At 56.4% G+C, this 70,987-nt stretch overlaps 1 protein-coding gene across 1 annotated transcript; it reads right to left on the bottom strand.

Annotated features, from left to right (window-relative positions):
• Positions 1–58,182: 58,182 nt before the first annotated feature.
• On the bottom strand, positions 58,183–62,557 carry Ttll2 (tubulin tyrosine ligase like 2). Its single transcript, XM_078018650.1, is given in 9 exon segments — positions 58,183–59,055; positions 59,057–59,111; positions 59,114–59,392; positions 59,784–59,851; positions 59,853–59,901; positions 59,904–60,017; positions 60,020–60,247; positions 60,250–60,451; positions 62,438–62,557. Coding segments are annotated over 9 exon segments (1,713 nt in total). The 3' UTR covers positions 58,183–58,457.
• Between the last annotated feature and the right edge of the window lie 8,430 nt (positions 62,558–70,987).

Raw genomic sequence — 70,987 nt, 5'->3', positions numbered from 1 at the left:
TGCCCCTGACCTACAGCTCCCTGCAGACCTACCTGGACGCTCCTCCTGCCCCTGACCTACAGCTCCCTGCAGACCTACCTGGGCGCTCCTCCTGCCCCTGACCTACAGCTCCCTGCAGACCTACCTGGACGCTCCTCCTGCCCCTGACCTACAGCTCCCTGCAGACCTACCTGGACGCTCCTCCTGCCCCTGACCTACAGCTCCCTGCAGACCTACCTGGACGCTCCTCCTGCCCCTGACCTACAGCTCCCTGCAGACCTACCTGGACGCTCCTCCCTCCCCCAACATACAGCTCCCTGCAGACCTGCCTGGGCGCTCCGCTCCTCCTGCCCCTGACCTACAGCTCCCTGCAGACCTACCTGGGTGCTCCTCCTGCCCCCGACATACAGCTCCCTGCAGACCTACCTGGGTACTCCTCCTGCCCCTGACCTACAGCTCCCTGCAGACCTACCTGGGTGCTCCTCCTGCCCCTGACCTACAGCTCCCTGCAGACCTACCTGGGTACTCCTCCTGCCCCTGACCTACAGCTCCCTGCAGACCTACCTGGGCGCTCCTCCTGCCGCTGACCTACAGCTCCCTGCAGACCTACCTGGGTACTCCTCCTGCCCCCGACCTACAGCTCCCTGCAGACCTACCTGGGCGCTCCTCCTGCCCCTGACCTACAGCTCCCTGCAGACCTACCTGGGTACTCCTCCTGCCCCCGACCTACAGCTCCCTGCAGACCTACCTGGGCGCTCCTCCTGCCGCTGACCTACAGCTCCCTGCAGACCTACCTGGGTGCTCCTCCTACCCCTGACCTACAGCTCCCTGCAGACCTACCTGGACGCTCCTCCTGCCCCTGACCTACAGCTCCCTGCAGAACTACCTGGGCGCTCCTCCTGCCCCTGACATACAGCTCCCTGCAGACCTACCTGGGTGCTCCTCCTGCCCCCGACATACAGCTCCCTGCAGACCTACCTGGACGCTCCTCCTGCCCCTGACCTACAGCTCCCTGCAGACCTACCTGGGCGCTCCTCCTGCCCCTGACATACAGCTCCCTGCAGACCTACCTGGGTGCTCCTCCTGCCCCCGACATACAGCTCCCTGCAGACCTACCTGGGTGCTCCTCCTGCCCCCGACATACAGCTCCCTGCAGACCTACCTGGGTGCTCCTCCTGCCCCTGACCTACAGCTCCCTGCAGACCTACCTGGGTGCTCCTCCTGCCCCTGACATACAGCTCCCTGCAGACCTACCTGGGTGCTCCTCCTGCCCCTGACCTACAGCTCCCTGCAGACCTACCTGGGCGCTCCTCCTGCCCCTGACCTACAGCTCCCTGCAGACCTACCTGGGTACTCCTCCTGCCCCCGACATACAGCTCCCTGCAGACCTACCTGGGTGCTCCTCCTGCCCCCGACATACAGCTCCCTGCAGACCTACCTGGGTGCTCCTCCTGCCCCTGACCTACAGCTCCCTGCAGACCTACCTGGGCGCTCCTCCTGCCCCTGCCCTACAGCTCCCTGCAGACCTGCCTGGGTGCTCCTCCTGCCCCCGACATACAGCTCCCTGCAGACCTACCTGGACGCTCCTCCTGCCCCTGACCTACAGCTCCCTGCAGACCTACCTGGACGCTCCTCCTGCCCCTGACCTACAGCTCCCTGCAGACCTACCTGGACGCTCCTCCTGCCCCTGACCTACAGCTCCCTGCAGACCTACCTGGACGCTCCTCCCTCCCCCAACATACAGCTCCCTGCAGACCTGCCTGGGCGCTCCGCTCCTCCTGCCCCTGACCTACAGCTCCCTGCAGACCTACCTGGGTGCTCCTCCTGCCCCCGACATACAGCTCCCTGCAGACCTACCTGGGTACTCCTCCTGCCCCTGACCTACAGCTCCCTGCAGACCTACCTGGGTGCTCCTCCTGCCCCTGACCTACAGCTCCCTGCAGACCTACCTGGGTACTCCTCCTGCCCCTGACCTACAGCTCCCTGCAGACCTACCTGGGCGCTCCTCCTGCCGCTGACCTACAGCTCCCTGCAGACCTACCTGGGTGCTCCTCCTGCCCCTGACCTACAGCTCCCTGCAGACCTACCTGGGCGCTCCTCCTGCCCCTGACCTACAGCTCCCTGCAGACCTACCTGGGTACTCCTCCTGCCCCCGACCTACAGCTCCCTGCAGACCTACCTGGGCGCTCCTCCTGCCGCTGACCTACAGCTCCCTGCAGACCTACCTGGGTGCTCCTCCTACCCCTGACCTACAGCTCCCTGCAGACCTACCTGGACGCTCCTCCTGCCCCTGACCTACAGCTCCCTGCAGACCTACCTGGGCGCTCCTCCTGCCCCTGACATACAGCTCCCTGCAGACCTACCTGGGTGCTCCTCCTGCCCCCGACATACAGCTCCCTGCAGACCTACCTGGACGCTCCTCCTGCCCCTGACCTACAGCTCCCTGCAGACCTACCTGGGCGCTCCTCCTGCCCCTGACATACAGCTCCCTGCAGACCTACCTGGGTGCTCCTCCTGCCCCCGACATACAGCTCCCTGCAGACCTACCTGGGTGCTCCTCCTGCCCCCAACATACAGCTCCCTGCAGACCTACCTGGGTGCTCCTCCTGCCCCTGACCTACAGCTCCCTGCAGACCTACCTGGGTGCTCCTCCTGCCCCTGACATACAGCTCCCTGCAGACCTACCTGGGTGCTCCTCCTGCCCCTGACCTACAGCTCCCTGCAGACCTACCTGGGCGCTCCTCCTGCCCCTGACCTACAGCTCCCTGCAGACCTACCTGGGTACTCCTCCTGCCCCCGACATACAGCTCCCTGCAGACCTACCTGGGTGCTCCTCCTGCCCCCGACATACAGCTCCCTGCAGACCTACCTGGGTGCTCCTCCTGCCCCTGACCTACAGCTCCCTGCAGACCTACCTGGGCGCTCCTCCTGCCCCTGCCCTACAGCTCCCTGCAGACCTGCCTGGGTGCTCCTCCTGCCCCCGACATACAGCTCCCTGCAGACCTACCTGGACGCTCCTCCTGCCCCTGACCTACAGCTCCCTGCAGACCTACCTGGGTGCTCCTCCCTCCCCCAACATACAGCTCCCTGCAGACCTACCTGGGTGCTCCTCCTGCCCCTGACCTACAGCTCCCTGCAGACCTGCCTGGGTGCTCCTCCTGCCCCTGACCTACAGCTCCCTGCAGACCTACCTGGGCGCTCCTCCTGCCCCCGACATACAGCTCCCTGCAGACCTACCTGGGTGCTCCTCCTGCCCCTGACCTACAGCTCCCTGCAGACCTACCTGGGTACTCCTCCTGCCCCTGACCTACAGCTCCCTGCAGACCTACCTGGGTACTCCTCCTGCCCCCGACATACAGCTCCCTGCAGACCTACCTGGGTGCTCCTCCTGCCCCCGACATACAGCTCCCTGCAGACCTACCTGGGTGCTCCTCCTGCCCCTGACCTACAGCTCCCTGCAGACCTACCTGGGCGCTCCTCCTGCCCCTGCCCTACAGCTCCCTGCAGACCTGCCTGGGTGCTCCTCCTGCCCCCGACATACAGCTCCCTGCAGACCTACCTGGACGCTCCTCCTGCCCCTGACCTACAGCTCCCTGCAGACCTACCTGGGTGCTCCTCCCTCCCCCAACATACAGCTCCCTGCAGACCTACCTGGACGCTCCTCCTGCCCCTGACCTACAGCTCCCTGCAGACCTACCTGGACGCTCCTCCTGCCCCTGACCTACAGCTCCCTGCAGACCTACCTGGACGCTCCTCCCTCCCCCAACATACAGCTCCCTGCAGACCTGCCTGGGCGCTCCGCTCCTCCTGCCCCTGACCTACAGCTCCCTGCAGACCTACCTGGGTGCTCCTCCTGCCCCCGACATACAGCTCCCTGCAGACCTACCTGGGTACTCCTCCTGCCCCTGACCTACAGCTCCCTGCAGACCTACCTGGGTGCTCCTCCTGCCCCTGACCTACAGCTCCCTGCAGACCTACCTGGGTACTCCTCCTGCCCCTGACCTACAGCTCCCTGCAGACCTACCTGGGCGCTCCTCCTGCCGCTGACCTACAGCTCCCTGCAGACCTACCTGGGTACTCCTCCTGCCCCTGACCTACAGCTCCCTGCAGACCTACCTGGGCGCTCCTCCTGCCCCTGACCTACAGCTCCCTGCAGACCTACCTGGGTACTCCTCCTGCCCCCGACCTACAGCTCCCTGCAGACCTACCTGGGCGCTCCTCCTGCCGCTGACCTACAGCTCCCTGCAGACCTACCTGGGTGCTCCTCCTACCCCTGACCTACAGCTCCCTGCAGACCTACCTGGACGCTCCTCCTGCCCCTGACCTACAGCTCCCTGCAGACCTACCTGGGCGCTCCTCCTGCCCCTGACATACAGCTCCCTGCAGACCTACCTGGGTGCTCCTCCTGCCCCCGACATACAGCTCCCTGCAGACCTACCTGGACGCTCCTCCTGCCCCTGACCTACAGCTCCCTGCAGACCTACCTGGGCGCTCCTCCTGCCCCTGACATACAGCTCCCTGCAGACCTACCTGGGTGCTCCTCCTGCCCCCGACATACAGCTCCCTGCAGACCTACCTGGGTGCTCCTCCTGCCCCCGACATACAGCTCCCTGCAGACCTACCTGGGTGCTCCTCCTGCCCCTGACCTACAGCTCCCTGCAGACCTACCTGGGTGCTCCTCCTGCCCCTGACCTACAGCTCCCTGCAGACCTACCTGGGTGCTCCTCCTGCCCCTGACCTACAGCTCCCTGCAGACCTACCTGGGCGCTCCTCCTGCCCCTGACCTACAGCTCCCTGCAGACCTACCTGGGTACTCCTCCTGCCCCCGACATACAGCTCCCTGCAGACCTACCTGGGTGCTCCTCCTGCCCCCGACATACAGCTCCCTGCAGACCTACCTGGGTGCTCCTCCTGCCCCTGACCTACAGCTCCCTGCAGACCTACCTGGGCGCTCCTCCTGCCCCTGCCCTACAGCTCCCTGCAGACCTGCCTGGGTGCTCCTCCTGCCCCCGACATACAGCTCCCTGCAGACCTACCTGGACGCTCCTCCTGCCCCTGACCTACAGCTCCCTGCAGACCTACCTGGACGCTCCTCCTGCCCCTGACCTACAGCTCCCTGCAGACCTACCTGGGCGCTCCTCCTGCCCCTGACCTACAGCTCCCTGCAGACCTACCTGGACGCTCCTCCTGCCCCTGACCTACAGCTCCCTGCAGACCTACCTGGACGCTCCTCCTGCCCCTGACCTACAGCTCCCTGCAGACCTACCTGGACGCTCCTCCTGCCCCTGACCTACAGCTCCCTGCAGACCTACCTGGACGCTCCTCCCTCCCCCAACATACAGCTCCCTGCAGACCTGCCTGGGCGCTCCGCTCCTCCTGCCCCTGACCTACAGCTCCCTGCAGACCTACCTGGGTGCTCCTCCTGCCCCCGACATACAGCTCCCTGCAGACCTACCTGGGTACTCCTCCTGCCCCTGACCTACAGCTCCCTGCAGACCTACCTGGGTGCTCCTCCTGCCCCTGACATACAGCTCCCTGCAGACCTACCTGGGTACTCCTCCTGCCCCTGACCTACAGCTCCCTGCAGACCTACCTGGGCGCTCCTCCTGCCGCTGACCTACAGCTCCCTGCAGACCTACCTGGGTACTCCTCCTGCCCCTGACCTACAGCTCCCTGCAGACCTACCTGGGCGCTCCTCCTGCCCCTGACCTACAGCTCCCTGCAGACCTACCTGGGTACTCCTCCTGCCCCCGACCTACAGCTCCCTGCAGACCTACCTGGGCGCTCCTCCTGCCGCTGACCTACAGCTCCCTGCAGACCTACCTGGGTGCTCCTCCTACCCCTGACCTACAGCTCCCTGCAGACCTACCTGGACGCTCCTCCTGCCCCTGACCTACAGCTCCCTGCAGACCTACCTGGGCGCTCCTCCTGCCCCTGACATACAGCTCCCTGCAGACCTACCTGGGTGCTCCTCCTGCCCCCGACATACAGCTCCCTGCAGACCTACCTGGACGCTCCTCCTGCCCCTGACCTACAGCTCCCTGCAGACCTACCTGGGCGCTCCTCCTGCCCCTGACATACAGCTCCCTGCAGACCTACCTGGGTGCTCCTCCTGCCCCCGACATACAGCTCCCTGCAGACCTACCTGGGTGCTCCTCCTGCCCCCGACATACAGCTCCCTGCAGACCTACCTGGGTGCTCCTCCTGCCCCTGACCTACAGCTCCCTGCAGACCTACCTGGGTGCTCCTCCTGCCCCTGACATACAGCTCCCTGCAGACCTACCTGGGTGCTCCTCCTGCCCCTGACCTACAGCTCCCTGCAGACCTACCTGGGCGCTCCTCCTGCCCCCGACCTACAGCTCCCTGCAGACCTACCTGGGTACTCCTCCTGCCCCCGACATACAGCTCCCTGCAGACCTACCTGGGTGCTCCTCCTGCCCCCGACATACAGCTCCCTGCAGACCTACCTGGGTGCTCCTCCTGCCCCCGACATACAGCTCCCTGCAGACCTACCTGGGTGCTCCTCCTGCCCCTGACCTACAGCTCCCTGCAGACCTACCTGGGCGCTCCTCCTGCCCCTGCCCTACAGCTCCCTGCAGACCTGCCTGGGTGCTCCTCCTGCCCCCGACATACAGCTCCCTGCAGACCTACCTGGACGCTCCTCCTGCCCCTGACCTACAGCTCCCTGCAGACCTACCTGGGTGCTCCTCCCTCCCCCAACATACAGCTCCCTGCAGACCTACCTGGGTGCTCCTCCTGCCCCTGACCTACAGCTCCCTGCAGACCTGCCTGGGTGCTCCTCCTGCCCCTGACCTACAGCTCCCTGCAGACCTACCTGGGCGCTCCTCCTGCCCCCGACATACAGCTCCCTGCAGACCTACCTGGGTGCTCCTCCTGCCCCTGACCTACAGCTCCCTGCAGACCTACCTGGGTACTCCTCCTGCCCCTGACCTACAGCTCCCTGCAGACCTACCTGGGTACTCCTCCTGCCCCCGACATACAGCTCCCTGCAGACCTACCTGGGTGCTCCTCCTGCCCCCGACATACAGCTCCCTGCAGACCTACCTGGGTGCTCCTCCTGCCCCTGACCTACAGCTCCCTGCAGACCTACCTGGGCGCTCCTCCTGCCCCTGCCCTACAGCTCCCTGCAGACCTGCCTGGGTGCTCCTCCTGCCCCCGACATACAGCTCCCTGCAGACCTACCTGGACGCTCCTCCTGCCCCTGACCTACAGCTCCCTGCAGACCTACCTGGGTGCTCCTCCCTCCCCCAACATACAGCTCCCTGCAGACCTACCTGGGTGCTCCTCCTGCCCCTGACCTACAGCTCCCTGCAGACCTGCCTGGGTGCTCCTCCTGCCCCTGACCTACAGCTCCCTGCAGACCTACCTGGACGCTCCTCCTGCCCCTGACCTACAGCTCCCTGCAGACCTACCTGGACGCTCCTCCTGCCCCCGACATACAGCTCCCTGCAGACCTACCTGGGTGCTCCTACTGCCCCTGACCTACAGCTCCCTGCAGACCTACCTGGACGCTCCTCCTGCCCCTGACCTACAGCTCCCTGCAGACCTACCTGGACGCTCCTCCTGCCCCTGACCTACAGCTCCCTGCAGACCTGCCTGGGTGCTCCTCCTACCCCTGACCTACAGCTCCCTGCAGACCTACCTGGGTGCTCCTCCTGCCCTCGACATACAGCTCCCTGCAGACCTACCTGGGTACTCCTCCTGCCCCCGACATACAGCTCCCTGCAGACCTACCTGGGTACTCCTCCTGCCCCCGACCTACAGCTCCCTGCAGACCTACCTGGGTACTCCTCCTGCCCCCGACATACAGCTCCCTGCAGACCTACCTGGGTACTCCTCCTGCCCCGGACATACAGCTCCCTGCAGACCTACCTGGGTGCTCCTCCTGCCCCCGACATACAGCTCCCTGCAGACCTACCTGGGTGCTCCTCCTGCCCCTGACCTACAGCTCCCTGCAGACCTACCTGGACGCTCCTCCTGCCCCTGACCTACAGCTCCCTGCAGACCTACCTGGGTGCTCCTCCTGCCCCCGACATACAGCTCCCTGCAGACCTACCTGGACACTCCTCCTGCCCCTGACCTACAGCTCCCTGCAGACCTACCTGGGTGCTCCTCCTGCCCCTGACCTACAGCTCCCTGCAGACCTACCTGGACGCTCCTCCTGCCCCTGACCTACAGCTCCCTGCAGACCTACCTGGGTGCTCCTCCTGCCCCTGACCTACAGCTCCCTGCAGACCTACCTGGGCGCTCCTCCTGCCCCTGACATACAGCTCCCTGCAGACCTACCTGGGTGCTCCTCCTGCCCCCGACCTACAGCTCCCTGCAGACCTACCTGGACGCTCCTCCTGCCCCTGACCTACAGCTCCCTGCAGACCTACCTGGGTACTCCTCCTGCCCCTGACCTACAGCTCCCTGCAGACCTACCTGGGTGCTCCTCCTGCCCCTGACCTACAGCTCCCTGCAGACCTACCTGGGCGCTCCTCCTGCCCCCGACATACAGCTCCCTGCAGACCTACCTGGGTGCTCCTCCTGCCCCTGACCTACAGTTCCCTGCAGACCTACCTGGGTGCTCCTCCTGCCCCTGACCTACAGCTCCCTGCAGACCTACCTGGACGCTCCTCCTGCCCCTGATCTACAGCTCCCTGCAGACCTGCCTGTGCGCTCCTGCCCCTGACCCAGAGCTCCCTGCAGACCTACCTGGGCGCTCCTCCTGCCCCCGACATACAGCTCCCTGCAGACCTACCTGGACGCTCCTCCTGCCCCTGACCTACAGCTCCCTGCAGACCTACCTGGACGCTCCTCCTGCCCCTGACCTACAGCTCCCTGCAGACCTACCTGGGTGCTCCTCCTACCCCTGACCTACAGCTCCCTGCACACCTACCTGGGTGCTCCTCCTACCCCTGACCTACAGCTCCCTGCAGACCTACCTGGGTGCTCCTCCTACCCCTGACCTACAGCTCCCTGCAGACCTACCTGGGTGCTCCTTCTGCCCCTGACCTACAGCTCCCTGCAGACCTACCTGGACGCTCCTCCTGCCCCTGACCCAGAGCTCCCTGCAGACCTACCTGGGTGCTCCTCCTACCCCTGACCTGCAGCTCCCTGCAGACCTACCTGGGCGCTCCTCCTGCCCCCGACATACAGCTCCCTGCAGACCTACCTGGGTGCTCCTCTTGCCCCTGACCTACAGCTCCCTGCAGACCTACCTGGGTGCTCCTCCTGCCCCCGACATACAGCTCCCTGCAGACCTACCTGGGTGCTCCTCCTGCCCCTGACCTACAGCTCCCTGCAGACCTACCTGGGTGCTCCTCCTGCCCCTGACCTACAGCTCCCTGCAGACCTACCTGGACACTCCTCCTGCCCCTGGCCTACACCTCCCTGCAGACCTACCTGGGTGCTCCTACTGCCCCTGACCTACAGCTCCCTGCAGACCTACCTGGACGCTCCTCCTGCCCCTGACCTACAGCTCCCTGCAGACCTACCTGGGTGCTCCTCCTGCCCCTGACCTACAGCTCCCTGCAGACCTACCTGGGTACTCCTCCTGCCCCCGACATACAGCTCCCTGCAGACCTACCTGGGTGCTCCTCCTGCCCCTGACCCAGAGCTCCCTGCTGACGTACCTGGGCGCTCCTCCTGCCCCCGACCTACAGCTCCCTGCAGACCTACCTGGACGCTCCTCCTGCCCCTGACCTACACCTCCCTGCAGACCTACCTGGACACTCCTCCTGCCCCTGACCTACAGCTCCCTGCAGACCTACCTGGACACTCCTCCTGCCCCTGGCCTACAGCTCCCTGCAGACCTACCTGGGTGCTCCTCTTGCCCCTGACCTACAGCTCCCTGCAGACCTACCTGGGTGCTCCTCCTGCCCCTGACCTACAGCTCCCTGCAGACCTACCTGGGCGCTCCTCCTGCCCCTGACCCAGAGCTCCCTGCTGACGTACCTGGGCGCTCCTCCTGCCCCCGACCTACAGCTCCCTGCAGACCTACCTGGGTGCTCCTCCTGCCCCTGACCTACAGCTCCCTGCAGACCTACCTGGGTGCTCCTCCTGCCCCTGACCTACAGCTCCCTGCAGACCTACCTGGGCGCTCCTCCTGCCCCCGACATACAGCTCCCTGCAGACCTACCTGGGTGCTCCTACTGCCCCTGACCTACAGCTCCCTGCAGACCTACCTGGACGCTCCTCCTGCCCCTGACCTACAGCTCCCTGCAGACCTACCTGGGTGCTCCTCCTGCCCCTGACCCAGAGCTCCCTGCTGACGTACCTGGGCGCTCCTCCTGCCCCCGACCTACAGCTCCCTGCAGACCTACCTGGGTGCTCCTCCTACCCCTGACCTACAGCTCCCTGCAGACCTACCTGGGTGCTCCTCCTGCCCTCGACATACAGCTCCCTGCAGACCTACCTGGGTACTCCTCCTGCCCCCGACATACAGCTCCCTGCAGACCTACCTGGGTACTCCTCCTGCCCCCGACCTACAGCTCCCTGCAGACCTACCTGGGTACTCCTCCTGCCCCCGACATACAGCTCCCTGCAGACCTACCTGGGTACTCCTCCTGCCCCGGACATACAGCTCCCTGCAGACCTACCTGGGTGCTCCTCCTGCCCCCGACATACAGCTCCCTGCAGACCTACCTGGGTGCTCCTCCTGCCCCTGACCTACAGCTCCCTGCAGACCTACCTGGACGCTCCTCCTGCCCCTGACCTACAGCTCCCTGCAGACCTACCTGGGTGCTCCTCCTGCCCCCGACATACAGCTCCCTGCAGACCTACCTGGACACTCCTCCTGCCCCTGACCTACAGCTCCCTGCAGACCTACCTGGGTGCTCCTCCTGCCCCTGACCTACAGCTCCCTGCAGACCTACCTGGACGCTCCTCCTGCCCCTGACCTACAGCTCCCTGCAGACCTACCTGGGTGCTCCTCCTGCCCCTGACCTACAGCTCCCTGCAGACCTACCTGGGCGCTCCTCCTGCCCCTGACATACAGCTCCCTGCAGACCTACCTGGGTGCTCCTCCTGCCCCCGACCTACAGCTCCCTGCAGACCTACCTGGACGCTCCTCCTGCCCCTGACCTACAGCTCCCTGCAGACCTACCTGGGTACTCCTCCTGCCCCTGACCTACAGCTCCCTGCAGACCTACCTGGGTGCTCCTCCTGCCCCTGACCTACAGCTCCCTGCAGACCTACCTGGGCGCTCCTCCTGCCCCCGACATACAGCTCCCTGCAGACCTACCTGGGTGCTCCTCCTGCCCCTGACCTACAGTTCCCTGCAGACCTACCTGGGTGCTCCTCCTGCCCCTGACCTACAGCTCCCTGCAGACCTACCTGGACGCTCCTCCTGCCCCTGATCTACAGCTCCCTGCAGACCTGCCTGTGCGCTCCTGCCCCTGACCCAGAGCTCCCTGCAGACCTACCTGGGCGCTCCTCCTGCCCCCGACATACAGCTCCCTGCAGACCTACCTGGACGCTCCTCCTGCCCCTGACCTACAGCTCCCTGCAGACCTACCTGGACGCTCCTCCTGCCCCTGACCTACAGCTCCCTGCAGACCTACCTGGGTGCTCCTCCTACCCCTGACCTACAGCTCCCTGCACACCTACCTGGGTGCTCCTCCTACCCCTGACCTACAGCTCCCTGCAGACCTACCTGGGTGCTCCTCCTACCCCTGACCTACAGCTCCCTGCAGACCTACCTGGGTGCTCCTTCTGCCCCTGACCTACAGCTCCCTGCAGACCTACCTGGACGCTCCTCCTGCCCCTGACCCAGAGCTCCCTGCAGACCTACCTGGGTGCTCCTCCTACCCCTGACCTGCAGCTCCCTGCAGACCTACCTGGGCGCTCCTCCTGCCCCCGACATACAGCTCCCTGCAGACCTACCTGGGTGCTCCTCTTGCCCCTGACCTACAGCTCCCTGCAGACCTACCTGGGTGCTCCTCCTGCCCCCGACATACAGCTCCCTGCAGACCTACCTGGGTGCTCCTCCTGCCCCTGACCTACAGCTCCCTGCAGACCTACCTGGGTGCTCCTCCTGCCCCTGACCTACAGCTCCCTGCAGACCTACCTGGACACTCCTCCTGCCCCTGGCCTACACCTCCCTGCAGACCTACCTGGGTGCTCCTACTGCCCCTGACCTACAGCTCCCTGCAGACCTACCTGGACGCTCCTCCTGCCCCTGACCTACAGCTCCCTGCAGACCTACCTGGGTGCTCCTCCTGCCCCTGACCTACAGCTCCCTGCAGACCTACCTGGGTACTCCTCCTGCCCCCGACATACAGCTCCCTGCAGACCTACCTGGGTGCTCCTCCTGCCCCTGACCCAGAGCTCCCTGCTGACGTACCTGGGCGCTCCTCCTGCCCCCGACCTACAGCTCCCTGCAGACCTACCTGGACGCTCCTCCTGCCCCTGACCTACACCTCCCTGCAGACCTACCTGGACACTCCTCCTGCCCCTGACCTACAGCTCCCTGCAGACCTACCTGGACACTCCTCCTGCCCCTGGCCTACAGCTCCCTGCAGACCTACCTGGGTGCTCCTCTTGCCCCTGACCTACAGCTCCCTGCAGACCTACCTGGGTGCTCCTCCTGCCCCTGACCTACAGCTCCCTGCAGACCTACCTGGGCGCTCCTCCTGCCCCTGACCCAGAGCTCCCTGCTGACGTACCTGGGCGCTCCTCCTGCCCCCGACCTACAGCTCCCTGCAGACCTACCTGGGTGCTCCTCCTGCCCCTGACCTACAGCTCCCTGCAGACCTACCTGGGTGCTCCTCCTGCCCCTGACCTACAGCTCCCTGCAGACCTACCTGGGCGCTCCTCCTGCCCCCGACATACAGCTCCCTGCAGACCTACCTGGGTGCTCCTACTGCCCCTGACCTACAGCTCCCTGCAGACCTACCTGGACGCTCCTCCTGCCCCTGACCTACAGCTCCCTGCAGACCTACCTGGGTGCTCCTCCTGCCCCTGACCCAGAGCTCCCTGCTGACGTACCTGGGCGCTCCTCCTGCCCCCGACCTACAGCTCCCTGCAGACCTACCTGGACGCTCCTCCTGCCCCTGACCTACAGCTCCCTGCAGACCTACCTGGACACTCCTCCTGCCCCTGGCCTACAGCTCCCTGCAGACCTACCTGGGTGCTCCTCTTGCCCCTGACCTACAGCTTTCTGCAGACCTACCTGGGCACTCCTCCTGCCCCTGACCTACAGCTCCCTGCAGACCTACCTGGACGCTCCTCCTGCCCCTGACATACAGCTCCCTGCAGACCTACCTGGACGCTCCTCCTGCCCCTGACCTACACCTCCCTGCAGACCTACCTGGACGCTCCTCCTGCCCCTGACCTACAGCTCCCTGCAGACCTACCTGGGCGCTCCTCCTGCCCCTGACCTACAGCTCCCTGCAGACCTACCTGGGTGCTCCTCCTGCCCCTGACCTACAGCTCCCTGCAGACCTACCTGGGCGCTCCTCCTGCCCCTGACCTACAGCTCCCTGCAGACCTACCTGGGTGCTCCTCCTGCCCCTGACCTACAGCTCCCTGCAGACCTACCTGGACACTCCTCCTGCCCCTGGCCTACAGCTCCCTGCAGACCTACCTGGGTGCTCCTCTTGCCCCTGACCTACAGCTCCCTGCAGACCTACCTGGGCGCTCCTCCTGCCCCTGACCCAGAGCTCCCTGCTGACGTACCTGGGCGCTCCTCCTGCCCCCGACCTACAGCTCCCTGCAGACCTACCTGGGCGCTCCTCCTGCCCCCGACCTACAGCTCCCTGCAGACCTACCTGGGTGCTTCTCCTGCCCCTGACCTACAGCTCCCTGCAGACCTACCTGGGTGCTCCTCCTGCCCCTGACCTACAGCTCCCTGCAGACCTACCTGGGTGCTCCTCCTGCCCCTGACCTACAGCTCCCTGCAGACCTACCTGGACGCTCCTCCTGCCCCCGACCTACAGCTCCCTGCAGACCTACCTGGGTGCTCCTCCTGCCCCTGACCTACAGCTCCCTGCAGACCTACCTGGGCGCTCCTCCTGCCCCTGACCTACAGCTCCCTGCAGACCTACCTGGGTGCTCCTCCTGCCCCCGACCTACAGCTCCCTGCAGACCTACCTGGGTGCTCCTCCTGCCCCTGACCTACAGCTCCCTGCAGACCTGCCTGGGTGCTCCTCCTGCCCCCGACCTACAGCTCCCTGCAGACCTACCTGGGCACTCCTCCTGCCCCTGACCTACACCTCCCTGCAGACCTACCTGGGTGCTCCTCCTGCCCCTGACCTACAGCTCCCTGCAGACCTACCTGGACGCTCCTCCTGCCCCTGACCTACAGCTCCCTGCAGACCTACCTGGACACTCCTCCTGCCCCTGACCTACAGCTCCCTGCAGACCTACCTGGACGCTCCTCCTGCCCCCAACCTACAGCTCCCTGCAGACCTACCTGGGCGCTCCTCCTGCCCCCGACATACAGCTCCCTGCAGACCTACCTGGGTGCTCCTCCTGCCCCTGACCTACAGCTCCCTGCAGACCTACCTGGGCGCTCTTCCTGCCCCTGACCTACAGCTCCCTGCAGACCTACCTGGGTGCTCCTCCTGCCCCTGACCTACAGCTCCCTGCAGACCTACCTGGACGCTCCTCCTGCCCCTGACCTACAGCTCCCTGCAGACCTACCTGGGTGCTCCTCCCTCCCCCAACATACAGCTCCCTGCAGACCTACCTGGGTACTCCTCCTGCCCCCGACATACAGCTCCCTGCAGACCTACCTGGACGCTCCTCCTGCCCCTGACCTACAGCTCCCTGCAGACCTACCTGGACGCTCCTCCTGCCCCTGACCTACAGCTCCCTGCAGACCTACCTGGGTGCTCCTCCCTCCCCCAACATACAGCTCCCTGCAGACCTACCTGGGCGCTCCTCCTGCCCCTGACCTACAGCTCCCTGCAGACCTACCTGGGTGCTCCTCCTGCCCCCGACATACAGCTCCCTGCAGACCTACCTGGGTGCTCCTCCTGCCCCTGACCTACAGCTCCCTGCAGACCTACCTGGGTGCTCCTCCTGCCCCTGACCTACACCTCCCTGCAGACCTACCTGGGTGCTCCTCCTGCCCCTGATCTAAGGCTCCCTGCAGACCTACCTGGACACTCCTCCTGCCCCTGACCCAGAGCTCCCTGCAGACCTACCTGGACGCTCCTCCTGCCCCTGACCTACAGCTCCCTGCAGACCTACCTGGGCGCTCCTCCTGCCCCTGACCTACAGCTCCCTGCAGACCTACCTGGGTGCTCCTCCTGCCCCTGACCTACAGCTCCCTGCAGACCTACCTGGGTGCTCCTCCTGCCCCCGACCTACAGCTCCCTGCAGACCTACCTGGACGCTCCTCCTGCCCCTGACCTACAGCTCCCTGCAGACCTACCTGGACGCTCCTCCTGCCCCTGACCTACAGCTCCCTGCAGACCTGCCTGGGTGCTCCTCCTGCCCCTGACCCAGAGCTTCCTGCAGACCTACCTGGGTGCTCCTCCTGCCCCTGACCTACAGCTCCCTGCAGACCTGCCTGGGTGCTCCTCCTGCCCCTGACCCAGAGCTCCCTGCAGACCTACCTGGGTGCTCCTCCTGCCCCCGACATACAGCTCCCTGCAGACCTACCTGGACGCTCCTCCTGCCCCCGACCTACAGCTCCCTGCAGACCTACCTGGGTGCTCCTCCTGCCCCCGACATACACCTCCCTGCAGACCTACCTGGGTGCTCCTCCTGCCCCTGACCCAGAGCTCCCTGCAGACGTACCTGGGTGCTCCTCCTGCCCCTGACCTACAGCTCCCTGCAGACCTACCTGGGTGCTCCTCCTGCCCCTGACATACAGCTCCCTGCAGACCTACCTGGGTACTCCTCCTGCCCCTGACCTACAGTTCCCTGCAGACCTACCTGGACGCTCCTCCTGCCCCTGACCTACAGCTCCCTGCAGACCTACCTGGGTGCTCCTCCTGCCCCTGACCTACAGCTCCCTGCAGACCTACCTGGACGCTCCTCCTGCCCCTGACCTACAGCTCCCTGCAGACCTACCTGGGCGCTCCTCCTGCCCCTGGCCTACAGCTCCCTGCAGACCTGCCTGGGTGCTCCTCCTGCCCCTGACCCAGAGCTCCCTGCAGACCTACCTGGACGCTCCTCCTGCCCCTGACCTACAGCTCCCTGCAGACCTACCTGGGCGCTCCTCCTGCCCCTGGCCTACAGCTCCCTGCAGACCTACCTGGGTGCTCCTCCTACCCCTGACCTACAGCTCCCTGCAGACCTACCTGGGTGCTCCTCCTACCCCTGACCTACAGCTCCCTGCAGACCTACCTGGGTGCTCCTCCTACCCCTGACCTACAGCTCCCTGCAGACCTGCCTGGGTGCTCCTCCTGCCCCTGACCCAGAGCTCCCTGCAGACCTACCTGGGTACTCCTCCTGCCCCTGACCTACAGCTCCCTGCAGACCTACCTGGGTGCTCCTCCTGCCCCCGACCTACAGCTCCCTGCAGACCTACCTGGGTGCTCCTCCTGCCCCTGACATACAGCTCCCTGCAGACCTACCTGGGTGCTCCTCCTGCCCCTGACCTACAGCTCCCTGCAGACCTACCTGGGTACTCCTCCTGCCCCTGACCTACAGCTCCCTGCAGACCTACCTGGACGCTCCTCCTGCCCCCGACCTACAGCTCCCTGCAGACCTACCTGGGTGCTCCTCCTGCCCCTGACATACAGCTCCCTGCAGACCTACCTGGGCGCTCCTGCCCCTGACCCAGAGCTCCCTGCAGACCTACCTGGACGCTCCTCCTGCCCCTGACCTACAGCTCCCTGCAGACCTACCTGGGTGCTCCTCCTGCCCCCGACCTACAGCTCCCTGCAGACCTACCTGGGCGCTCCTCCTGCCCCTGACCTACAGCTCCCTGCAGACCTACCTGGGTGCTCCTCCTGCCCCTGACCTACAGCTCCCTGCAGACCTACCTGGGCGCTCCTCCTGCCCCTGACCTACAGCTCCCTGCAGACCTACCTGGGCGCTCCTGCCCCTGACCCAGAGCTCCCTGCAGACCTACCTGGACGCTCCTCCTGCCCCTGACCTACAGCTCCCTGCAGACCTACCTGGGTGCTCCTCCTGCCCCCGACCTACAGCTCCCTGCAGACCTACCTGGGTGCTCCTCCTGCCCCTGACATACAGCTCCCTGCAGACCTACCTGGGTGCTCCTCCTGCCCCTGACCTACAGCTCCCTGCAGACCTACCTGGGCGCTCCTCCTGCCCCTGACATACAGCTCCCTGCAGACCTACCTGGGTGCTCCTCCTGCCCCTGACCTACAGCTCCCTGCAGACCTACCTGGGTGCTCCTCTTGCCCCTGACCTACAGCTCCCTGCAGACCTACCTGGGTACTCCTCCTGCCCCTGGCCTACAGCTCCCTGCAGACCTACCTGGGTACTCCTCCTGCCCCTGGCCTACAGCTCCCTGCAGACCTACCTGGGTGCTCCTCCTGCCCCTGACATACAGCTCCCTGCAGACCTACCTGGGCGCTCCTGCCCCTGACCCAGAGCTCCCTGCAGACCTACCTGGACGCTCCTCCTGCCCCTGACCTACAGCTCCCTGCAGACCTACCTGGGTGCTCCTCCTGCCCTCGACATACAGCTCCCTGCAGACCTACCTGGACGCTCCTCCTGCCCCGGACATACAGCTCCCTGCAGACCTACCTGGGTGCTCCTCCTGCCCCTGACCTACAGCTCCCTGCAGACCTACCTGGACGCTCCTCCTGCCCCCGACCTACAGCTCCCTGCAGACCTACCTGGGTGCTCCTCCTGCCCCTGACATACAGCTCCCTGCAGACCTACCTGGGCGCTCCTCCTGCCCCCGACCTACAGCTCCCTGCAGACCTACCTGGACGCTCCTCCTGCCCCCGACATACAGCTCCCTGCAGACCTACCTGGGTGCTCCTCCTGCCCCTGACCTACAGCTCCCTGCAGACCTACCTGGGTGCTCCTCCTGCCCCCGACATACAGCTCCCTGCAGACCTACCTGGGTGCTCCTCCTGCCCCTGACCTACAGCTCCCTGCAGACCTACCTGGGTGCTCCTCCTGCCCCTGACATACAGCTCCCTGCAGACCTACCTGGGTGCTCCTCCTGCCCCTGACCTACAGCTCCCTGCAGACCTACCTGGGCGCTCCTCCTGCCCCTGACCTACAGCTCCCTGCAGACCTACCTGGGTGCTCCTCCTGCCCCCGACCTACAGCTCCCTGCAGACCTACCTGGACGCTCCTCCTGCCCCCGACATACAGCTCCCTGCAGACCTACCTGGGTGCTCCTCCTGCCCCTGACCTACAGCTCCCTGCAGACCTACCTGGGTGCTCCTCCTGCCCCCGACATACAGCTCCCTGCAGACCTACCTGGGTGCTCCTCCTGCCCCTGACCTACAGCTCCCTGCAGACCTACCTGGGTGCTCCTCCTGCCCCTGACATACAGCTCCCTGCAGACCTACCTGGGTGCTCCTCCTGCCCCTGACCTACAGCTCCCTGCAGACCTACCTGGGCGCTCCTCCTGCCCCTGGCCTACACCTCCCTGCAGACCTACCTGGGTGCTCCTCCTGCCCCCGACATACAGCTCCCTGCAGACCTACCTGGGCGCTCCTCCTGCCCCTGCCCTACAGCTCCCTGCAGAACTACCTGGACGCTCCTCCTGCCCCCGACCTACAGCTCCCTGCAGACCTACCTGGGTACTCCTCCTGCCCCCGACATACAGCTCCCTGCAGACCTACCTGGGTGCTCCTCCTGCCCCCGACCTACAGCTCCCTGCAGACCTACCTGGGTGCTCCTCCTGCCCCTGCCCTACAGCTCCCTGCAGACCTACCTGGGCGCTCCTCCTGCCCCTGACCTACAGCTCCCTGCAGACCTACCTGGGCGCTCCTCCTGCCCCTGACCTACAGCTCCCTGCAGACCTACCTGGGCGCTCCTCCTGCCCCTGGCCTACACCTCCCTGCAGACCTACCTGGGTGCTCCTCCTGCCCCCGACATACAGCTCCCTGCAGACCTACCTGGGCGCTCCTCCTGCCCCTGCCCTACAGCTCCCTGCAGAACTACCTGGACGCTCCTCCTGCCCCCGACCTACAGCTCCCTGCAGACCTACCTGGGCGCTCCTCCTGCCCCTGGCCTACACCTCCCTGCAGCTGTCAGACTTGCCCGTGACTCTTCTGTGTCCACACGACCTCTCCAGTGGCAGCTTCAAGCCCACAGCTCCCAAAGCTCCGCCTGTGGGCATGTGGTTGACAGCTCTGGTTGTTGGCGCGTCTGAGGGAGACTGGCCTCCACTCTCCCCTGCCGGCTCCTTCTCCTTATCTCCCCATCCCCCCAGGCAGGAGCACGAGGACCCATGGCTCCAGCTCCCCCACTGTCTGGTGGGGTCCTACTCAGGACCTATCTCTTCTCTGGACAGCAGGGTGTGTCCTTCCTGGCTCTGGCCTTGAGCCTGTTCTGGCACCAGTCAGAAGGACTTGGGCACTAGGAGCTCCAGCCCCTCAGCCAGAACTAAGGAGCCAGGTCCGTGTGCAAGAGGCCAGTGACGTGCCTCCTCACAGCGTCTGTGCTGTGTTTTCACCGTGGGTTTGGAGGCCCAGAGCACAGACCCACCTCACGCCCGCTTAGGTCAGAGCTCTGATGTGTGTCTCACGGGCTGAACCGGGAGCTGGCAGGACCTGGGACAACCTGGGCGCTGCCTTTCCCAGCTTCTGGAGGCCTTGGCTCACGACGGGGCCTCCTGCCTCCACACAGGCTCAGGGCCTCCACCTCTGCCTATTGACACCTGCTGTCATTGTCACATCCCTGTGAGTCTGTCCCTTTTCACTCCTGCACAACCCTAGTGACTGCACAGGGTCACCCTGACACTCCAGAATGACATCTCATCTCAAAATCCTTGACGCAACCATCAAAGTCCCCAACATGAGGTGACAGGTTCCCAGGTCCCAGGGATGTCTCTGGGGATGGGCACTCTGCTACCTCAGAGTGCGCTCAGCACACCACCAAGCCTTTTCTCAGAGGAACCTGAACCCCACTCTGTGGGTCTCTTAAGCTCCCAGCAAGGCCCTGGAGTGGGCTGAAGGCAGCAGGGTTTCTGCTGGTCCGTCTGCTGCGAACCGCTGGGCTGCCCCTGTCCACTGTAGCAAGTGCAGCTGGCGCTGGTCGGCCTGGTCCTCCTCTCCTGTGACCCGCTGTTCCTCTGGAGAACTTCTGCTCAGTGGACGCTGGCCCTGTGGCAGCCCATGGGGAAGGGCACTCTGCTGCTTTGCTGTATAGAATGACTGGGTCGTTGGTCAAAAGGCAAAGTGGTGTTCAAACACACACATACACAGCACCAGGGAACTCTGTGTCCCTCAGTTCAGAAAGGCAGGGTCCACAGAGGGAGCCTGGAGCAAGGCTGAGGGGAGCCCCACCCGCCTTCCTGTGGTGCCACCCAGCCTGCCTGTCCGGCATCCCACCTTCCATCCCAAGATGGCCACGTCTCTCAATTTGGAGACTATCAGATGCTGAGAGCCCTCCTGGGCTGTCTGCTGTCTCACTGGGCTGTCTGCCTTTGCCCTCTCCTGACTCAGGCTAAACTTGAACTTGGGATAGTGAAACAAGAATAAGCCCCGTCTGGGCTCCACAGTAGCACCTTCAGTCCCTGAAGGTGTTCATCTGGAACACCGTCCCAGACTCTGGCCCCGGTGCCCTCTAGCCCTGTGAGGAAGGACGCACATGTGTGCACACGGCTCCTCTGTTCGATTATTGCACGTGCAGTGCTGTTGATAGTAACCCACGGCCAGCGTTCGGCACTCGGCATGGACCCTCACCTGTCCTTCCTCCTCTCATTACACAGAAATCACAGGGACATGCAGCTGGGAAATGATGGGTGGGCATCATGGCTGTTAAACTCCCATGGATTATTTTCTCCTCGTGAACATCTCTCCTAGTCAATAATTTGACACCAAAAGGAAAGGTATATTTTTTTAGGAATATACCTAAGATATGCAAACATAGATGCGTACTTACTGTATTAAGAAGTATTTTGGTCATTTTGGAGGAGAAATTCGACTCTCTCCAATTCTCCATGGGGCTGGATACATCCCACTACAAGGAGCTAGCTTTTCTGAACCTTAGGTTTGTAAAGATTTCGTTATCACGTAAGCTGGTAAAGTCACCCAGCTGTGGGAGGTCATGGCCCTTTAAGACAGGGTGTCGGTTGAGAATGCACGGGGAGCTCTGGTTACTTGGAGATGGCGGACTGGGCAGGCTGGGGGGCAGCTGCTGAACACGGCTGAGATGCATACGGTCCTGGGAGGCGGTGCCCATGGACTGGTGAGGTGGCTCAGCCTGGCTGGGTGGCTCAGGGGTGAGGCTGGCACACGTGGCCCCCAGGACACAGGGGCCACTCCTTCAGAGAAGCCACACTCCCAGCCCAGGCCTGCAGGGCGTCTGGCCTCTGGCAGGAGGCAGCCTCTGGCAGCCGGTGCCCAGCTGCTCGCCGGCTACAGGTGTGCGGCCCTGTGCTCGGGAGCAGAGCGCTGGCTGTGAGCTGCCTGGAGCAGGCCCTCCTGAGCCCAGGTCCCCAGGGCCGTCTGCGAGAGCCCCTGGCCTCCTGCAGTCGGCCTCTCCCTCTCTCCACCCGGCCAGGCCACACTGCTAAGAGGGAGGCCAGGGCAGGCGGCCAGGGCTTGGCCTCGCTGTGTGCCCTGCGCCCCGGGACCTGGCGCCCGCTCTCCTGGGAGGGCGCGCCCTTGGCCCCCTCACTGCGGCTCAGACCTGAGCCCCAGGTGTCTTCCCGGGGATCCCAGCTCGGACTCCCAGCTGGAGCGTGTGGGTCCTCCTGTGTGGGCCAGGACAGAACGGAGGATTCCTCATGTCCCCCCGACCCTCCTGCCCAGGCCAAGCTAGTGCTGGCGGGGAGAGCGCTCCGGGCGGATTCTCCACGAGTCGGAGCGCTTCCTGTGCTTGTTGAGGACGGGCCGCTGTGAACGGCTCGGCCCTTCTGTCCCGTGGCCTCCAGACACAGGGTGTTCTTCCGTTTGGCCACTGTGGGGCTGGGGACTGAGCACGCAGCAGGGAGCGGGGCGACGGGGAGGTCGGAGGCCCCCGCCTACGGGAGCGGCAGAGGTGCACCAAGCAACCCCGAGACCCTCTGCCTCCCGACCAGAATGCTGATGGGTCATCTGGAGGCCAGGCGGACAGAAGATGCAAGCCCGCGAAAGATCATGTACCAGGAGCTAGGGGGGGCTCACAGAAGGGAGCCACCACCAACAGAGTCCCCAGGGAGGACGGCAAAGCACAGGAGATGCTGGTGAGCTGGGCCCTGGCGTGGGACGGTGCCCTGCCGCGGGGCGTTCTGGAGTGTTCTTACTTTGCACACTGATATTTTTCTTCTCTTAGAAGAGGCATGTGCTCCTTCCTCTCGGGGACTTTCAGTCTTGAGGGACAAGAGGCAGGTGGGGGGCAGAGACGGCGGACATGTCAGCTTCCTCCTGGCCCAGGGGAAGGCAGGGCTTTACCGCCTCCGTTAGAGGAAGCATCACCTTCATCACTCCCTCAACTCCCGATGTCCACCAGCCCCCGCTGTCCTGACAGAAGGGCCACCAAACCCCTCAGCCTTCACCACCTGCTGCACCCACTGTCCCCGTGGCCAGTCACACGGGGCCTCCGCTGAGTAAAGGAAGGGAGTGGACAGTCTGGACCCCAGGTTTAGAGAGGCAGCCCACGGTGGCTGCATGGCTCCTGCCTCCCTGGGAGCCCTGCTCTGCTGCTGGCCTCTCCTGCCCCAGCTCAACACTGGGTCACAGATTCCATGTGGGAAAAGGGACGAGGGACTTGGCACAGACTCACCCAAGTCCCCTGGAGCATCTCCAGCACAGCCGGTGCCCGAGGCCCAGCCTCCCCTCTTCACACATGTAGTGTGGCTGGGAGATTTTTCCTAGAGGTAGAAGGAGAATTTGATTTAATTTAACATTAAAACGCGATCCGTTTTTTCACTTTCTAAAATTAACTAGATTAATGTTATCTGTGATTTCTCCCCTCTGACTTTCAGTGGCTTTGCAATACGCTGCTAGTTACTTTCAGGGACAATCTCTGCAAAAGGGAAACTGAAAGGGTCGGCAAGCCGCTTCCCCTTTGACCCTCATGAACTCTTGTTTGCAAAGGAACCTGCAGCAAGACAGACCTTCAGGGGTGACAGAGTGCAGAAGGTGGTCACCTCACACACGTGGGAGGTGCTCGGGCAGCGGGTGGTTTAAGAGCTGCCCAGAGAGCCAGCTTCCAGCATCTTCCACCGAGAACAGGGGCTTGTTAGGAAGTGACAGGCAGAGGAGCCCCTGGAGCCCCTGCACAGCCACTGGGTGGCAGCAGGTGACAGCGTTTACCAGAGCTGGCAAGAAGCAGGGAGGCCGGGGCTGGAGGCTGGGCTGAGCCTTTCCACACTCCCGGAGGCTCTGGCCTTCTGCCCTTGAGGATTCCCCGCAGCAGTATTTCCAGAGAGAATAATTCTTCACCGGGTGCTGTAGCCAGCTGCCACCAAAAGACCCGACAAAAACAATCTTAGAGGAGGAAGAGTTGGGGGGCTCACGTTTCAGAGGTCTCAGTCCATAGGTGGCCGGCTCCATTCCTTGGGGCTTGAGGTGAGGCTGAACAGCATGGCGGAGAGTGTGGTGGAGGGAAGCAGCTCAGGACATGGCACCAGAAAGGAGAGAGAGGAGAGAGGGAGACAGAGAGAGGGAGGCCTCGGGCCCCAAAGCCAAGCCCAGGCCCCTCCTCCAGCCACACCCCAGCTGCCCAGTCACCACCGGGTCAGTGTCTCCTGGGGACTGATGCACTGACTGGGTCAAGGCTCTCAGGACCCGGTCACTTCGGCTCTGAACCTTCCTACAGTGTCCCACACACGAGTCTTTGGGGGCCCCCACACCTAAACCCTAACACCTGGTGACGTGCGGACTGATTCGTGGTGGACACTGGGTCGGGACGCGGGAGGCTTGGCCTGCTTCCCTCATCCCTGCCAAGGGCGCTGGCCCTCTGACTGAAGTGGCCACGGGCACCGGCTGGGGTCCCGCGGAGGGCGCTGGCTGCGGTGCCCGAGGGCCCTGTGGTGTCCTCTTCTCACAGCAGCGGCTGCAGCTGCAGATGTCCACCTTCCGAGGGACGTTCAGGAGCCACGCAGCTCGGTGCTCCGCGGCCCACAGCGAGCTCCAGAGGCAGGTGGACGCTCTGACAAAGCAGAACCTGGAGCTCCGAGACGAGCTGAGGGCTTCGGGGGTGCCGCTCCTGGAGGCCAAGAGGAGGTCCACAGTGTCCCTGCCCACGAGCCTGGGTCCAGACCCTCTGGTAGGTGGGCTCAGCAAGTAGCTGGCCTCCCCCCGGGAGGTGGTGTCCCTTGTCCGGCACTGGTGAGGGTCTTGCTGCCTGTCCCTCAGCCCCATCTCCCACGGCCACACATGGCAAGTGGGCCAGGCGAGGCGCCTCCTGGGGGCCGCAGCAGACGGGGCAGGGCGCCCTCCCTGGGCTGCGGGGCCTGTGCCGTCTTCCCAGACAAGGTGAGCTCTGATGGCCGCAGTGGCGCTCTCCTTGCGGGCCAGGTCAGTTCCCCAGAGACTCTTTGCTGTTTCCTAATGTCAGGTCCCCATACCTGGCTTCATGACCAACAGCTTGGCCACAGGCTGCGCCCTATTTCCTGCACGCAGTCCATGCCGCCTGTGTGGTTGAAATCGTGCGTACTGATGTGGACACCACGCCACAAAGACGCCGTCCAGGCTCAAGGTGTCCTCTAGGGGACAAGGAAAGACACCAGCCCTTCACCTCCGCACACACTGTGGGAACTTCTGCCGCCGTAGCTCAAGCGTGTGGGTGTTCCCAGGGTGGCCAGGACACTCACACACCCCAGGGCTTCTGCAGCCTCCCGTGCTCTGTCCTCGCTCCCAGGACTCAGGAACGTCCAGGAGCTTCTCTGAAAGAAGCCCAGGAAAGCCGGGAGAGCCTGCCCGCAGACACCTGTGTCCACTGACAGTCAGTGACCAGGGTCGGCTGCTGTGGCTGCTAGAGGCCGCGAGGTGCTGCTCTAGGCTTTGTGCCCCTTGCTAGCAAACGGAGCCACTGCCCACCTGGGTCACAGCAGGTTGGGTGGGACGCTGGACCTCATCGCCCTGCGGGATGGGCTGTCCTCCTGGGTCGAGGTCCCGTCAGCTCATGCTTCCCGTTCTGTGCGGTTCTGCTGGCCCAGCGGCTGTGTATGACAATCCCACCGCTCTCACTAAGTAAGACTCACCCGATTTGAGAAAAAGGACCAGAATGCGAATTCTGCATTTTAAACAGACAAAATTTTAGGGATGGTGTTAAAAAGACCCATGTGTGGTCCCCACGTGTGAAGTGCCCACTGAGGATCAGTGGCCGTGGGAGTGGGGAATGGGAGCAAGGTCACACTGCCCTCCCCACGGCTCCTGGAGGACTTAGCTCCTTGTTAGGAAGGCCAAGAATCCGCACCTCAAATCCTGAACCTGTGCGGAGACACGCGGGAACTGTCACCCTGGAATTCCTAGAACACTCCCGTCACCAGGGGGACGGCAGACGGGGGGGTGTTCTGCCGTCTTGAGGACCCTGCGGCCATTGTTAGGGACCATGGGGCGGCTTGGTGCTCTGGGGATGGGGTCCGCCCTTCCTGACACGGCCCCAGGCCCTCACCTCACCGACTGTGACAGGCGTTGCGATTATCATCGGAGGCTTTACAGTCTGAGTTCATCGTTAGCTGTGCTATCTTTGAGTGTCAGACACTGCCCTTGGTTTCATCTGTGAAAATTGTCTTTCAGGGGTCCGTGTCCACGTTTGGAAACATCTCGCCTCTGTTAGCCGATGAAGAGACCAGGGCAGAGTCCGCCAGCTGCGAGAGCCACAGTGCTCCCCTGCAGCAACGCCTGCCGTCCACTCCTGTGGTGCCCGGTACCCCTGTCCTGCAGCAAAGACTGACATCTACACCAGTCACCTCTCCCAAGGTGACGCTTTGCCCTAGTGCTCCGTGAAGGGAGTGGAGCTTCTACACCCAAACTCATGTAGCCCCCCAGTTCCACAGGGTGAAACCCACCTCCCGGATGAACACAGGTGTCTCCTGGTACAGTCGTGCACAGTCCCAGCCAGGCTGTGACCGTCAGCAGCTCTGCTCTCCACTGTCCTCAGAGCACACTCCCTTTGGAGAGCCCCCAGAGGGGACCAGGGCAGGAGGCGGTGCCCAGGCCTCGCTCTGGTGGTGTAGCCCGTGGTAGCATTTCGGGTGACCGCGCAAGGTCCTTAGGCTTGTCCGTCACATGGTCCCCATGGGGTGATGCCGCTGGTTTGGTGGTCACAGTGCTGTCCATGAACGTGAGCTCCTGGGACCGTCTGCGGCCAGCACGTGCGCTCCCCTATCCCAGCGCCATCCTCACCCTCAGGGGGCACATCTCTGTGTCCCCATCCAGGCCCTGATGGTGGGCTGTGGGGGCTGGCCAGGACCCTGTGCTCCTGCGATGCCCCCCAGGGTGAGCGTGGAACAGAAGACACTGCCTCCTTGAAGCAGGGCCTGAAGTCTCCTCCCCAGCTGTCGCTGAAGCAGGGAAGGGCGTGTTCTTGGCGGGGTTGGCGAGGCCCAGGAGGGGCCCCTGGGGCTCCTGGCTTCCGCCGTGGTAGATTCTTGTGCTTCCACACTGAATGGAAGACGGGAGCACTGAGCTGGCTACTTACGAGTGTGCAAGCCTGTGTCGGAGGTAACCGGCCACTGAGTGGGAATAGCACACCCCTGTGCCTGACACCCCACGGCCCGCAGCTTTGAAGAACACAGAGCCGACACTCGCTGTCCTCGTCCTTGGTGAACTCAGTGCTAAGCCTTTTCTTTCACTCTGGTGCCGACCCTTCCCTACACTATGGACCACAGTGGCCCCAAGTTCCAGGGTCACGTGGGCAGCTGTAAGGGGGGGGTACACTGTGCAGGCGTGAAGACAGGGTTGTCATCATCTGGATTCTGCGAGAGCCAGCTCCGTGAACTGACTCAGATTTTCAGATGATCTGATGGCTATTAACACAAAATACCCACCTTTACTTTTAGCCAATAAGCATAAAACTAGGAAGAACCAACCCAGAGAAAACAGCAACACAGGAAGACAGACCCAGAGCTCCTCACGGGAGTCTGCAAGACAGGGCTGCCGCTGGTCCCCTGGAAGAGGCACCCTGGCAGGTGCGGAAGGTGACCCTGGGAACCCGCTCTGCTTTACAGGGGCCTTGTTCACAGCTCAGATGTAGATGAGCCTCCAGGTAGACGGAAGGAGAGTTCTCCACCTGTGGGTTATTCATAGACCTGGTGGTTTTATTAAAAATGATTATGTTTTTCATAGAAAAAAAACTTGAATTTCTCCAACCATGTCTTCATGCTTGAAAGGTGAACTAAGTCAATAGAGTTTAAAAAAAAAATTCTCTGCCATGCTCTGTGGCTGGTATTTTCTTCCCATATTTAAAAAACCCTCTCAGTGCCCAGTACCATGCTTAGGGCGTCAGGCTGTGGCTGGAGAGCCCTGGCAGCTGGAGACAGCTGTGTGCAAGACCAGGGCTCCCGCCAGCACCAGGGGAATGACTTGCAGCTTTGTGTCTTCATGCCCAGGATATGCACCACCTTCTGCAAAAATCCAGGGGCAGGAAGTTACCAGCGCCGGCCTCTGCTGTCGGGTTCCAGGGCCCCAAGGCGGTGGCCGGAGAGGACCAGGGTAAGCACCGTGGCCATGCAGGGCACTTGGAGCTCCCTGACTCCTGGCCACTGCTCATCTGACCCTGTGCAGGGTCCTCTGCGTGCCTCTGGCCCCCTCCTCGTCTCCCCCCACACAGCCCACTGCTGGTCCTCCACAGGTTCCTCCAGGAAAAAGGCTGACACCTCAGCCCCCAGGGTGGCAGCACAGACTCCTGCCCTCTGGTCCGAGCAGGCTTGGCCTCCTGGCTCTCCGGGGGTCCCCTTCTTCCACCTCCACTTACCTGTTTGTGCCTTTGTGCTTTCTGTGGTGCCCCTCCACCCTGGTGAAGGCTGCCCTCAACCTGCAGGCTGGCCTCAGCCAATGGGGCCTTCCTGGCCATCCCCCTGCTCTCCTGGAAGCCCACAGAGCTCCTCCCCACTGCCTGGTCTCTTTCCATGTATCCAGTGGGCCAGTTTTCCTGTGTCCACCTCCTTCTTGGCCACGGGCAGCTTCAGGGCAGATGCTGCTTCTCTCGGGTTAATCTCCTGGTCAGTGCTGCACTGGCCGCACTCGTAAAGGAGTCGTGTCCAGAGGCTGAGCTCTGAACGCACTTGGCCTGCACACCTCCCAGGACCAGTGTCACTCCTCCCCTGACCTGACCATGACACTCTGGAGGGAAGAGAGTGCTCTCTGCTCAGCAGGACGTGAAGTCAGGTTGGTCAGAGCTGCTCCTGGCTCCTGGCTTGAAACCCACCTTCTCTGCTCTTTCAGAAGTGCCCTTGCACACTGCAGATACTCCGGAAGTTGGGCTCCTCATCGTGGGCCACACTGGCGGCCTCCCTCATCCTTGCCCTTTCATCCAGGGGCCACAGGTAGGTGGGTTGAGTCCAGCTCAGGAGTCAGCCGCTGCGTCCCAGGGACTTGGAGGTGGTGGCAAGAGGCTGTCCCAGCTTCCCCAGGAGTGCAGGAGCCCGGGTGCCAAGGCCTCCTAGGTCAGCTGGCCCTGCCTTGCCAACGGGGCACCCCACAGGAGGGAGCACAGTCCGACCCCGAGCCACGTTCTTATGACTTAGTTGTTCCCCAAAACAAAGTTTCATGACATTATTTTCTACTATTCTCCATGAAATAAATGGAAAGGTTAATAGAGCGAAATTACCAGTGAGCTGTAGCTGGTGGTCCACTCTGCTTTATCTAATGAGAAATGTCAAAAGAATGAAGCAGTCTCTCCAAGGGAGCAGATCCAGACTGTGAGCTTGAGGGGTTGAAGCAGGAGCCTGGAGAGGAAGCCCGGGAGTGGGCCCGGAGCCCCACGCCCCATCCCCTCTCAGGCCTTGGTCCAGCTGGTGGGGTGGTGCTTTCCTCTGGGCCTCAGTGTCCTGGGTTCGGGTGGCTGGGCTCCAGGCCTCTGCCACCCGCCTTCCAGGATCGGCTGTGGGATGTGGCAGCTGCCACCATGGTGGTCCTGGCCCTCAGCTGAGAAGCCCCAGGGGACACCCGTCCAGGAGGCAGGCGTCGTCCCAGCCCCGAGCGGGTGCCCTGGTTTTCTGGGCCGCTCGGGAGACATGGCGCTGCTCCTTCTGCAGGGTCTTCCTGAAAAGCCAGCACCTTTTGGAGAAGCAGCACGCCCCACGGACACCACGAGAGGAGAGGAGCAAGTGGAGGAGAAGCAGTACCCGGACGGCAAGGTGGGTGTCCCAGCACCAGGCTCTCAACCACACCCGGGCTCTGATCCCTGTGGCCTGTGGCTGACCCGAGGGCCAGCAGGCAGAGTCGGGCGAGGCTCACAGCCAGTCCCCTCCACGTGTGCTTGAGAGGAGACTTCTCTCCTGCGCCCACACCCCCACCTTGGGGGCTGCCTGTATTCCAGAAGGATCCATTCTCAGGGACATTGTTGTTGACCCCAGAAGGGCCGCCAGAGGAGAGAGCTGCGTGGCCGCATGGCGGTCTGTAGGCTCCGCAGAGAGCCTGGAGTGGTGCCCACCCGCTCCTTGGTCAGCCCAGTACCACACGGTAGGAGCCTCTCTCCTGGCCCTGTTAGGAGCAGGGTCTCCCTCATTCTGACTTCCTTGAATGTTTCCTGGACTTTTGGTCTTGCAAGTGGACACAAGGTTTGGAGGGCTGGTCGGGGAGGGCTGGTGCTGTGAGCCTGAGTCGCTGAGAGCCCCTCTCTGGCACCGTGGTCACTCGGGGGCCTCAGGGACCAGAATCCACTGGCGTGCCTCGTCCTCCCATCTCAGTAGCTCAGGCCCCAAGAGGGTGACATGGCTGGTGTGCGTGACTGAGCACTAGGAAACATAAAGGCGGGCAGGCAAGAGGCAGGGCCACCCCTCCAGCCCAGCACGCGCCACTCCTCCCTACACTGGGTGACTGCTGCCTTGTCCCTGGCTCCCCACCACCTGCTGCTGCCCCGTGCTTGCTACTTCTGATCTCTGCCACTGTATCCTGTGCGCCCTACACTGGATGTGCTCAATTCTTCTGTTTATTTGTTTTTTTGTATCATACAAAAAACTACATCGTCACGTATCACTTGGTGGCAGTGACGTGTTCTCGGGGCCGCTTGGCCAGTCCTCGTCCTCAGGATGCTCATGGCAGTGCACACCCACCTACTGGTCCCCATCGAGCACCTGATGCCGTCAGGACCTGGGGATCTTCCACAACAGTGAGGCAGCGTCCAGCACAGCAACCACACAGGCCAGCGCCACCGTCCTCACATGCAGTGCCCTGAGCACAAGGCCACCAGGCCAGGGGCCGTCCCCAGCTCCATCAGTCCTCTGACGGCTGCTGTGCCTGTGTCTAGTACTGACCGAAACCCTGCGGGCCGAGGGGCTGCCGTGCCTGTCGCTGACCGCATGGAGACCTCAGAATCACGCAGGCTTCTCTGTACCTGGAGGCAGCTGGCCCTTTGACCGTTGCTGTGGTTGCCCTGCTGGTGGAGAGCTGGCCTTCTGCTTCTGAACTGTGCCCTCCTGCTCCACTCCCTCCGGGCTGCCCTGGGCACCCAGGGTCCTGGTTCAGGCCTCCCACAGGGTGGAGCCCCGCAGCAGGTTTCCTGGGGGTCTCTGGAGGCCTCTCAGAGGTCGTTGAGTTGTATTGAGGGTTACCTAGCGGCATGATGAGAAATGCACGTGAGTTAAGTCTGCAGGTCCTCTTGGGTGGTCTCCTCCCTCATGCTGATCATCCAGTGAGTAGTAGTTTCCATCTGAGGACAGAGATATTCGTGCCTGAATTTCAACACTTAGAGACGGTAGCCTAGTACCATGTCTAGGAAACTACCTATTGACTGATTCCTCTTTGGAATCTGCATGGGGTCGGCAGGATGGCATGGGAAGGAAACTCATTTGTGTGGAGGGTGTGTTACGTGGCCATCCCGCAGTCGGCACGGCCCTGAGCCCCACCAAGCACGGTGTCACACCAAGTGGGCAGAGGGCAAGGCAACGTGACCTCATGAGAGCAGGCTGCAGAGGGAGCCCTAGTACTTATTATTCTCAGCCCGATTCAGGGAGGGGGTTTGGGACCGACAGACGGGGCGTGTGTTGGGGAAATGCCCAGTGGGCAGTGGATGTGTGGGGGTTTTGAATGGAAGGAAAAGCGAAGAGGCCACCTGATGGTGACTGCAGATTCTAATTCTGGAGTTTCTGCTGTGCTTCTGTGAAGGTGGAACAGACACTCAGTGACGGCCGCACAATCGTCACCTTCCCCAACGGCACCAAGAAGGAGATCAGCGCAGACAGGAAGACCATCACCACCAGGTTTTACAATGGTGACGTGAAGAAGGTGAAGCCAGACCAGACAGTGGTGTGTGTCTTGTGCTTTCTTAACTCAAATCAGCCCAATTATTAGCAAGCGTTTTGGACATGGGTGCCCTTTTTTCCCTGGGTGTTGGGGAACGAGAGAAGGAAAGGGCAGGCCACGGCTCTGCAGTCAGACCCGCTGCTCCGCGGCTGTGGGCTGGCACTGCCCTCAGGCAGGCAGGAGCAGGGCCAGTGCAGGCTAGAGGTCAGGTGGCCAGAGGGCTGGCGCGGTCCTCCCCCTGGCCCAGCTCTCACACAGCTGAGGAGGTGCTGGGCCGCAGCCACCCCACTGCGGGGCTGAAGCCCTGTCAGACCAGCCGTGCCTTCTGGGCAGCTTTCCATTTCTGCACCGGTTCTCCAGTGGGTGGCCCTCCACACGTGCTGTGTCTGGGGACCTTTTGGCTGTCATTACTGGGGGTGGCAGGGATGCTGCTGGCATCTAGCGGTGGGGGCCAGGGATGCTGCTGGACCTCCCCGAAGCCCGGGAGAATCACCCAGCCGAACTGTCGGCAGAGGTGAGGCGGGGAGACCCCCGCCGGCTCTTGTGCTCCTCCAGGGCTCCGTCCCTGACATCCTGTCACATAGCTCTAAGTGGTGAAGGCAGTGACTGAATGTGGGGGAAAGCAGGAGATCACAGACCTGGGCCCTGCCTGGGCTGGGGAGCCTTGAAACCCTGGGTCAGCTGTGTCCGCGGAGCCTGGGTGGGGAAGCCGGCGGGCAGGTGTGGAGGCTTCGCAGCAGGGTCTGCAGGTGGAGACCGCGGAGCCTGGGTGGGGAAGCCGGCGGGCAGGTGTGGAGGCTTCGCAGCAGGGTCTGCAGGTGGAGACCACCAGGAGGAGCAGGCTGAGCAACCCGGGAAGCTGGTGCTCTGTCCTGCAGAGTCAGGCCTGGGGACCAGGGAGGGTCTGCAGGCGGAGAACAGGCTACCAATGTTGCCAAACTGGTCTCCAGGGCCAGCTCCCATTCCACCAGGCTTCAGGCTATGAAGGTTCCTCTCGGCCACTGTCCCTGCTTCACATTTTTATGAGAAGCAAGTTGCTTGTGCTGCTTGAACTCTGCCCCTTTGAGGCTTCTGGCTCTTCCTGGGGTGGTGTCAGCCCCGGGGTGCGGACTGACTTCTGCCAGCCCCCCCATTGTCCTGCTCTAAGCCTATGTCCCCTGTTTGTGCTGGGAAACGTGGGCCTGGAGATGCACTGAGAGGGGGTCTGTCACGTCCTGGCCAGGAGCAGCGGGAGGTGGCGTCCCTGTCCTCACCGACCACAGCCCCGGGTTCCCCTTGCCCTAGAGTAACAGTAGCTGGACTTGGGGTGGAGATGTGCAGAGAGGGTGACCAATCTAAGGTCCCTGAGATGAGGACAGGATTGCAGGAGACAGCAGGACCCCAGAGCCGGCCTGGGAGCTCTGGGCTCCAGGTCCCCAGCCACGTCTTCGAGGGAACAGGGGAGACTTAGGGTAGTTGTGGAGAAAGGAGCGTTCCTTGATCCTGCCTGGCGTTTGGACACAGCATCCGCAGGAGAAGAACGCCACCAAGGTTAGGGGCGAAGCCACCCTGGGGTCTCAGCACTGCATTTTCCAGCGGGTGGCAACGCCCTGTCCTGTGCCCCCTCTGCCACCGCCGGTGACCGAGGTGAGGTGGCTGCTGCACTCTCAGGCCAGCAGGGAAATGTCCTCCTCCTGCCTCCTGGCTGTGAAGGCTGGTGACTGAGTTGGCTGCTGTTTGCCTCTGGCGCTCCACGTCTCTAAGGCTTAGGGCCCCTGCTTTGGGGTTGGAGGCACTTCCGCCCCGCTCCCTCTGCTCTGTCTCCTCCTCTGGAACCACCAGGCATCTGTGGCAGTTCAGGGCACAGGGTGGGGACATCCAACACACAGGGTGAATCTGCCCCTCCAGCTGCGTCAGCCCGGGCCTGAGCGGGGGCTCACCACGCGGGGCCTGTGGCTCGTGGCTCCTGTCACCCCAGGCTTCAGCTCTGCGGGGCAGGAGTGAGAGCTACCCCATCCCATGACCTGGGACACTGTGGCCATTTCTGGGCCTTGGTGACAGCTCCTCTCTCTACTCATGGCTGTGTGAATCTGTGCCTGGGGCTGGCCCTTGCACCCGTGGGGAGGCAACCTCGGCCACCCTCCGCTGAAATCCAGGGGCGCGGTGAGTGCACACTTCCTCCCAACGCAGGTCTCTCTGGTGCTTACAGATCTATTACTACGCGGAAGCTCAGACGACACACACCACCTACCCCAACGGCGTGGAAGTTGTGCAGTTTCCCAACAAGCAGACAGGTGAGTGGCGCTGCCCCACGAGGCCCAGCCGTCAGGCAGGTGATCATTAAAAACCCAGCGTGCGTTTCCCTGCACTTCCTGAGGGCTCGGGCGGCTGCTGCAGTGTGGCACACAGTGTGCCTGTCCTGTCCCGGTGGCTTCACAGGGGCCACCTGTGGGCAGGTTTCAACCGCAGTTTCCTGTGAGCAGTGAGGACATGCACTGAGGTGGGGTCTGCCACCTGGCTGAGTGCGAGGGGCCGTGACGCCAGGGGGCCGCAGGGTGGGGGCCCGCTGGTCGGCTCAGTGCGCCTGGAGCTGCCAAGCTCTCCGTGGAAGCACCTGGACTCTGAAACCCCGTCCTCGGGGGCTCGTTTCCCGGCTCTGTGAGATTGCTTTGCCTCCTTGGAATTTAATTCCACTCTCATCTGAATCTCTATTTTTAAAAATAGTGATGTGGATGTCCTCTCACAGAACTCAGCTCTCTGGGGGTGCAAACTGGCCGATAGTCTCCCTCCCAGAGGACACTCAGTGCTAACGCCACCATCAACTCGCCGCCGCCCTCCAGGACCTGGCTGGGGGTTGCCCTCTCTGGGAGGCTTAATAAAGATGGGTTGCTTCCTGACCTCTTCATGTGCCTGTGGTTGTCACCACCGCGGCCGAGAGTCCCAGGTGTCGCCGTCTTCCTCCGTGGCGCCCCCGTGTTGACGCTGAGTGCTGAGTGGGCTGAAAGGTGGTGTCCAGGCAGTGAGTGGCCTCCTGGTGACAGACCAGGTGTCTCCCCAAGTGGCCAAGCGGTGGAAGGGCCCAGCCAGCAGTCCCTTTCCCCACACTGACCTCTGCCAGCCCATGCCAGCAAGCAGGGGCAGGAGGGCGTGCCCAGATCCCCAAACAAAGGCCGGCGTTTAGATCAGGAGGCGGGGCAGGCCCTGCAGTGGACATTTCCCTGAGAGGAAGCTGCTGGGCCCCTTTGAACACAGAAAGCCACGGCACTGGGCCCCAGTGTGGGAAACCCACAGGCGGAGTAGCTCGTCCTCAGGGCGGCCGGGAGGGCTGGCTCAGACACGTTCTGACCAGGAGGTGGAGTCCTGTAGGCTGTTCCTGTGAAGGCTCCTTCATCAAGCAGGTGGCGCCGTGTCTGGAAAATAAACATTTTGGTCTGGATTTCATTCCTTAGTTTTCTTATTCTATTTTAAGAAGTCTAGCCATATAATTGTAAAGCAAAATAAAAACAGAAACCTAACATCAGACTTTGCACACAAGATCACGCGGCTCTTTCTGCTGCAGCAGCGTTGGTGGGGACAGTTGATCCGACAGGGCAGCACCAGGCGGGAGATAGATTCAGAGAGGCGACCCATGGCTCTGCCGTTAGGACCACCGTGAGTCTCTCTGGGTGACCCAGGGAAGGTGGCCTCCCCGGCCTCCATTTCATCCTGGAGAGCGAGTGAGTCAGAGGACCAGTCCATGGGCATTGCTGAGGCCCCATGAGCCAGTTCACTCGGGGCACCCCAGGGCTCTGCGGTGGGTTTCCTTGGGGTACCCAGGGCTCTTGGGGGCTCACTCGGGGCACCCCAGGGCTCTGCGGTGGGTTTCCTTGGGGTACCTAGGGCTCCATGGGGGCTCACTCAGGGCACCCCAGGGCTTCTGGGGGTTCTCGTGGGACACCCCAGGGCTCTTGGGGGCTCACTCAGGGCACCCCAGGGCTCTCTGGGGGTTCTCGTGGGACACCCCAGGGCTCTCTGGGGGTTCTCGTGGGACACCCCAGGGCTCTCTGGGGGTTCTCGTGGGACACCCCAGGGCTCTCTGGGGGTTCTCGTGGGGCACCCCAGGGTTCCTGGGGGTTCTCGTGGGACACCCCAGGGCTCCTGGGGGTTCTGCAGGTGCTCAGCAGTGTCTGACACACCACCTGCTGCAGACAGGTAAGGTGTTGGTGGTGGTGATGGTCTGACAGCACAGGTCTCTACAAGGGGCCGTGTACTGGTCCCCAGGTGGTGGCCGTGACAGCGATGGGTAATCTGCATCCATATTTCCCCAAACCATTCTCAGAGTCTGTGGACAGCAACAGCACACGTGTTCTATGGCCTGATAAATTTATCTGGGAAGTGATGGATCATGTGAGGCTGGTCTTCCTGAGGTTCTTAGGGTCTTTAATAGTCTGTGGGTCAGCACCTCTTGGCGAGGGACGCAAGGCACTGTCATGTTGCCCCTTACATGCTGAACATCCCAGGGCGCCTCTTCTCAGGGACTGTGTGTTAACAGCCATTCTCTCTCTCTGGGTCATTCTTACTGCCCACGTCCAAGCTGACCTGAGCACTGTTCCCGGGTTCTCCTCCCAGGTCTGGGGTGGCAAGGCCGGCTTCCTGCCTGCCAGACCCCCACTGTGAGCGCTGCCTTCTTTCCCACCCTCTGCAGCGGCTGGGGTTTGCATTTTCAGTGAGTTTTGTCACTTGTAATGACAAGGAAGCCCAGGAAGCTTGCAGCCCAACACGTTGGGGGAAAATGCTTTGCAGCTAATGCCATATGAACTTGGTAGTGACCTAGGGTCACTCTCTCTGCAGCCTCCCTCTGACGTTCTCTGCCCAGCTGCCAGCATTCTGTGTAACAAATGTCCTAACTCTCTGGATTCTGTATGTGTGTACTTTTGTTACCGCTATTGACCGGTGACGAGTCCTTGCTTCCCTGATGTTGAAGAATAACACCAGAAAAGCACGCCGAGGCAAGGTCAGAGTGGAAATTAGAAGTTTATTAAAGGACAGCAGAAAAGACTTCTCCCGGAGGAAGAAGGGGACCCAAGAGGTGGAATCCGTGGAAGTGCGGTTGTCTCCCCTTTTATAGTTTTGGTGATGGAATGTAGGGGAAGGGTTGGGACACAGGTAATCTGGGCCAAACAAGTAATCTGGGACGGAGGGACTTCATTATCACTTTTTGGGATGGGCTTATCACTTCTCTGGGATGGGCTATCTCCAAATCTGTTGGGGGCTGTTCATTAACACTTCTTTGGGGTGGACTTTGGCCTAGGGCCTTTCCGGGACTTCATTAACATTCCATGAGTTGTCCTGCGTTCCCGGAGTCATTCTCAGCATGGCCTCCATTTTAGATTTCACTCGGTATTAGACCCGATTTACCTAACTACACTGACTACCTAACTTTAAATCTGGCTTCACTTTTCTTCCTGATTTGCAGTAACAGGAATGGCTGAATAGGCTCTTGGCTCAGGAAAAGCAAAACTTCCTGCTTCAAGGTTGGTTTGAAAATCGTCCTGCGCTGTGCTGATCTGTGGGTGCAGGATCCTGCCTACCCAGTCCCACCAAACACCCTCCCAGGCTCTGCAGATGGCCCTGAAACTGCTTTCAGAGCCAGTTTCCAGTCCCCAGGGAAGGGGCTGTGGAGATAGGTCCTCAGCAGCAGCCCACCAGGGTGGGGCTGGAGCAGCCACCAGGTGACGGTGCACCAATGTGTTTGTTTAGGAAGGTGCATTGTTCCATTCCAAGTTTTCTAAGGACTCTCCATCCTGCTTTCCAGATTGGAGAATTGATGATTGCCATTCTGACTGGAGTGAGATGAACTCTTAGATAAGTTTTGATTTGCATTTCTCTATTACTAGAGATGTTGAATTTTTTTTTATATATTTGTTGATCGATTGTAGATCCTCTTCTGAGAAGAGTCTGTTCAGCTCCTTGGCCCATTTATTGATTGGGTTGTTTTCTGCTTTATTTGTGTACAGTGAATCGAAGAACTTCCTACTGTCATGTATAACTGATTAGAGCTCATAAAAAATTGAAAAAAAAAAAAAAGAGAGAGAAGGCACGTTGTTCTGCTTGTGTGACTTTAAGCCACAAAAGCATTCTGCATTTGGTTAAAAAAAAAAATAGCCTGCACTGGGCTCCAGCTCATTCCTGGTCTAGTTTCCTTACAATTGATGTTGCTTTATTTCTCTCTAGGAACACATGGATAACCAAACCAGATTGGGTCTGTAGAGCCCAGCTAGTGTTCTGTAGAAATACTGAGTGGGTGGGCAGAGAAACCTCTGGGGCTTAACATTTCAGAGAGTGTGGGTCAGAAGGACACAATATTTATGCCACAATTGGTGATACTGGAAGTTAATCTTTATGTAATCTCCCATACTATTTTAATTTTGTTAATTTAATTTTTTCCTTTTGGTATTTGGTGCATATGCTGTATTCGGAAACATGGTCACACAATACCATTTCCTCTGGATTGCACTATTTCAAACACAGGCGTGCTGAGAGGGGCGTGGCCTCTGACACCCGGCACTCCAGTACAAGGTCCAACTCTCTGTGGTTCCACTTCTTTGCTTTAGGCTTGTTTTAGATTTTTTTTTTTTTTAACTTTTTATCTGTTCACTTTAATGTAATTTCAAAGTTACAGAAAGTTTCCAGGAAGGCATGGAGATCTCCTGCGTGTCCCATGCTGGGAGTCACTGGTTCTAACATTTTGCCACATTCCTTGGTCTTTCTTTCCCCTGGTGCATGTGTGTAAACGAGGCGCCTCTGCGCACAGTTGGGAGAATCTGAATTTTGTGTTGGGGTGAGATTGGGGCGATCACCCTGCCTGGAGCACGGCGCTCCAACATGCATAGAAAGTGCTGGAGTGGTCCGCAGAGCCCGTCTGGAAACTAGTCCTAGTCCTGAGTGGACGTCTTGGTGCCCTTGGGTGGTTGCAACCCTAACCTGGGGGCTGACAAGCCAGGAAATGCATTGCTCACGGTTCTGGAGGCTGCCAGTGTGTGACCACCGCCCACAGGTTCAGGGGCTGGTGTGCGTGCCTCCCGTGGAGGGGAGGTCGCTCTGTGGTCACTCTTCTAAGGGCGTTAATCCTTCCTGAGGACTCCTCCCTTAAGATCAAATCCTCCCCAAAGACCCCACCTCCTACACTGTCACTGAGGGGGAGGGTTTCAACACATGAATTTTGAGGAGACCCAAACATCCAGACCATAGCAAATGAGTCACTGTCAAATATGTTTGAGCCGCCGAGTGACCCGGGAAGGTCCTGGTTTAGGAAGATACTGTGCTGAAGGGCCAGCATACGTGTGCCCGTTGTTTACACCCAGGCTGCAACGGAGAGCTTGACAAGCACGCTCCCATCACGGGGTGTCAGGAGAAGGGTCTTGATTATCCCCATATGATATTTAAGTCCTTGAACTGTTTTCATGAGTAGGGGCACCAGATGTAGCGCGGGGGCCAGGCTGACTGGCAGCTGCAGCCCCTGCCTCTGCCCGGCACGGGGAGAGGGTCGTGCTGTGCACAGGTGGCCTGCAGAAAGAGCAAGACTCAGACTTCACACGCAGCTTGTACTTGAAGGAGGATCACTTCCACGTGGCCATAAAATCAAAAAAGATAGCTCAAGCCATTCTACTTACGCTAAAAGTCATTCAATTATCTGAAATTCAAGTTTACTTGGGCATTCTGTAGTATATCTGCCAACCCTAGTTATCAACACTTATAATTAGGAAATAGTAGCTTTTCTCTGGACCTCAACAATACCTTGTATGAAGATCATTCACGTGTAACATGGTTTCTAAACACATTCAATGTAACACGCATCTTTAAAAATGTGTTCTGCAGAAAAATTCCACCCTGATGGCTCCAAGGAGACCGTGTTTCCCGACGGGACAGTGACGCAGCTCAAGGGCGGGCGTGAGGAGATTGTGTTTCCAGATGGGACAGTGGTCATCGTGAAAAGGTCAGGATCGAGTCAGGCCATGTGAACCAAAGCATCCCCAATCTTTGATTTGTGTATTCAACAGTGTCTTCATGTTAGTTTAGGGTTTTTGCAAAATTTAAGTGTTTATTTAAATGCAGCAGTAGAAAAATCATGTCCTTGGCCCTAGAAATTGCCTGTGACCTTGATTAAATCCCTTGAATAAATGTTGAACATGGATTCTCAGGGTCAGTCCCGTGCCATAATGATGCTGTCTGCAATGGTCTCATGAGGCTGTAGCGCCCAGGGATGCCCTAGCTTTGTGTGTTGGTGTCTAAACCTCCTAGCGACACACTGCTCAGAACATGTCTCCATTGTTAGTGACACAGGACTGTATTTAATTCACTGAAGCTGCCATGCTTGAATTGCAATCACAGGACAGTTCCGGTCCCAGGTGCAAGTGTCCATCAGACCCCGTTGCCCAGCCCAGGTCTAGTGTAGAGCACGTGGAAATGAGCAGTTGGGGTACCGAGGCTGTGCAGCTGGGGTCTGCTCTCTGGGTGCTGGTGTATGCACAGAGCAGAGACGAGGCCTGTCCACCCAGTGGCCTAACTCTTCCCTGTCCTCCACCTAGCGTCCACAAGGCTGCAGGAGTCCTGCTGTTCTCCTGTGGGTTCTCTTGGTCTGCTGCAGTGGACATCTCCCATCACCTGGGGCACTTTTCTTGGTGCTCACCAACTCCCTGGGTGAACACCTCTCACCTCCCCCTCAGCTGCCAGCCCAGGTCTCAGGTTCTCTGCCCACAGATCTGCCCCCCTGCATTGTGGCCCATCTCGTCACTCCCCACCTTCCTGTCAGTGCCCCAAGCCCCTGGCATCTTCCTGTGCCTCCGTGTCCTGGCCTCCAGGGCCTGGAGGAGGAAGCCAGGAGTCCAGACCCTGTCTGCCGCCACTCTCCTGCGGGCACCACACTTGTGGCCTTGGCTAGGGCACCGCCCAGCTTACCTGGGTGTTTCTCCTCTACCAGGAACGGCGACAAAACCATCCTGTTCAGCAACGGGCAGAAAGAAATCCACACGGCCCAGTTCAAGAGGAGGGAGTTCCCCGATGGCACCGTCAAGACCGTGTACTGCAATGGCTGCCAGGAAACCAAGTACGCCACGGGGAGGGTCAAGGTCAAGGATGAGACTGGGAGCGTCATCCTGGATGGGAAGTGGAGCCACCCACAGACCCACCGCTGTGCGTGAAACCCGGTGACAGTGTTGGCTAAAACAGAGACAGAAGCTAATGTCATGTTAGCTGCCCCAGATGGCCCCGGAGAGCCCCAGGACTTTAGGAGTACCCTAGAACTTGTAAAGGGAAAGACATTCTAGTCCCTGCTTAGGGACAGTGGTCAGAATTGCGCTAGTCAGATGGGGCTCACAAACCACTTCCAGGCACCTCCCCCCCATGGCACCCTCTGCCACCAGGAAGCAGTTCCACCATGTACTGGGCCTGGGGGTAGCGGGTACAGATGGCAGGCCAGGCAGCTTCCTGCCCAGTCCCTCCAGCTCTGCTACCAACTCCAGCCTTGCTGATGCCCCAGAGCCACCGCACTCAGCCTGACCCGTTCCCCTCAGTTCTGTGCCCTTGTCAGGCCACATGGCCACAGCCAGGGGGCCCCTGGGAGGCTGCTCAGGGTGGAGCAGTGCTGTCATCCTGGCCCCAGGCTGCCTGGGAAGTGGGTCACCTCTTGAGACTCTCTACTCTTCGTCCTGGTTTAAGGACAAAGTCCAGTCACCTTTTCTATTGTTTTGCAGGATGCCCGGAAGACACAAAAGCAATTGCTATTCAACCAATTTTTACCCTAACATGTAGAATTCCACCCCAAAACAAGAAAGAAATAATTTCTTGAAAATCTCATCATAAGATATATGCTTATTCATTTTTTTCAGTACATACACGTGTTTTATGTGAAGGAGGACATGAAATATAATGTTTTGGTGCCAGCAATTATTTTGACCCTAAAATGCCTAGGGCATGCATGATTATAATCTTCAGAACTTTGGTAATGCCATTTAAAATAACTCAAAAATAATGTGCTATCTTGAGTTTTCAAGGGGAAAATTCTACTGCAATTTCCCTGGATGGAGGCCTGTTCTTTTCAAATAAATGTCAAAGCAAGACCAGGACATTTGTCACACAACTGTCCAAACAGACCCATGGTTGGAAACACCACTTTAGATTTGGCTGAAAAAACTGGACTTTTATTTTTTTAATCAGCTTATACTAGGAATTATCATTAAAGCCAACAAGACAAAACACTGCTCTGCAGAACAAAGTGCCTTCCAGCTGTTTGACAGGTGGGTAAGTTCTGGAGTCAGTGTGCGTTCCATGTGGGGTAGCCATGCTGGTCCCTTAGAAATTAGCTTAAGAAACAACATTTCCTACTGGTTTGCAAAAAGCCAGGTCTACCTTTGAACTCTGCACACACAGGATGTACACTCTGATCACTCAGTTGTCTCTCGGTGCTTGTGTTGAAGGCCGGGTGATGCCCTGGGTGGCGGGTAGAACCTGGGAGTGGGCCTCCGGGAGGGCCTGGTCCTGGGGTGTGCTCTTCCTCTTTCACCTCCTGAGCAGGTGGCGAGTGGTCTACCAAGTGCTGCTACATGCTGCGGCTGCCCGGCCACAGGCCAAAAAGCACGGGGCCGGCAGACCATAGGCCAACGCCTGTGAACCGTGAGCAGATAGGCCTCAGGGTTTGCCATAGTGACGAAGACCCACAGGGGATGGGCCCAGGACCCCCTTGAAGACCAAACAAACCACAGATGCTCAAGTCCCTTCATAAAAGGGCACAGCGTTTGCAGGTGACCGACACACACCCTCCATGTGCTTTAAATCATCTCTGGGTTATTTACAATATGAATCACATCACAGGCGCTATGTTACTTAGGAAATGGCAAGAGAAAGGTCTGTAGTTTTTCAGAACAGATGCAATTTCTAAAATTATTTCCACTCTGCAGTTGTTTCAACCTCAGCTGCAGAACCCACAGAACCTGAGGGCTGGCGTACATATAAAACTCACCTTGAGGGGTTGTGCATGCCCACATGTGGGCAGACCGTATCTGAGTGCACGCGGGGTCAGGAGGGGCTCTAAGGAAATGGAGGATCCGTGAGAACAGAGGGAGGCCAGGGAGGGAGTCAGGGCACCTGCAGAGCACAGGCAGTGGGGAGCCCGAGGCCGGCTGTCCCTGACGGGCGTGGAAAAGCCACTGCACTGCCCTGCTCCGTTCCCTGAGCGTGTGACCCTTCACTCTGTGTGGTGGGTTGAGGAGAGCAGAGGCCAGCCAGGGCCCTGGGCCCCTTCTCCCTGGGGCGGCTGCTGAAGGATGGGCCGCTGCAGCCACTGGGTGGCCATGGTTGGAAACAGGACCTTCTGCAGAGCCTGCTGCCAGCCTTCCTGATGGACAGTCCTCCTACAGCCTGCCTGGGTTGGTCAGGCCTGCAGGGCAGCTCCCCAGGGATGTGGGTCCTGCTGCCACAGCCCTCTGTGGCCTCATCCAGTCCAGCAGTGCCCTGTGTGGCCTCTGTGTGGCCGCTGTCTCTGCTCTTGGCTCAGTGCTGGCGTGGCCCTGTCTGGGTGGCTTCTGCCTGGTTCTTTGAGGTTCTGACCGGCTTCTGCAGCAGACAGGAGCTATGTCTAGACTTGACAGACATCGCAGCAGAGGAGGAGTGGTAGCACCCTCCCTGGGCATTGACAGGACTTAAGCCAAACAACTTTTCTGTATCAAAACTGTCGGTACAGTTTTTAAAATATCACTTTAAGTGTATGGCTGTTTACTTCAACTAGCCACATTTTATTACTCACTTCATGACGGGTTGATCCTCGAGCTGCAGACACATGGCCAGGAGACCCTCTGCGCTGGCTCTTCTGTCCTTTCCCACTCCCCAGCACTCACAGGAGGAGCCTTGATGTCTGGGAGCACCTAGCCCTGGTAGGCTGCGTCCGTCTCCTGTGAATGCTGGGGCCCTCAGGATCCTGGCGGGTGGCGGCCCCATGCCAACCCCCGCCCATCTTCACAGGTCTCTCTTCCCTCTGGGTCTGAGTCCAGACGTCCCTCTCTTCGTAGGATACCAGCCATTGGAGTTAGGACACGCCCTAACACAGTGTGTCTCGTCTTGGCTGGTGACTTCTGCGAAGACCCTTTTCCCACATACGGTCCCCTTTGCCAGTTCTGGTGGACATGAATTTGAGGGCCAGAGACCCACCCTGACTCACTGGCCTCGCTGCCCTCCAGGGACCCTGGAGTTGGGGAAGGGGTTCCCAGAGGAAACTCGTCCGTACAGGAGCGTGGTGGGCAGGACAGGGGGTGGCCCCTCCTGCTGCTGTGACAACAGAGCTCCACCCCGGCTCTGAGGACGTGTGGATCCAGGTGGACTGTGCTGCTGTTGAGAGCCACAGCCAAAGGGGCCCCAGCAAACTTCCAGCTGCCAGCAAGCTTCAGACTGCCCCAGCAACATCTAGCTGATTGGCTCCTCTGCGGTGATGTTCATTGGGCTGTTTCCCTGCCCTTCAGACTGCCAGCTGATGATTGGCTCACAGCGGCCCCAGCAACATCTAGCTGATTGGCTCCTCCACGGAGCTGCTCATTGGGTGACTTCTTTGGCTCTGCCCACGCAACCCAGCCAATCGGCCTCAAGAGCAGGAGGATTGTGGGAGGTTGAGAGGCTGGTGTGGGAGAGAGAGGCGTGTGGAAGCCGGTGGTGGCAGTTGGGCTCTGAGGGTTTTTCCCTGGAGCTGTTTTGTTTGGCGTTTGTAGTTCTAAAAATAAAGTTAGTTTCTTTTTGACAAGTGGCTCCTGATTTGTGCCAAGCCAGACTTCGGCATTTGGTGGCTCGCACGGGGAGCAACTGAGGGTAAGTAAACTGCTCGCCCCTGAGGGCAGGGCGAGAGGATGGGTAGCCATTCTAAGTTTCCTCTTTTGTTTTGCTTCGGTTTTGTTTTAACTTGCCTGTCCCTGGAGATGAGTGAGAGGGAAGAAAAACCACTCACATCTGAGGAAAAACTATTTGCGTCTGAGGAACAGATAGGGAGAAAGGACGGATGCATATGTCAGGAGGATAGAAAGGCTGTTATAATGATTTTGTGTGGTTCCCTTTTTATTGGATTCTGTCTCGGTTTTGTTTGGCGTCATCTTGCTGGGTTGTATTATAGTAGAAATACGGGATCAGCAATTAGTAAAAAACAAACCGAAAGAGTGTTAAGTAAATTGTTAGAGGAAGGAAGCTTCCCAGTAAAACCAAGAGCAGTCAGGGCATACGTTGATATAATACAAGAATATAGCCCATGGCTTTTTAAGGAGGAGTTGTTAGATATATCACAATGGAACCATCATGGTGAAGATTTAAAAAGAATAGAAAAGAACAACCCAGGGACTCTGCCAGTTGGCACATTGTCATTGTGGACGTTGGTATCTAGTTTGCTTAGTCCAAAGCCTTCAGTTCAGACAGAGGTAGAGGAAGAAGAAGACATATTGATTCAAGTAGAAGAGGAAGTCTCTCAAGTTAGTCAGACAGAGGAAAAGATTCAAGTAAAAGCTCGAGCTAGTCAGAAAGAGGAAAAGATTCAAGTAAAAGAGAAGGTCTTTCGAGATAGTGAGACAGAGGAAGGAAGTTTAGAGCAGAAAAATCTATCAGGGGAAAAGTTAAAACAGGAGACTGCTAATAAGACCCTTTTATTAGAGAGCGTAAGTGTCCAACCAACAGCACCGCCTCTACAGGAGACTGCTACTAACAGCATTCTATCACCAGAGGGCGTAAGTGTTCAACCAACAGCGCCACCTCTACAGGAGACTGCTACTAACAGCACTCTATCACCAGAGGGCATAAGTGTCCAATCAACAGCACCACCTCCATATGCTAAGAGACTCCCAACCCCCGCAGTTGATAGTTGGGATCCTGAGACAGGATCTCAAGTATGCCCTGTATTTGAGGTAGGAGGGCAGCGAACTTACCAGGGTTTAAATTTCAAATCAGTGAAGGAGCTAAAAGAGGCTGTAACAACCTATGGTCCTCAAGCACCCTTCACTGTAAGCTTGGTCGAATCCATTACCAACTTAAGCATGACGCCAGCAGATTGGGCTAGTATGTGTAAAGCTGTGCTAAATGGAGGACAATACCTGTTATGGAAGGTTGCCAATGAGGAATTTTGCAAGGAGACGGCTAGTCGAAATGCAGCAGCTGGTTATCCTCAGAGAAATCTAGATATGTTGTTAGGAAAGGGACCTTATGAGGATCGGCAGCAACAAAATGCATATGATCCTGGTGTATATTCACAAATTGCTATAGATGCAGTCAGGGCATGGAAGACTTTACAAGAACATGGAGGTTTACAAGGTCAATTATCTAAGATAATACAAGGAGCTAATGAACCTTACGCTGAATTTGTAGATAGGCTTATTCAAACAGCTACCAGAGTTTTTGGGAATACAGAACAAGCAATGCCATTTATAAAACAACTGGCTTATGACCAAGCGAATCGTTGGTGTAGAGATATCATTAGACCATGGAAACAGGAAGATTTAAACACATATATTAAATTATGTAGAGACATTAATGAACAAGGGCAAATTGTGGCAGCTGCAGTAAAACAAGCTTTAGATGCCAGAGACATTAATGAACAAGGGCAAATTGTGGCAGCTGCAGTAAAACAGGCTTTAGATGCCAGAGACATTAATGAACAAGGGCAAATTGTGGCAGCTGCAGTAAAACAGGTTTTAGATGCCAGAGACATTAATGAACAAGGACAAATTGTGGCAGCTGCAGTAAAACAGACTTTAGATGCCAGGCCAAGAACATGCTACAATTGTCAACAAACAGGACATTTTAAAAGGAATTGCCCCATAGGAGGAGGGTTTAACAAAACTAGGTATCAAACAAGTAGAATACCGGGTATTTGCCCACGATGCCGTAGAGGGAGACATTGGGCTAATGAATGCCGTTCTCAAACCACCATAGAGGGTACTCCATTATATTGGGCTAATGAATACCGTCCTCAAACCACCATAGAGGGTACTCCATTATCAAAAAACGAACAAGGACAAGGTGTTTATCCACAATATCGTGGACAAAGGCATCGGGCTCCGTTGCCAAAAAATGGACAGGGGGCCCCAATGCTCCGGGGCCCCAAACCACAAATATACGGAGCACTGGAGGAACCCAGCAACCCCATCAAGGTAGTGCCCAGCACATCAGATCCCTCATCAGACAAACCAGAGGGAGCGCAGGGTTGGACATCTGCGCCTCCACCAAATCAGTACTAACTCCAGAGATGGGAGTTCAAATCATTCCCACAGGGGTAAAAGGACCTCTTCCCAAAGGAACAGTAGGCTTATTATTGGGACGCAGCTCTTCTACTCTAAAAGGACTTTTGATAAGTCCTGGGGTAATTGATTCCAATTATGAAGGTGAAATAAAAATTATAGCCAGTTCTCCAAAGGGTATATCAGTAATTTCACCAGGAGATAGAATAGCACAGTTACTAATAATACCAAGCCTACATGATAAATTTTCCAGTCATGTTGTAGAAAGAGGTTCCAAGGGATTAGGCTCCACAGGTGTAGATTGGGCTATGCTTTCTTTAAATTTAGATTCTCGCCCCATGCTAAAACTAAATATTCAAGGACATGAATTTAATGGGCTACTGGATACAGGTGCAGATCTTAGCATCATCTCTCGTCACGAATGGCCAAAACATTGGCCATTACAACAAGCCACTCAATCGCTTCGAGGCCTAGGAGTGGCGACTAATCCCGATAGAAGTGCAATGCTATTAGATTGGAAGGATCCTGAAGGATGTGAAGGAACTATACAGCCATATGTATTGGATCATCTTCCCGTAAATTTATGGGGACGAGATGTCTTAGATCAATTAGGTTTGACATTAACAAATAATATCAATCAAAATGCACCCACTATTATGGCTAGACAAGATTTTAGGAAAGGAAAAAGATTAGAAAGACAAGAACAATGTATAGCAGCACCAATACAAATAGATCAAGGAACAGACAGACATGAGTTGGATTTTCACAAAGGGCCACTGAGACAATAAAAATTACATGGAAATCAGAAAGACCAGTATGGGTTCCTCAGTGGCCCTTGACTAAAGAAAAGATACAAGTAGCCCATGATCTGGTCAAACAACAATTAGTGGAAGGACATATACAACCTTCTGTATCTCCCCATAATACTCCCATTTTTGTCATCAAAAAGAAATCTGGTAAATGGAGATTACTGCAAGATTTAAGAGCCATTAACAATGAAATGGTCATTATGGGACCTGCTCAATCAGGGATTCCTCAATTGTCTGCTTTGCCAAAAACCTGGTATGTTTTAGTTATAGATATTAAAGATTGTTTTTTTTCAATTCCAATTCATCCTGAGGATAGTCCACGTTTTGCATTTACTATCCCTGCACTAAATCATGAAGGTCCTGATCAGAGATATGAATGGAAAGTACTCCCTCAAGGGATGGCTAACAGCCCAACTATGTGTCAAATTTATGTTAACAAAGTAATCCAGCCACTTAGAAATCAAAATCCTGAACTACAAATATTTCACTATATGGATGATGTGTTATTGGCACACAAAGCTAAAAACACATTGCTAGAATGTTATGCCACACTTACAAACTTATTTAAAAATTATAATCTAGAGATAGCAATAGATAAAGTACAATTAAATTTTCCAATTAATTATTTAGGAGTTCTATTATCCTCAACCATGGTCCGTCCACCAAAAATTCAAATACGAGTAGATCAACTCAAATCACTTAATGACTTTCAAAAGTTATTAGGAGACATAAATTGGATAAGGCCTTATCTAGGTATTCCAACAGGAGAATTGGGACCTTTATTTGATATCCTAAAAGGTCCATCAGATCCAAATTCACCCCGAATGTTAACGCCTGAAGCAAGAAAGGCATTAAAAATCATTGAAACATATATGGAAAATATGCATTTGGATAGAATTGATATAAGTTTGCCTTTATTATTTATTGTACTACCAACAAAAAATATTCCTACAGGAGTATTTTGGCAAGAAGGTCCATTATTATGGATACATTTATCTTATTCTCCTAACACTATTCTTACTAGATATCCTGAGGCTGTAGGACAATTAATACTCAAAGGAATAAAAACAGCAAAGGCAGTGTTTGGAATTTCTCCCCATAAAATTATTACTCCATATACTATGAATCAAATTGATGAATTAGCTAATGAGTTAAATACTTGGGCAATAATAATGTGCAAATCTAATGTTTCATTTGATAACCACTTACCATCTAATCCTTTATTGTCTTTTTGGTCATTGCATCCTGTAATTTTTCCAAAAATGACAAGAAAAACACCTATCATGAATGCTCCAAATATATTCACTGATGGGTCAAATAATGGTACAGCAGCAATAGTTACACCTGATCAAACTTTTACATTTTTAGTACCCAAACAATCAGCTCAAAAGGTAGAGCTTAATGCAGTATTACAAACTTTTGTGATGTTTAAAGATTCTGTATTTAATTTATTTTCTGATAGCCAGTATATAGTTAATGCTATAGTATCCCTTGAAGATGCTGGTAGAATTTCCCCTTCTTCTACTGTTTTCTCTTTGTTTTCCACTATACAAAGTTTAATCTGGGACAGAAAAGATCCATTCTTTATAGGACATATCAGGGCACATACAGGATTGCCTGGAGCCCTTAGTTTAGGCAATGATTTAGCAGATAAAACTACACGTGACATACATATTTTCTCTGTACTAGAAGAAGCTATAAATTTTCATGAAAGATTCCATGTCAATGCTAATACTTTACAAAAGCGTTTTAAAATAACTAAGGAACAAGCTAGACAAATAATAAAACAATGTCAAAATTGTGTGACCTTTTTACCACAAGTTAATCTTGGAGTCAATCCTAGAGGATTGATGCCTAACCATATTTGGCAGATGGACGTCACACACTTGCCAGAATTTGGAAAATTAAAATATTTGCATGTTACAGTTGATACTTCTTCTGGATTTTTGATGGGCTCCCTTCATGCCGGCGAAAAAACTAAAGATGTTATAGCTCATTGCTTACAAAATTTTGCCACTGTGGGCATTCCAAAACAGTTAAAAACAGATAATGCCCCTGGTTATACGTCTACTTCTTTTAAACAATTTTGCTCATCATTTGGCATTACTCATATAACAGGAATCCCATACAATCCACAGGGACAAGGCATAGTTGAAAGAGCTCATCAAACTATTAAAATGTACTTATTAAAGCAAAAAGATGGAATTGGGAAGGGGTATATATTCCCCAAAGATAAACTTAAAATAACCCTTTTTACTCTAAACTTTTTAAATTTGGATTCATCAGGACTTAGTGCTGCAGAAAGGCATATGTGTCCAAAAAATGTACATAAGCCCAAGGTACTTTGGAAAGATATTCTAACAGGACAATGGAAAGGTCCTGACCCAGTAATTGTCTGGAATCGGGGGTCTGTTTGTGTGTTTCCACAGGAAGAACAGCAGCCGATTTGGATTCCAGAGAGATTAACCAAGGTTCTGACCCAGAACAGCAGCCGATTTGGATTTCAGAGAGATTAACCAAGGTTCTGACCCAGTGATTGTCTGGAGTCGGGGGCCTGTTTGTGTGTTTCCACAGGGAGAACAGCAGCTGATTTGGATTCCGGAGAGATTAACTAAAATCCTGACCCAGTGATTGTCTGGAGTCGGGGGTCTGTTTTTGTGTTTCCACAGGGAGAACAGCAGCCGATTTGGATTCCAGAGAGATTAACTAAAGCGATTTCTACAGACCAAAAAGAAGATGATTTAGCTCAAATCCATAATAGCTGATATCCAAAACTCCAATTTGGCTATCCTTACATCTGCGACAGAACCAGGATGCTTTTTTCAATATCTATTTTATTATTGCCCTTTCCCATATCATGAAGTTCTATTTCATTTTTTTGAGCTCATACAGACCTAGGTTAATGTTTTGCTGATCAGTTCTATTTTTTTTTGACTATAGAGTTTTTAAACATTGCAATAGAGATTTTACCTGTAAAAAGTTATAAGGCCTTTACTATTATGTTATGTGTTGTATGTATTATATTATGTGTGCACACTTGTGTTTTGTGTTATATGTTTGAATGTACGTATGTCCAATGTACGTATTTCCATATATCATATATGATGAGCGCTCATGAAAAGATGGATCCAAATATTTTTTTTTTTTATTCACGTGGTTTAAATGGTTTAATTTAAATTGGGTAAATAACTGTTAAGAATTGTTTTAATATGTAAACAAAAAAGGAGGTTAACAGATCTGTTTGTTTACTCTCACCTTTCGTTTTCATTATATTTAATAATTCTCTTCACTATAATGTAAATTGTTAAGAAAATTGTTTTCTTTTAGTGCCTTCTGAAATGTTACCTAATTTTTTCCTTAGCCATTATTGCCAGAATTTCTATCTTCAGATGAATATAAATTGTTAAGAAAATTGTTTTCTTTTAGTGTCTTCTGGAATGTTACCTAATTTTTTCTTTAGCCATTATTGCCAGAATTTCTATCTTCATCCCAGTGCCGATGAAGATAATATAAATTGTTAAGAAAATTGTTTTCTTTTAGTGTCTTCTGGAATGTTACCTAATTTTTTCTTTAGTCATTATTGCCAGAATTCCTATCTTCATCCCTGTGCCGGTGAAGACAAAGATAAAACTAATCTACAGTTTCTGCAATAGCCATCACTGAACTGCTTACAGAACTTTCACTGAACTGCTTACAGAACTATGTGTCACTTGTATGCATTGTGAACTATCTGTTAGTGCAGCGACTTGTGGTAGTGTTGGGGTATTTTTGCTGATGATATCATCGGTGGTACAATTTTCCCAAAAGGAGCCGTCAATTGACTTGGTATATCTTCCTCCCTTCTGCTTGTCATGATCATTCAGCTAAAATTTGGGGGTCAACAGAGGTGAGGCAAAGAACCTCACCCCCCCCCCCCCCGCTGAGACCTCTCCACAGGTGTGGCTGTATACTGGACCAGTAGTCAATGACGGGTAAGATCCAATTACAATGGTACCAACCTAAGACAGGAGGCTGACGCCCTGAGGTCAGCTCATCCGAAGACGGGTAAGGACCATATGTAGTATTGGACAACCTAAGGCAGGCACGGTCCCTAAGCCACATGCTTGTTGTTTAAACAGAGAGGGGGAGATGTTGAGAGCCACAGCCAAAGGGGCCCCAGCAAACTTCCAGCTGCCAGCAAGCTTCAGACTGCCCCAGCAACATCTAGCTGATTGGCTCCTCTGCGGTGATGTTCATTGGGCTGTTTCCCTGCCCTTCAGACTGCCAGCTGATGATTGGCTCACAGCGGCCCCAGCAACATCTAGCTGATTGGCTCCTCCACGGAGCTGCTCATTGGGTGACTTCTTTGGCTCTGCCCACGCAACCCAGCCAATCGGCCTCAAGAGGAGGAGGATTGTGGGAGGTTGAGAGGCTGGTGTGGGAGAGAGAGGCTTGTGGAAGCCGGTGGTGGCAGTTGGGCTCTGAGGGTTTTTCCCTGGAGCTGTTTTGTTTGGCGTTTGTAGTTCTAAAAATAAAGTTAGTTTCTTTTTGACAAGTGGCTCCTGATTTGTGCCAAGCCAGACTTCGGCAGCTGCTGTGCTCTCTCACCCAGCCCCTCGCCCACTGGGCCTCCTAAGAGAGCCCTGCTGGCCGTGGACGTGGTAGCATGGGGCGGGCAGCCTGTACCTTCCCCCCACCTGCCCTCAGCACTGTCGTCTGCGTGGCCGCGTCACATCAGGAGCGTCTCCCAGGGTGCAGTGCATGGTCACCAGGAGGGGGTCTAGCAGGGGAGCAGAGCCCCACGTGGCCTGGCTTGGCTCTTGTCCCACTTGCCCCGAGGAGGCTCGCTGGTGTGACCTGCCACACAACCCAGGGAACACGCCTTTACCACCTGCGCCTCGGAGGCAGGACTTCCAGGCTGGGCGGGCTGTGTCCCTTCAGGGGCTCTGGGAGAACCCTCTCCTTTCCTTCCCAGCTCAGAGGCTCCTGGGTACCTTGGCCAGTGACACCCCCCTCCACTCTGTCCCCAGGTCCCTTCTGGCTTTCCCTGGCTTCCCTCTTATAAGATCCCGACTCCACCTGCATGATCCAGGACTCTGCCCATTTCCATCCTCAGCCATTGCTGCAGTGTCCCTTTGCCGGGTAAGGGGATGCTAGGAGCCACTGCAAAAGTATTACATTCATATGGAAATTGGACTCCTACTGTTCACCTAGGCCCGTTTGGGAACTCAAGTTACAGGACTCCCGGAGAGTTCCCATTGTTTGGGGAAGGATGGTAGGAGGGTGTTCCGGGGGAAGTGGAGCCCCCTGTGTCCGGTAGAGACACACGTGTGTGGACCGGCTTGTTAGGGGGACTCACAAGGCCTCTTAAGGGTTGCAGGATCGCAAGCCAGCGTGCACTGACAGCGACCGCGCGGAAGCGCCCAGCAGGAAGGCGGCAGGTGAAAACAGCAGCAGCGGCAGGAGCAGAGCTAAGGCTCACGCGGCCCCGGCCGTGCAGCCTGCAGCAAGGGGACATGGCCACAGGGCCAGGGACCACACCTTGGACATCCTGTGGGGGTGTCTTCTGGCTGCTGCGGCACCAGGATGAAAGAGTGTGCTCAGCAACAGTCTCCCTGAGCGAGGGTCCCTGGGAGGTCCCCTGCTGCGTGGAGGAGGGGAGACCATCTTCCTGCTGAGCAGGCTGGGCCCTTCCTGGCAGTGGGCTGGGCCTCTCTGGGGATCCCACCTGTCCTATGCTTCCCCTGAGCTCTCTTCTCCTGTGCCGTGGGTCACGACCACGTTCCCAGCAGGAGGGCTCTGGGCCGAGTGGCCACGTTGAGCTGGCATAGCACTGGGGAATCAGAGGGAAGCCTCAGCTCAGCGGCCCTGCAGGCTGCAGTGTGGCCAGGACATGCTGTCCCCAGTGGAGACAGGACCTCTGGCATTGTTTCCACACATGATCATTCTGCCGGGGGAAGGTAAATGTAACTCGCACCTTTAAAAAACTGGCACAGCTTTGTACTTTCCTAAATACCATGTAAATATCGCAAAGATTCAAGTAGAAACTGGTGTAAGCCACCCAAAACGGCCCTGCCACTGAGCCAGAAAGTCGGGGTGTTCCACAGGGCAGCTGAGACGTGTGGCACTCCTGACGAGGGCTGAAGGGAGGGCTGGCTGCCCGTTTCTGTGATTTGAGTGTGAATTCCAGCTTCCAGCGCTAAGTGGCCACCAGGCAAAAGAAACTGATTTCCAAAATCACGGCTTAGTGTCACGGCCTGGAACGTCACCAAGGGCTCCTGTGTCGGAGACTTTGTCCCCAGCTGAGTGCTAGTGAATGTGGCAGACACTTCGGGAGGTGGGGCCCTTTTGGAAGTCGTAGGTCACTGGGGCGTGTCCCTTGCCCCCCTGCTTTCTGGTCACCGTGGGGGAGAAGCTCAGCTTCACCTCGTGCCCTTCACCATCATGTTCTGCCTCAGCCCAAAGCAACGTAACAAGTGACCGCGGACTGAGCCCTCTGACACCGGGAGTCAAACTAATCTTTCCTCCTTTTAAAATGTTCTCAGGCATTGTGTCACGGTGACAGCTGACCGACAGGCCTAACTGGAGAAGGAAAAGACCAGACTAGGACCTGCTTTCATGGTCTCCTCTGACCTGATTTCATTTTGTTTGCTTCTTAATGTGGCTGGCCCCTGCCTGGACCTCAGTGTCACTCAACATCTCCGAACCCCCGTCACGTTTCTCCTCACGTCTCCTCTTCCCATTTCCATGGTCCTCTCAACCTCATCTCCCCTAATTGCACAGATCCTTCCTTACCATGGAGGGTTTGGAATTTGCCTTCAAATTTGGAACACATGGAATATGACACACGGAATACTTGATGTGGAATTCTGTCATTGCTTCTCTTCCTTATGCATATTTGGCTAAACTATCATAACTGAAATTTTTGACCCTTCAACACATAAGGGGAAGTAGGATTCTAGCAAATATGTTTTAAATCATTAGGGTCAGGGTAAGTTCTCTGCAAAAGTGAAAGACAGTTTTTTTAACTAGAGTGGTCAATTTGAATTGCCAGTTTGATTGGTTAATAGACGCTGATGATTAAGAGGCTTACGGGTGTGTCTAGGAAGGATGGGCATGTGGGTCAGCCACCTGAAATGGAGACCCTCCCAAGAGGGGGCAGCACCGTCCAATAGGATGATGGCTTGGATGGAGGAGCAGTTGGAAGAACAAGGAGGCATCAGCAGAAGCAAGCTCTGTTCTTCCTGAATGGCTTCTTGATTGCTGCTGCCATCGCCGGAGGACGTGGGACTCTGGCCTCTTCACTCTTCCAAAGCGGCTCTGCCCGTGATTCTCCAGAAGCCTTCGGTCCCAGACCAGAGCAGCACCGTCGATTCCGCTTGTTCTGGGGCCTCAGCCTCTCGGACTGCGCAGCTTCTGGTTCTCCCAGCTGTCCAGACTGCAGACGGCCACTGTGGACTGTCCAGCCTCTGGTCACATCATAAATCCCCTTTTTATAAGTATACTTCCTGCCATTCTGTTCCTTAGAGAACCCTGATACAGTAACCACCGTGATTTTTATGGTCTTGGAGAGGAGGCTCTCAGGTTCTGTGCGGGAGCCCAGGTTCTCCTAATCATTCCCGGCTGGCACCGTGATGCTCACCTGAATTTTACTACCTGAGCACCCTTAAAACAGGTGTACGGTAGGTTATTTATCTAGAAGGCAGCTTTTAATTTTAATAATTCCCTTCTAGAGGTGAGGAATGAGATACACATTTGGAACCAGGTGAGTAGAGATTGAAATCAACTGTAGTCACTATTATGGATTCTCCTCCACTGATGGGGTCCATCCCCCAAAGCCTTCATCAACTGAAAACAGCACAGTAAGAAGTACATTTGCACACCTCATATCTTCCCTCATATTGTGGGAAAGGATAAGCCACCTGAGAAAATAAAGTCTGAAGTAATTAGTGAAGAAATGAAAGACAAAGTCAGAATTGTAGTTTAAGGGAGCACCTGGTAGATCTTCCTAGTGAACCTGGAACAGAACAGTTAAAAAATGGCTCCTGTTCTTTATTGAAGGGAGAGCATCAAAGGCAGGGATATGGTTTCAGGGTGGTCTTGCAGTCAGCCAGTTGATTGGCATCTTGGCAGGGTACACCCATCTCTGAGAGGCTGGTGTGTGTGGCTACAGCAGGCCTCCCATCTCCAGTGCAGTGTGGGACCTCGCAGAGCCAAAGTCACATGCATCTGGGCAGTCTGACCAGCTGGATGGCTGCTGGAAGTTCCCAGATACCCGATTCTCCTGCGCACTGGTCCACACACAGTCCATGATGGCTCTCAACACCTAACCCCTGAGCACACTCCAGGGACTGGGTGTGCCATCCAGGATCCAGTGGCTGATGAGAGCATGTCCTGCCAGCGTTGTGAGACTTTGGACCACGTATGGCCTGGGAAAGGACTAGGTCATCTCCACACATGAGGTCAGCCTCTTCAACAAGGTGCTGGGAAAACCGGAAATTCATACGTAGCAGAACGAAACTGAACGCCTACCTCTTACCCTGCCCCCAACTCAACTCAAAGTGGATGGAGGACCTAGGAATGAGACCAGAGACCCTGCACCTACTAGAAGAAAATGCAGGCCCAGCTCCCCCTCAGGTTGGCTTAGGAGCCGACTTCCTCCACAAGACTCCTGAAGTGCAGGAAGGAAAACCAAGAATCAGTAAATGGGATGGTGTCAGCCAAAAAGGTCCTTGCAGCACAGGAGCAGTCAGGAAGGTGAGGAGAGCCTGCAGAGTGGAGAGACCCTTACACCCCGGACAGCGAGAGCCTGGTCTGCAGGTTGCGCGTCCCCCTCCTCTGGCCTTGGCTGGGGCTCTTCTGCTCCCTGGGGGCAGAGCGCTCTGGACTCCTCTCTTGGGCGTCCGACTCTGTTCTCTGAGCGTCTTCCTGGGGACCTCCTTTGCTGTTCCTCTAAGTCTTGGTGCACGGTCTCTGTTGTCATTGTCTGGAGACATTGTCAACTGTCCCCTGAGTTTTGCTGTGGCCCACTGTTGTTGGGAGGGGCCTGCGGGAGGCGTCGGGTGGCCCAGCGGGTGTTCAAGTGTGGGGAGAGCACCCCCATGGCGCAGGGCTCTGCTACAGGGACCGCCCCTTTCCTTTCCTGTGGTCTCCCCGCCCTCCACTTTCTTCTGTGGTTGGAAAGCAGCATGGGACCCCCACCAGAGAGTTGAGGAGGTGCTAGTTCCATGCTCTTGGACTTCCCAGCCTCCAGAACCATGAGCCCAAACAAGCCTCTTTTCTCTGTGAATGACTCAGTCTCAGGTATTCTGTTACAGCCACAGAAAACAAGCCGAGATGCCAGTCCTGCTCGTGGCTGCCATTTTCCTAGCAGATCTTTTTCCGTCTCACCACTTTCATGTGTGTGCCCTGAGGCCAAACAGAGTCTGTCCGAGGGCACATTGTTGGACCTTCCCATCTTGTTTTATTTGTTGATTCTTTCTGTGTCTTTTGACTGGGAATCATGAGGCCCTTACACCCGAGACAACTCTCGACCGTTACTCACTTAGCATTGTCGATTCCTTGCTGACTGAACTTCTCATTTCTGCCCCCCACCGTGGCGCCTCCCTTTGAGATTGGTTCTGTTTCTGCCACAGTGTGCCTGGTCCCTTCTCCTGGTCTTTTGCGCGTCTGCCCTGGGTGCCGTCTTCGTGGTTGCTGAGGCTGACAGAAAACATCCTACAAGCCATTTAAGCTGACAGCTTCCCTGGCGGTCGGCTTTGGCAGCAGGCCCAAGGCCAATACAGCGGTGCCCTCTGGGGGCAGGACAGTTTCTGGTCTGGAGCTGGGCAGCAGTGAACAGGTCTGCCCAAGCGTGGCTCTGCCTCTTGAGATGACCCTCCTGGGTCTTGGCTCCTCCAGAGCCTCATGGGCTCCCATCTGAACCCCAAGGCTCTCACAGAGGCACCCGTGTCCATGGCTGGCTGCAAGAGCATTGTTGTGGGAACACCTGTGGGGACCTCCTGTTCTGCCACCTTGCTGACCCTTTTTCTTCCCTTTAGCTCTTTTTATTGTGGTAAAAAACACACGACATAAAACTTACCATTAGTGACATTTAGTGCACTCCAGTGTGGTGCAGCTGCCTGGTTCTGGAACATTCCATCACCCAGAGGGAAGCCTTCTGCCCTCCCACCCCGGCAGCCGTTCCTGTCCCCGGCCCTTGGTCCCTGGAAGCCTCCAGCTGCTCTCCGAGGCCTCTCCACCTGGTACTGTTTCAGAGGGATCGTGCACTATGTGGCCATGGCCCTCAGCTGTCCAGCACAGGGTCTAGTGACCCTCCCGCACCTTCCGTCTTAGGACTCTTGAGGGTCTTTTCAACTGTCACGAAAGGTGGGGAAGGTCCTGTCATCATGTGCTGGGTGGGGACCTGTGACACGCCTGCCAAGAGGGCCACTTGAACATGGCTGCAGATGCCCCGGGGGCTTCCTGCCCCCAGGTCTGGTTCAAGGCACAGCACCCCTAAACAAGCCATTTGACTCACAGTAGTTCACTCCCCACACCTATTTGACCACTAGGTTGACAAAATAATTCTGATGAAAAATAGTCCATTAAAAATGAAACGTGGGGCTACTCTGTGGCTCAGCGGTAGACGCTCCCCTAGCACGTGTGAGGCCCTGGGTTCGATCCTCAGCACCTCATATACATAAATAAAATAAAGGTATCGTGCCCACTTACAACTGAAAAAATATTTTTAAAAAAGTGAATTCCTGGGTTTTAAGATTTAATAGTCTTTTTCTCCTGTTTAAAAAATCACCACACAATTGCAATAAAGTCTACCCACAGACAAGGAAGGGGCTGGGTGAGGTTCTTCCAAGAAATCTGAGCAGGTGAATGCGGGACAGAAATTCAATCTCCGCATGGACAGGTTACGCTCTACCTGCGGCCACCTTTCTGGCCCCGGGGTAAGACCGCGTGCTGCTATGCTGGGGGCACAGGGGCGGGCCTGTGGCTCTCCTGGGGTCAGGAATCCATGTCACTCGGCTTTACTTCCTGCACGTGGGCTGCTGCTTGTCTGCCAGCTTCTGCAGCGCCTGGGTGGTCCTCTTGACACTCGGTCCATTCCCGGAGGCTCCCAAAGTAGCTTCATTGAAAGGAAAAACGAGCACAAAGTTCCCTGCGTGGGGTCTGGCTCCTGCCTTCGACTGGGCTGCTGGGGCGCTCCTGGTGTTGCAGGGATGTGACTGAATGGGGGACATGTAGGGGATGGGGACACGCAGGGGATGAGCGCCTTGCCTGGGGGTGCCTGCCCTGGAGCTGGGCTTGGTTCTGGGCGCCTCTCTGGTGGCCAGGAGGAGGTCCTTCTGCCCAGGTGTCGTCTCTCTCAGCTGTGGAGGGCGCGTGGGACAGGACAGGTCCTCACAGCCTTCCTTGGCAGGGCCGCTCTAACTGTGCATCCTGCCAGTGAGTCGCAGGAGGGACTCGTAAGGAAGGTGACCGTGAGAACCGCTGAGCCCACGCTTGTCACTCCTGGAAAATAGGAGGTTGGGGCTCCCACTCTCCGCCCTCCGGCACTCCCTCCCCTCGGCCCTCAGGCCATTGAAGCAAATCAGTTCCATGACGTCTGGATGAGTTTCCTCTTCACACATCTGTCGGGCAGTCTAAGGACAAGGTGGGGCTGTGGTTCACTTCCAAGAGTCACGTTTCAGGTTGTCATCAATCAAGATATCAAACCCGAAGAGCTCGAAGCAGTTGGCAGAGAAGGGGACTGACGGGACCGTGGCGAGGACAGTGAGGATGACCACATTGTTGATCTTCTGCCACAGAAGCAGGTCGTCCACATCCCCATTGAGAAGGTAGGAGAAGAACCTGCTGAGGGTCCACTTGCAACCGTGACCGACTACTTCCTTGATCTTCTCACAGGAGACTCCAGATTTAATGATGCTGCTGTTGGTCAAATGTGCATAGTAAATGCCACAGTCTGGCTGGGCACAATTCAGGAGCCACTTGTCAAAAGAAACAAACTTTATTTTTAGAACACACACCGCATCACACAGCTCCTCAGGAATAACCCTCAGAGCCCAACTGCCACCACCTGCTTCCCACAAGCCTCTCCACCTCCCCCACTCCTCCTGCTCTTGAGGCCAATTGGCTGGGTCGCGTGGGCAGAGCCAAAAAAAGTCCCCCAATGAGCAGCTCCGTGGTCTGAAAGGGCGGAGAAACAGCCCAATGAGCATCACCGCAGAGGAGCCAATCAGTTGGCAGCTAGAAGTTTGCTGGGGCTGCTGTGAGCCAATCATCAGCCGGCAGCTGGAAGTTTGCTGGCAGCTGGAAGTTTGCTGGGGCCCCTCTCGGCTGTGGCTCTCAATAGCAGTTTTTCAAATTATGGAGGTCCAACTTTTCTGTAGCAAACCATACTAACCCTTCCTGATACACAATTGGTCAAAGGCTTAAAGCCGGTGACACAGACCTAGAGGCGGAGGTCACATTATACCTACCGACAAGTAAAGGGTTGCAGATATATTTCCGTACTATATATGTATCACTAAAGATTAGGTCTTTAATGTCACTGACAATTATTATCCCCCTCCCACGAGATGGTTCTGGGGCTTGCATATCCAATGGCCGTGCTTGGTGTCCAGCATTTGCTTCTCCTTGAAGTACTCACTCTGACTTGGTGTAGTCGTTGGGCATGACAACGTCTGGGGCATGAACTCGTAGAGGGTGGTGCCATACATCCTCTGCATGTGCTGCAGGTGCTTGGCCAGACAGTCCTTCCTGGTGAGCTTGGTCATCCCTGGGTGGAGGCTGAGTTGCTGCCATGGCTTGACATTGAGTGCGCAATCATTCGAAAAGAGGAAGTCCTCCAGTACAGATTCCAGTCTTCAACATTCTGCTCCTGCTCGTCAAATCCCCACCCACTGTGCTCCAGCAGGACGTTCTGCACTACTTCTGGGGTGGTCTCGTCCACATGGAACACCAGTGGCTTCAGGGTGGCCCCTGGAGTTTCATCTTCTGTCTTAAAAGAAGGGTTTCGTTCCTAAGAATTGATCATCGAAAGAGTGTTAGAGGAGTGGGCCCAGGGGTCAGAGCTAGCAGAAGCTTCAAAGAAGGACGGTACCTGACACTCCAACTGCTCCCCCTCCCACCCCAGCCTGGCTGGGTAGCACTTCTCCAGCAGGTGCCCTAAGAGAGCAAACCCATCTCTTCCCCACCGCACCTTTTCTCTATTCACCAACATATTACGTCGCCAATGGCATGTTTAAAATCACACAGTTCACAGTTACACATCAGAACTCTTTCTGATTGTCTGTCCTGGGTTTGAACCCAGAGCCTCACACTCACTAGGCAGGCACTCTCTGCCATTCACTGGACAACAGCCCCAGCCCCTGTCGAAGCATTGAGGGTAAATGGTCATTTAGACCCACAACCATGGTGAATCCCCTTGGCCTAAAAAGTGAGTGAAATTACTTACAAAAAACAGATGCAACACTCTTATAGTCAGGTAGATTCCAGAGGGTTAAAAGAAGCTTAATGCCCTGATGTCTTCCGACCTGAGCAGCTCTGGGATGAAAGAGCCCTCTGCAGCAGGGCTCCCCAGGCCAGCATGTGAGCACCCTGGGTCCACTGGACACGCTTCAGAGGCAGAGGCTGGGCCAGTCATGTAAGTGGTCAATTGTGATAACGTGAGTTTTAAAAGCCCACTAGCAAAAACAATACGAATGTGAAGATTATGCCCTTACTCTTTGAAAGGTAAACGAAAAATGCAGATTTGATGTTTTGATCTGAGGTTCAGAGATGGAAAACAGGGTCATTTTTGAGCAAATTGTGCCTGACTACGGAACACAGCATCTTGTCGTGACCTGGAGACGTGGGAAGAGGTGTGGCATCTCTGGGGAAGAGCACACCTCCCAGAGGCCTGAGGCAGCATGCCGTCCAACTCCACCAGGACACACGATCTGCTTCTCTGATGGTGTTAGCATCATCCAGGCAAAGTGACCGCACGGTGACACAGGTGCCTTCCTGGGTGGACACAGAATGTCTGCGTGTTCTAGGCTGATCCAAAGAAGTGCATTTGATGGACATTGTACTTTCAGTGAAGCGGGTTATGATGGGGAAGGTGGGAGGGAGGGAGGAAGAATCCAGCTGCTTACCCATCTTTTTCTCCAGCTTTGAAATCAGAAGACTTCGTCAGGGAGGGATTCGAGGACGCTTTCCAGGTGGAGGTCAGCTGCTCTGTGTGCTGAGGGCAGTGGCCTGGGCTGTGGGCTCCAGGTCTGTGAACAGAGCAGCATTGACAAAATCAAGGGCCCTTTCAGGGCTACTTCTTTGATGAGAGACATACGGAATTGATGACTCTGTTGTGCTCGTTGAAAAATTCAGTCTTCACAGTTTGTACTCATGTTTCCAAAAGGTGTTCAATGGTGTTAGCTAGTATCTTAAGCAAAGTGTGTTTATGTGAGAGAGTGTGGTATATATGTGGTGTGTGCATGTGTGTTGTGTGTGTGGTATGGGAGTATACAGGGGAGGTCCAGAATCAGGATCTGTCAACACTGCAGTAAGCACAGTTAGGAATGCTTCTCTCGCTGGATGTAGCTCATGTCCTGGGCTTCATTCCCAGCAACCCCCCACCCCATGCTTCTATTTCTGTTTCCAAGAAATAGGCCAAGTGTTCAGTCAGCTTTCCGTCACTGTGACCAAAATCCCCGCCAAGAACAACATAGAGGAAGGGCTGTCTCTAGGGCTCACAGGGTCAGACGTCGGTCCACGCTGGCTGGCGGGGCAGAACAGCTCAGCAGAAAGGGGTGGTGGGGAAGCAATTTAGGACATGACAGCCAGAAGCAGAGAGAGCGCCTCTCATCAGGGAAAAATAAGAACCAAATCCACGCCCCTGAGACTTCTTTCCTTCAGCCAGCCTCACCTGCCTGCCCTGGCACCTGCTTCATCTGTTCAAGTGACCGGCTCACCAGGTACAGCACGGCACGCATCTGCTCACGTCACCTCTGAACGCACTGCATTTTCCCACTCTTGGGCTTCTGAGGGACACCTCATATCCAAACTGGCCCCCAAAGTTCATGCCCGTCTCACAATGCAAAATGTACTTGTCCATTTCCAAGAGCCCCCCTGGTCTCAACAGGTCCAGCATTGCCCCCAAATCTAAATCCAAAGTCTCTCTGAGACTCAAGGCAAACTCATGGATGTTTCCCCCATGAAGATCAAAAGCACGTTACATATATCTAATATGTCACTCACATATACCTAATATGTCACTCACATATATCTAATATGAAACTCACATATATCTAATATGTCACTCACATATATCTAATATGTAACTTATATATCTATCTGTCACTCACATATATCTCATATGTCACTCACATATACCTAATATGTAACTCACATATATCTGATATATAATGGCACAGAAGGAACATTTCCATTCCACAAGGAAAAGGGGGCATAGAAGGAAGGAATGGGATAGAAACAAGACCAAATCCAGCTGGACAAACAGCTCCTGTAGCCCCACCCAGCATCTGGGCACATGGCACTGTGAGGTTTCTCCAAAGGGCTGTGAGGCTCTGTTCCTGTGGCCTCGCTGGTTGTGCCTGGGTGACTCTCCTGACTTGTCCCTACTTGGCGTTCCCTGTCACTGGCATTGGTTAGGCTCAGTGGTGTCCACCATAGCTTCCTTTGGACATCTCCACACATTGCCCTCTCAGGGGCAGCCCACAAGGACTCTGGCCCTGCTACCCCTGGTCTCCTGGGCCATCCTTCAAAATCTCAGTGGAAGTCTCCAGGATCCCCTGAACCAGCATCCTGCATTGCTGAATCACTCCATGTGGTGGGCGTGAAGGTGCATGGCCATCTTTAGCAGGAGTCAAGCCTCCAGGGACCCTGGTTGCAGCCGCCTCTGAGTGTCTGGGGGCTAAGCATAAGGAAAGAACTTCCTGGTCCCCCTCTGTAAGAAGAGCACCCCTGTGATAGTAAAAACAAAAGTGACTCCATTTTGTTTTATGACTTCATCCTGTGACACAACCATGTCAAGTAGAAGAGTCATGACTGGGGCAAGATATTCTTTTCCATTTGCTATAGAAACCCTTAAGAACACGGAATTACCTGATGGGGCATTGTTTCTGTAACTAGGGTAATGGGGCTCTGTTTCTGTAACTGGGGTGACTGGGCTAACTGTGATTGGTTAGGCTTCCCTCCGCTTGACTGCACTGTCCCGCTTCTGTAACCTGGCTGGCTTGCATTGGCTAGAACCCCCAAACATCCCTTTTGTGGTTTTCGGTTTATAAGGAGTGCCCTTGCAATTGTTCGGGGCTGATCAGGGGAACAGCTTTATGTTCTGGTCAGCCGCCACCCGTGTGATTCAATAAAGGCTTGATTGGATTATGCGTGAGTGGTCTGGAAGTCCGTTTATGAAACCCTGGGACGAAGCTTTAACTATAACACCCCTATGGTCTCTTCTCAAAGGAATTTTTTACATTTTGGTTTTTTTCACTCAGAAGTCTCAGTCCATTAATGGTAACATATACCCTTGAGCCTGAGATAGGTATGGTCTTGCCAATTTCTGAGGTGCCCTCAAGCCATTCTTCCGATTGTCACTGTGTAAAGCACTAGATCTCTTCAGTGGCTGTAATTGTGTCAACAACAACTCTTTCCTTGGCCCCAGTCTTATACCCATTTTTCTGGCCAAACTATCAGTTTTCCAATCTTTCTGCTCTTGATTATCACGGTGACTTGGCTAAAAGCCACTGGCAATGTCCACACTGCTGCCTGAGTGATGGGCTGCCTTGAACTGTCCTCTGCCAGATTAATTAGCCCATCGCCTTAGAATTCAGAAAGGCCCAGAAAATGGGGTAAATGTGGACAACTTCTTTGCTGTAATATAACACAAATGGCCTCTGGTCCAATTTCCAACCTCAGGAGACCGGTCCTCCCCTAGTCTGCAGCCTATCAGCATCCTAGTCTTCTGAGCGCCCACCAGGATTCCTGTCGGTCTCTCCAAGTCTTCTCCAGCCCGAATCTCCAACCTTCCCCAGCTCCTCTCTCAGACTAGTTCCCAGTGCTTCTGGGCCACACGGCCGGGTTAGTTACCGCAGCAGCCCGCTTCTGGTCCCAGTTCCTGTTTTAGGCTGTTGTCACTGTGACCAAAATACTTGATCAGGATGACATAGAGGAGAAGAGGCTGTTGGGCCCCCAGTTTTAGAGGTCTCAGTCTGGATCGGAGGGGAAGCAGAACTTCATGGAGGAAGGGCGTGACAAAGGAAAGCAGCTCAGGACGCGACATCCAGGAAGTAGAGAGAATGCCACTCACCAGGGACAAAAAGTACACCCAAAACCATGCTCCCAGTGACCGACCTCTACCATCCAGTGGATTAATCCACTTTTTGTTACGACTCTCATAATCAGTCATTTCCCCTCTGAACACTCCTACACTGCCTCACGAGTGAGCTTTGGGTAAATCAGGAAGACCAACTAAACATTGTCCAATTCTGGCATCTCCCCCTTCTTTTCAGCCTTGAGACTGAACATATCAGAGTCTCTTTTTAAAAAGAGTAGCATCCTACAGCATGAGCCCCGTGGTCCACCCTGGACTGTGGGTATGGGGTGGCCTTCCGAGGCTGTGCAAGTCTGAAAACCCAGGCTCCCCTCTCCATAAAATCAGCTGGTGCTTCCCACTAGGGGAGAAGTGTACAGCACAACAAGACTGAGTGTTTACAGGTGCTGGCCGTGGATTCTGTTTCAACTAAGTATCCGCTTTCCCAGTACCGTGCCACCGAGAGACCAACAAGAAGTTAGGTTTTTTTTTTTTTTTTTTTTTTTTTTTGGTAAAAGCTCCTTTGGAGCTACCTCCAGTCTCTTTCATCCTGCCTTTCTCAGACTTGGAGATGCTGATCACAGAAAAATATGTTTAAGAAAAGTACATGGAAGACTGGGGGCACCATGTGTAGTGCTTAAAGGCAGAGGGTCGCACTATGAGGCCACTGCCAAGATGGGAGAGATCAGGGACTGTCTTTGGCTGTGTGGAGAGCCATGGAGTGGGCATGGGGTGAACCACAGTGTGGGCTGCCATGGCGTGAGCCTTGGTATAGACATGGTGTAGGCATGGCTGACCTGTAGTGTGAGTGATGGTGTGGGCCATGGTGTGGGTGTGGGGTGAACCAGTGTGGGCCACCATGGCGTGAGTTGTGGTGTGAGCATGGTGTGTGCCTGGCGTGAGCCAGCATATGAGCCAGGGTGTGAGTCATGGTGTGGGCCACGGCATGGTTGACCTGTAGTGTGAGTGATGGTATGAGCTGGTATGGGTGTGGGGTGAACCAGTGTGGGCCACCATGGTGTGAATTGTGGTTAAGTATGGTGAGGGCTGTGGTGTGAGCTGGGGTATGGTGTGGGTATGGTAGATCTGTAGTGTGAGTGATGGTATGAGCCATGGTATGGGTGTGCGGTGAACAAGTGTGGACCACCATGGTGTGAATTGTGGTCAAGTATGGTGAGGGCTGTGGTGTGAGCCTTGGTGTGAGCTGGGGTATGGTGTGGGTATGGTTGATCTGTAGTGTGAGTGATGGTATGAGCCATGGTATGGGTGTGGGGTGAACCAGTGTGGGCCACCATGGCGTGAGCCTTGGTGTAGACATGGTGTGGGCATGGCTGACCTGTAGTGTGATTGATGGTGTGGGCATGGTGTGGGTGTGGGGTGAACCAGTGTGGGCCACCATGGCGTGAGTTGTGGTGTAAGTATGGTGAGGGCTGTGGTGTGAGCTGGGGTATGGTGTGGGTATGGTAGATCTGTAGTGTGAGTGATGGTATGAGCCATGGTATGGGTGTGGGGTGAACCAGTGTGGACCGCCATGGTGTGAATTGTGGTCAAATATGGTGAGGGCTGTGGTGTGAGCCTTGGTGTGAGCTGGGGTATGGTGTGGGTATGGTTGATTAGTGTGAGTGATGGTATGAGCCTTGGTTTGGGTGTGGGGTGAACAAGTGTGGGCTGCCTTGGTGTGAATTGTGGTCAAGTATGATGAGGGCTGTGGTGTGAGCCTTGGTGTGAGCTGGGGTATGGTGTGGGTATGGTTGATTTGTAGTGTGAGTGATGGTATGAGCCATGGTATGGGTGTGGGGTGAACCAGTGTGGACTGCCATGGTGTGAATTGTGGTCAAGTATGGTGAGGGCTGTGGTGTGAGCCTTGGTGTGAGCTGGAGTATGGTGTGGGTATGGTAGATCTGTAGTGTGACTGATGGTATGAGCCATGGTATGGGTGTGGGGTGAACAAGTATGGACCGCCATGGTGTGAATTGTGGTCAAGTATGGTGAGGGCTGTGGTGTGAGCCTTGGTGTGAGCTGGGGTATGGTGTGGGTATGGTTGATTTGTAGTGTGAGTGATGGTATGAGCCTTGGTTTGGGTGTGGGGTGAACAAGTGTGGGCTGCTTTGGTGTGAGTTGTGGTGTCTGTGGTGTGGGCCATGGTGTGGTCCAGGGTGTGAGTCATGGTGTGGGCATGGTGGGGCCCCGGCATGAGCTGTGGTGTGGGCTGTGGTGTGAGCACTGCTATCCATGGAAAATCTCCTCATAACTTGTCTTCCTCCGTGGCCTGACGGAGGACACCATGGGTAGAGTTTTGTCCTTGGGCTTGTCCTGACTGAATGGCCTGCTCTTGACAAGTACTGCTCACTGGGAAGACTTTACAGGCATATCTTTGCAGGAAGGCTTGAGTACGACTTTGCCCTCTTCTGACCCCTGTGGACATTTACAAAGTGCAAGCCAGGCCCTTCAGGGTAGGAGCCGAGCCTGGCACAGTGCCTGGCCCTGCTTCACTGGTGCCCCAGAGGGAGGATCGCCAGAGTGACAGTGAGCAGAGCAATGGGGGGGGTGGGCACTTCCTGCAGAGGGCAGCAGCCCATCCTCTTAGGACCAGGAAGGAAACCAGAGCACATGGATCCATCCCCAAGGCCCACACCAGAAGGGAGATGGGCACACACAGCACTCTGTCAGGGAAGGCCCCCAGGAGCCTCACTCAGCCTGCGAGGTCACAGCACCAAGCACCAAGATGTCAGCCACACTGGGCACCCAGAGAGCAGTGGCCTGCAACTCCTGACAGCAGACAAGGTGGTGCATCCTGCTGTGCACGACGAGCTCTACTCCAAAGGTCACCCGTGGGAAGTTAGTAAGGCCAGATTCTCATCTCAAGGAAAATACCAACCCCCACTTAGGTACTGCACCACCATCTAATTCAGCCCACACAGACCAGAGCAAGTAGAAGCCTGCCTCCTGCCATGTGCTGCCAGCCGCCTGACACCTCAAAGGGTGAGTCTGCCCCGGCTTTAACCCAAACGATGGAATGCGAGCACAGACGGGTCTAAAGAGCAGCTCCTGGTGCTTCCGGAGCCATTTTCAGATGCATTATTAGGTCATTTCATAATCATGGGCTTCACGAACTCTCTGAGTCTGGTGCAGCCCTGGCTGCAAACCCTCCTGGCTGAGAAATGGGAGGGTCCTCCCTCCTGGGAAAGCAAGGTATTCCATCCGCTGGGGCGTCCAATCCAGACATGCCTGCAGGCACACGAGTTTTCCTGGAAGATGAGTGGGGAATGAGGGCCGTGGGGAAGGACTGGACACTGGTGACCAAGCAGCTCCTGGTTCTCGCACTCTTCCCTCCAAAGCAGCCCTCAGAGAGAACTGGGAGTCCACTCTTTTTGTTTATATTAAGCTTTAAAAACTGTGCAATTAAAAGCCATGTGCTGACAGAGGAAATACTTTGAGGACAGAGAGAGAGGCCCTTCTAGGTAACCCTGATACCAGATGCTGTAAAGCTGTGACAAGGTGGAGGAGCGACTTCTCTAGAGAACCTCGGGCAGCGTATCTGAGCACCACCGTGGCTCCCGCCTAGCATGGGCCAAAGTGAAGGAAAGGTGCACCCTGCCCAGAGACTCCACTCTCAGGAATCCCCCAACCTCCCCAGCCTTTATTCAGAATTCCTGGATTCACTGTCTATAGCCTCCGTCTCCATGTCTCTGAGGATTCACGGCTCCTTGATTTCTTTCTATGAATAGCCTCCATTCCAGGCGGGATGCAGAGCTAGAAGCAGCCTCAGGCCACCTCGCCGTGAACATGACCCTGTGCACAGGACTGTGAGTTGCACTGCTCAGCACGGTCCATCACAACCTGGCAGTCCTCTGTCTTCAACGACAGGAATGATCAGTGGCTGTGCGACTGCTCTCCGGGTGGGGAAGCCAGCTTGGGAGCAGGGTCGCCCTCGAGCAGGAGGTTGGAATGGTCATCTGTCTCCCTCCCCGAGCAGTGACATGTGAGACACAGACAGCCTCTGTCTCCCACAGGAAGCGCTGGCTGGGCGCACTCACCCTTCCTGTGCTGGGCTCTAGGGCACTCAGGGCCGTGCCTGTTCTGGCTGCCACTCTGTAGCCCTCTTTCTCTGCCCGCCTGGTGCAGAGGTGCAGGAACAGCCCCCACAAGCACTGCTTGTGACGTCGTGGGTCACGACACACTTGCGGTGTGGTCAGGCTGCAGTGGCGGGCCGCACAAGTCTGCTTGCTGCCTCACAAAGGGAGGAGACTGGCAGCAGGGCCTGCAGGCGGGCCCCAGGGAGGCCACTGCTCCCTCATGCCTGCGCCCAGGGCCTCTCTCCTCTCCACATAGCCACCTGATGGCATCTAGCACCCAAGGCCTCCGACGGTGGGCCAGGAGACACCTGCAGGCTCCGCTGCAGAGAGGCCTGGTCTCCCTGTGGTGTCCCTTTGCTTTGCCTTAGTGGAATCTTAATATTCATCCCACACAAGCAGCTGGGCTTCCGGAATAAGTAATCATCATTCTGTGTAAGCAAAGTTTGCTCACAGACACTCACTGTGGAGTAAAGGGACACACCCTGGGGCTCTCCACATTCAAGTGTGTGGACCTAAAGAATGGCCACGGTGATGGCATGAGTCCACCCCAGCTCCTGGGCTGCTCAGAGCACGTACCTCACTGCCTTCCCCACAGGGTCCAGAGGTCCACGCACTATGGTGCTTAGATCTAGAAGTTGGGCAAAGTCCTAGGAAACCCTGGGCCAGTGAGTGGAATCGTCCCCACTTCCTGTGCCTCTGTCCTGTCCTCAAGTGACGACAAAGACTCACACGCAGGTACCTGAGAGAAAAAAGCCATATCACCCACCAGGCCCAGGGGACGAGGTTTGAAATATGACTCACCAGAACTGGAATGCCTTCCCTGCTCTAACCAGGTGACCAAGCTCGGATTCGCGGTCAGCGTCCCCGGAGTCCCCAGGCTGGCACAGCTGGAAGCAGCGGCATGTACATGAGTGGACACTTGTAGGTTGGAATGGGCACTCTGGACTGCTGGAAGGGTAGTGAGCAACGTGCGGTGGCTGGAGCCTGCAGCAAGCAGGTCAGGATGACACAGAGGGAATGTCCGGGGCCAGGAAGGGGGCAGTAGAGCTGTTAGAGCTCGACTTACTCAAGTGGTGCCCATGAGAACAGCAAGACTGCGTGTCTCCTGACATCAGAATTAACACCCCAGCCAGGGGCCCTTCTGCAAATGAGCCACCTCCGGTCACCTCTGATAAGAAGCCTCCTGTAGGGTCTGCAGGTGGATGGTATCAACAGAATTTCCAGTTGCAAATTCTATCATCAGATAAAAAGGACACTTTTCCAATTCTAACAGGGAAATTGGCATTTCCTGGGCATCAGTGATTTAACAGAAGCTGCCATCAGTTGGTAGCACTATAGATTTCCAAGGAAACACGCCCTGGTCTGCGGCCATTCAGGGCTGTTTGAGTCTCCGTTATAGATTCCGAGATGAGTGGGAAGAAAGAACCACTGAGCGCTGAGTGTTTTGTATTCCTCTGTGACATGGAAGGACGAAGTAGTGAGCTGCCTTTGGGGGACTTTGTCCTCTATCTTTGCCAAGGTGAGTGGGAGCACTTCTGTCTGCACTTTCTTTCTGTCAAGCCGAGGGTCACAGGAAGAAGCACCCTTCAAGGGAATGAGCCCAGTGGCGCGCCTCCTCCAGGCTCACCCCACCACCAGTCACCACCCAGTTAGTCCACAGCCATGGATGGTCTGATTAATTCACAGCACACACAACCCAATAATTTTAGCACTAAATATTCCTGCATTAACACAGAGGCGTTGGGGGGGATACCTTGTATCTAAACCACAACAGGCTATAAGCTTACCTACTTGGGACACTGAGGCAGGACATTCCCAGATTCAAGACCAGCCTGAGCAACGTACAGAAGCCTCCTCAATAAACAAACAAATAAAAGAAAGGCTGCGTATGTACCTCAGTGATATAGGACTTGCCTGCCATGTATGAGGTCCTCTGTAAAATCACCTGATGTCCCCTTGCAAAAAAGGAAAAGAACAGTGTTGCAGGGATTCAGTTCAATCCTCGTTCCCCTTCCATCATGTGTGGACTCAGCAACAAAGTGCTCTGACCTTGAACTTGCCAGTCTAGAGAACTGGGAGCAGTTACGTCTTACCAATCAATCACGCAGTCCAAGGTCTGTACAGCAGCAGGAGGGAACCCTGTCACTGGGAAGCCTCCACTTCTCCCCCTTTG

This window comes from Ictidomys tridecemlineatus, chromosome 8, assembly GCF_052094955.1.
Source record: "Ictidomys tridecemlineatus isolate mIctTri1 chromosome 8, mIctTri1.hap1, whole genome shotgun sequence".
Classification (NCBI taxonomy): domain Eukaryota; kingdom Metazoa; phylum Chordata; class Mammalia; order Rodentia; family Sciuridae; genus Ictidomys; species Ictidomys tridecemlineatus.
Note: the sequence above shows the minus strand (reverse complement) of the source record. Positions and strands in the feature narration are given on the sequence as shown.